Source organism: Poecilia formosa, unplaced genomic scaffold (genome assembly GCF_000485575.1).
Source record: "Poecilia formosa unplaced genomic scaffold, Poecilia_formosa-5.1.2 Scaffold46, whole genome shotgun sequence".
NCBI lineage: Eukaryota > Metazoa > Chordata > Actinopteri > Cyprinodontiformes > Poeciliidae > Poecilia > Poecilia formosa.
Window position 1 is genome coordinate 128,969 of NW_006799985.1, and position 63,338 is coordinate 192,306.

Below are 63,338 nucleotides of genomic sequence, written 5' to 3' on the forward strand. Positions count from 1 at the left end.
TTCAAGCACTTTGAATTGTCTGGCTGATAGGTGCTATATAAATAAAGTTGCCTTGCCTAAAGTCGCCTAGTGTCAAAATAAGTATGATCTATTAGGTATCTTAATTCTTTCTTATGTGGGTGTGTATATTATATTGGAATTGCCATTTCAAAGCTAAATAAAATGGCCCTAACCTTTAGGGAACGTACATTTGTTTCCATAAGGAGGCCTTTAAAGTTACACCGGAAGTCTAACGCAGCTGTCGCTATGGTAACAGCTTCTAAGAAACAGGACTTTTTCGCTTCAGGTATTTATTTTAGCAAATAAACAGGCCTTTATCTTACTTTTCCGTTGTTAAAATAATAATAATAAAAAATCGTTTTCTTCGGTCAAAGTAGAGTTACAAGTTAACTTAAGGACAAGTAATGGAGTCGGAACTGACTAACGGGAAAACCAGATGCGGTGGTAGAAAACAGCACAACAACGTCAGCGACAAATGTCTACTACTTACTCCTATGGTAAATACTATGAATTGTAACACTTTGCCCTTTGCGATAATAGTATGAGCTATGTAAGCTAAAGTTATGTTCTGTGGAAAATATATCGATAGCAAATGTGCGCGTTTAGTTTAATTCAACTTAAACTGGTCCTTTGTGCAGATCAACAGCTGCAAGCTGCACCTGATGACAGCCAAAACACTGGTTGCGGGAAAGCTGCAAACGATGGTAAGTAATGACATGACAGGGACAAATATGTTGGATTAGTCGGCTAAAAAAATAATAAATTAATCACGTGTTGCGGCCTTTGAATGATACAAAATTAATTAGCAGATTAAACTATACAGTATTCACTATCGAGTTTGAAAGATGTTTGTGTTAGTGGCTTTTCAGTTTTATTTTTCTGTTAAGCACAAAAAAGTTCATTTGAAATGGGAAAGGTGGGTTGTTTTAAATAAGCCAGTACTATTGAAAACGTTCTAATACTTTGAAAAGGTAAAATTATTAGTCACTGCTTGAATCCTTTGCACAAACGGTCATCTATATTATTTGTTATTTTCTTGGAAGTACTTTTTATTTCAGTATTGCATGTGTTTTTCAAGTGCTTCGTTTCTGGTGACAACTTATGTTTACTGTTTTTCAGTCTGATTCTCAAGATTTCAATAAACAAACAAACATCAGTGCCACACAGACAGGTGGTGATTGCAACCCAGGTAAACTTTGTACATTTCTCTCCAAAATCCAAAAATGCAAAAAGATTCTTTCTGAGGTTTAGGTCAGGTAAATTTACTGGCCAAAAGTCATAGTGTTTATTATCAAGAGCAGGTAGACAGTTTATCAGTTTAGGCAGGTGCCAAGTTCTGTTGGCATCACCATAAAGCTTATCAGCAGAGGGAAGCATTTAATTTCTCATAAACTTCTTGGTAGACCGGCCTGTTGCATAAGCCTAAGCCTTCTGTTAATATGTTTGGATACAGCACTCTGTGAACAGTCATCTTCTTCAGCAGTGGGTTTTTGTGGCTTACCTTCGTGCGTCATTGACTGACTGCTGGACAGCTGTTAAGGGAACAGTCTTTGATTGTGTAGAGCATATAATAACATTTTTGTATTTTAAATAAGATTTGGTGGTTTTGTTTGCTGTAAGTAAGTTATAATCATTAAAAACTAACAGAAATAGATGCTTGAAATATATTGTTCTGTGTGTAATGAAGCTATGTAATACATACATTTTACTTTTTGAATTCAATTACTAAACTAAATTAATACAATTTGTTGACATCCTAATGTATTGACATGGAATACATTAGGATTCCATGTCCTGATGGAATCCTAATATATTAGGATTAGGATTTGACATGAGGTTGCATGAGATAAGCCCTTTAATGTTTTCTACATTTTGCTTTGTGTTGTCTGAAGAAAGCGAGTTACATTCCAACAATAACACCAGAGTTGCCAGTGACAACTCTGCCCAGCGTTTAGTACGGCTATCTGGTGCTGCTCCAGTTTCTCATTGTCCAAATGAAGCTAGAGGCAGATTAAGCAGAATGCCTCACAGTGCAGAGATCACTTGCCATCACATGTGTCTAAAGCATCTCAAGCCAGTAGGTAAATGCAACAATTTGTTTTCTCTAAAACTCATTCAGATAATTATACATTTTCCAGCATGTTTGTATAGTGTACCAATAAAGTCTACTGCATACTTTATGTATTTGGATTAGATGCTATTAAAATACAGTATTTGATTTTTTTTTTTTTTTAATGTGTATGTTGCTAGGTTCTCAAGGGTTTAATTACAGCGCTTCTTCGGGTTTCACCTGCAGCCAGATAACTTCTGCTGCCAGTTTTCATCGCATAGACTTGGACAGGTACTGTTCAAAATTTCCAACATTATTATTGAGCTATTCTCATTCCGATGTGTTTTATTTAGCTGAAAGTCATTCTAAATTATAGAAGTGATTGATTTTAAATCCCTCTGCAGCTCTAATTACCTTCACCGCCAGTTCCTCAAATTGTTGTCATGTCCGTTATTGCTGAGTTTAATCAGGTCAGGTTGGCTCTGATGTAATTTGCAGAAATTATAGGCGCATCTCTATACATTACCATATCATTGGAAATTTATTGCAATTTGAGTACTGAAAGTAATGTATTTTTTTTTGTCATTCAACAAACGTACATTATTGTGGCTGACAATGAAAGCTTTAAAAAAACAGTCTCTCTGAAAATAAAGTTTCATCTGAAAAGAGAACTTTGTACCTCTGTTAGCCACCATTTCCTCTGCATATTCTACTACACTTTTTCCTTCTGCTCAACTTTAATATGGTTGGATGCTCTGCTACTGAGTCAGATAAATCTTTGTATTTTGGATTTCATTAAGCCATAAGTAGCAAAATGAACAACCATGACCACTTTAAATGTTTCAGTTTGCATGTGAAAAATTCACATAATATTCACTTTTTGATGTACTCACATTTTTTGATAAAGCTTATGGCGAACATATCCTAGGCTGCCACCAGGGAGCAGCATAGTCTCTTTGAATTGCTGTGCCCAGTGTCCAACAAATAACTATGAACTCAAGAGATTCTTTCAACCACAATGTGTTGTGAAGTATCAGATCATTGGAATCTGGAAGTGAAGTAAAATGAAGTGTTTTTTTTAATGACTGAATGTAAAAGCTGTTGTGGATGCCAAATCTGGCTAAATATATTCCTTTCATTTATCCAGGCGTTGCCTGGAGGAATTCCCTCAAGTGGGTTTTATGGAAGAACTTCAACTTCTCAACCTACAGCACAATCTAATTACCAGGATCCAGCATTTGTCACATCTGCAGCAGCTCACCATCTTGAACTTGCATGATAATCACATCTCCGATATGAATGGTATTGAACATCTCAGCTCTCTCCGGGTTCTCATGCTGGGGAAGAACAGGTTGGTCATCACAATAGGAGCCAATAAATATGATCTTAGACTGTTTAAAATGTATACATTATCAAAATAACTGTGCTACACTGTTAAATTTGCCCAAGTTTTATATAACCTGACAAATGTTTCTGCAGTTTAAAGTAAAATGCAGAATGTCCTAGTATTTACTAAGCAGGCTATATAGAAAATACAACTGTTGTATGTTACTGAAAGTTTTAATTTTGCATTGCATTGCAAGAGTATTTATCCCCCAAAAGATGTTCACATTTTTTCTCATTAGAACAAAAAAACCTTAGATCTTTTTCATGGGATTCACCGTAATGAACCAATTAAAACTAGTTCAGTACTGAGAGGTAAAATAAAACAAAACAAACAAAAAAAAGATACAAAATGTTTTACAAATGATAATCTGAAACATAAGACACACATATATATTCATTCCCTTCAGTCCTACTTATGTGTAATTTAATTTTAGTGTAATTGTTCTGTGAAGGCCTTTGAGGTTTGTTAGACAGCATTAGAGAATATACAGCATCATGAATGTAATTGAAAACACCAGACAGGTTAGGGATAAAGTATGGAAAAGTTTGAAATAGGGCTGGGTTATAAAACAATATATTACTCTTTGAAGTTCTCACAGACCACTGATTAATCTATCATCAAAAAATGAAGAGTATAACACACCTGGATTAGTGGTTCTAAAAGGTATTGACTAAGTACAATTTAATACATACGCTTGCCACACCTTGGATTTATCACAACAAAAATTAGAGCTATCTTCTTTTACTTCACAAACTTTGGACTGTTACACAACCTGCACTGAAATCTGCGACTATAATGTGACAAAATCTGAAAAGAATTGATGACATTTAAATTGTATACATCTAATATTTGAATTTTCCTTTCAGAATTCATAAAATTTGCTGCTTGGAACGCTTATACAAACTGAGTATTCTGGATTTGCATGACAATCAGGTACCGTTTCTTAACTGTCCTTCAATCTACAGCACATTTATATTTAACAGTGTTATTTATTTATCAGTTCTGGACAGTGAGAAAAGCTGCAAAGTTCAGCTAGATCTTGACCTTCTTCCTCCAGATAATAAATTTACCAAGTGGGCCAGGGTTTTTATAAATGTTGTTTTGATTCTTTATGCCATCAGATGATTCTTCTCAAAACTTTCTCACGGTTTAAAAACATGCATTGTTGTGTATTTTCAGAGCAAGCATTTTAAACTAGCTGACTGCTGATGAAAAAACATGATTCTAAAATTTTAATCTTTTTTTCTCTGTTTTGTCTCCTTTTCTTTTAGAGGCTTGACATAGCTACTCTTCTTTTATGGAGATTTAAACTATTCGTTTTTCCACTAGCATTACAAATCAAAGCATTGACGATATAAAATTCACAGGGTCTTGTCTCAGGTCCACTCCTACGATTATTTCCCTAGTGATCCCAGCTTAATTTATCTAACAGGCATAACTGTTTTTATGTTGTCAGCCCTGGGATCTGCTTGGAGTGTTCACAGATTATACTGTTCCTTCTGTAAAGGTTCCGCTTTTGAGGGCCGTTTCTTTGGCCTCCAGAGCCGAGCCTTGCCTGAAGAAGTCAAACATTGTCAGATGAGAATGTAAAAGCTCCTGGAAATAAAAAAAAAAAGAAAGAACAGAGAGGCTTTCCTTGGTTAAATTAGCGTTGTGCCAGCATCACCGCCCACACTTCCCCTTAGAGAGCTTCTCCAGAGCTCTGGTTAGACTTTCTCTTTTTCTGGTGTTGGCTGCTCTTTACATGAACAGGCATCTCAATTACTGTTCAGTGACTGCTACAGTGTCATGTTATTTTTTTCCTCACAGTGAATGGTTTGTTGCCTCTTGCCCCCTGAACTTTTCTGCCCTAACCATTGTATGTATTCATTTAGGTATTTGTGATAATGATACAGTGGAATAAGTGTCTCTTAAATTGATTTGAATGAACCGTTTTAGTCTTTGTGACACATATGGTGTTTAAAGGGAATTAATCTCAGAGTTGTGCTGATCAGAATTTTCCTTGCCATCACTAATTTCTATCTTTCTTTAAAGGCTGACTGGTCAATGATAATGTTGTTTTGTTTTTAACAAGGATCATAAGACTTAAAAGAGACAAAAGGTGCTGCAGGTTCTTATACTGAAGCAGTAGTTCAGCATCCATCAAAAAAGGAAGAAATGATTAGAATACCCCATAAATGAACCAAAGTATGTGATTCTAAGTTTTGTTTAATTTTATTAATAAACACAAAAAGTTCACGTTGTGTTGGTTGATGTGTTTATAGAATTAAAGTGGTGGGATTTAGAATTTTTAATGCATTAATGAATAGAATAACAGCCAGTCACAAATCAAAGCAAATCAAGGGAAAATTGGCTTTCACAGACCAAAACCATTACTGTTAGGTTAACCGGTCTCTCTAAATGGCCCTTGGATGTCAGTATGTGTGTGTGTGTTTGTGTGTGTGCATAGTTGGCCTCTTCCCTGGTGACCAGTGGAGATAGGCTCCAGCACAACAACATCCCTGCAAGTTAATCCAAGTAAAAACGATTAATGAATGGATGATTCTCTCAGACTGTTTGTGCTTTGAGCCAGTCACTTCAAAGTCACTGTTTTACTCTCAAATCTTTCCAGACTAAAACTTTTTCAGTTTTTTTCTCTCATCAGAGACTTGACAACTTTAGTCCAACTTGTATTGTTCTTTAATGACGGGACCTGTTTGCAAAGGGACACTGATAGCCCTCTCTCTGTACCTGCCTGGTTGCCGTTATTACAATAGTTCTCTTTTCTCACTTCACACTCAATCAGGAAGGTTGACTTTGCTTCAAACACAAATCTTTTTGCCAATTTGATTTTAGTAGGAGGATGTGGTTTCAGGCCCAGCTGGCTTTAGCTTTCTAAAAGCTATACTCTCCTTGGGACTGTGTATCCATCCTACAGCTGTTCTGCTGAACCAGGTCTTTGGGTTGTTATGCTACCTGATGTGACACATGAAGACAGTAACTAAAAAGCTTTCTGGAGTTGATTTATTTTAATAAATGTAACTTTTCATACTTTTTATTATATATATTTTTTATTATTTTCTTTTAACCTTTTATGACCAGTTTCTGTCAGTATCTCCAGACTTTATTGCCAAAACAAAATCTGATCAAAAATGAGTGGTAATCTATAAAATTTATGAAAATTAGAGGGTGCATATAAGGTGAACCAGGATTTTCTTTTGGACTCTCAAATATTCATTTCTTTAGATGATTATGCATGATGCTGATGGAAGAGTGTTAAACTTATTTATAGTAACCTCATTTAACGCATAAGAAACTTACTTTAACAGTGATCTGTACAATTGTCATAGCTACTTTGAACTTTTAAACTCTCCAATCTACAGTTAGCAGAAACGTTTTGCAGAAGCTGCTTTCCATCCTTTCAGTTTATATTTTCATACAGAAAATCAAAACCAGATTGTAATAATATTTATTGATGTTAGTGCGTGTACATGCAACTGGAATAATATCAAGGATTAGAAAGTGAACTCTTGATGGCCCTTTAAAAATTCCTCTCACTGCGAGAGAAATTTAGAGAGCAAGCACAACATCTCACAGTCTCTTAACAACCTTGAGGGATTCATGTGAAGTTTTTGAAATAACAGAAAGCTTCCTAAATATCCCCTCCTACTAATAATAAGGTGAGGAAGGAAGTAAAAGGTTTCACCACTGAATGGCCTCAAGCTACATGTTTGTTTTTATAATTTAAAGGTTCAACCAGAAGTCATGGGTCGGTGAATTGCTGCTTGCTTGAAATACAATAATTACTGTGTTTGGTTGTGACGCTCTTACGTAGGTAATATGAGGTTTCAAGAAAGCCATAGGAAGAGCGATTGTTCAGTTTTTGTGGAATAATTTCTTAACAGCTTGATAATATCTGCAGATCATTAAAATGACTCAGTGCTGAATGTGTTAAAATGTATTAAATTTATGTAATTTTCCCCAATTTGCTTTGATACAGATCAGGAAGATGGAAAATATATCCCACCTGAGAGAGCTCCAAGTTCTGAACCTGTCCGGTAATCGCATTTCAAGTGTGGAGAATTTGCAGGGCCTCGGCTCGTTGACTGAACTCAACCTGCAGTACAATTGCATCTCTGTGGTGGTAAGAAGCCTCTTTACCAACATTGCGGTCTGTCTTGTTTTCCCTACGTATTAAATGAAAGTAAAGTTAAAAGTCTTAACTGGAGTTCCTTGAAAAACATTTCACAACTCTTTAACTTTTTTACAAGTCCCGCTACCACCTCAAACTTTAATGTAATTTTATTGGGATTTGGTACTACAAAACTAACTAGGGCATAATTGCACAAATAAAGAAGAATTACACAGCCATTTCGAAATGTGTATTATGTGTATATATTCAGTCCAATAGTTAATACTGTGTAATAATTTTTCTATCTCAAGCTCAGTTAATTTGGTCAGAGAATGTCTTTTAAAAGCAATTGTCAATTGGATTCAGGTTTGGACTTTGACTGGAAAATGCTAGCATATAAATATACTATGGTCTGACCCATTCCATTGTAGCTTTATCTGTATGTTTAGGCTTCTTATTGTGTTGTAAGCTAAACTCCCGGCTTAGTCTTCAGTTTATTGCAATCTCTTGCAGGCTTTCTTCCAGGACTGCCTTGTATTTAACTTCATCTATCTTCCTATCATTTCTGACCAGTTTCCCTCTCCCACCTGAAGAAAATCATTCATACTGCATGATGCTGCAACCTCCAAGTTTTATTGAGGGGGTGGTGTGTTCAGGTTGATAAGTAGTGTTAGTTCAAAAGCTCTGGATATTATTTTGTAACACTACTTTCCCCATAACATTATCCGTGATCTGTCTGCTGTGTGTTTTGGCCTTGATGATGCTATTTGTTCATTAATATTGAGATTACACTAGATTGAATTTAGGCATAACAGAGTAAAGGAGGCTGTTTACATATGCTGGTCACACTTTCATATTTTAAATTTGTAAAAGAGTTTTAATTTTTTTTTACTTGCACCTCACAATTACTATTTTGTGGTGGTCTAACACATAAACTCCCAATAGTATTTTTGGTTGTAATAATGCAAAATAAGGGAAGCTTTAAGGGATATGAATAACTTTGCAAAACACCCCAATGCTTTCTTTTCCTCTCTTCAATGGCCTGAATAAAAGGGGAAAAAAATAATTAATCATACACAGCACAGCTGGTGAGTTGGTGGGTTTTGTGTGCTTTCATGGCTGTAATTTACCGTTTCCCACTGCTTTATTTTTATCCAGTATGACGATGCCTCAACTCAGAGCTCTAATGATCACAAGTACATTTCTAAATGGAACCATGCATGCATGTGTCTGTGTGTGTTTATTTTGTTCACTTCTACTTGGAATAATACACACATTACTTTTCTACAAAAAAAGAAAAAAAAAAACACACATGCTTATGTTGACATGTGGTGGAGGTGCAAATAATATTTTTTTTTCAGTTTCCATAGATGATTTCTGTTCTCATTTTTATAAGATTTAATGGAGCATGCGTGTTAAAAATACAGCGAAACCAGAAGTGAAATCAATATAGTCCTTGTCTGAGAGTCTGGGGTGAAATCCGTCCTGTTTTTGTTGCCTAGGGAGATCTGGGAGGTCATTATCCATAACCTCCCACTGACTTTCCGGTGCAGTGAAAGAGAAACTGGATTTTCGAAACGCGGAAAATCACTTCTCTTTGGTTACTATAGTTTTAATCTGATAAACAGAGCAGTGCGTGCCAAAACAAGCCCCTTCATTTGTATGCAAATCCCTTAAGTCTTGGTCTGCTTCCTTGAGCGAGGGGGAAAAAAATCCCAACTTTGTGTATTGAGTGAAAACTCTTATCACTCATCGTGTCCTTTGCCTTCAAGCTCAGAAACAGTAATTACTGGATTTAATGTTATTTGAAAAAGAAGAGATAGAAATTGCTACCCATCAGCAGTTTCTCTCGTCTCTATCATTAGTGTTTCTTTCTGCCAAGCATTTTTATCACAGCACAGTAAAACGCCATCCTCCAGGTGCAGAAGCGTTTCCTTTACACGAAAGGGAAGGCAGATGAAAAGTGAAATCAGCAAAACTGATTTAAAATTATTCGTCTTCTGTTGAACTGAATTTAGCTGGTTTAATTTTCATAAATCGCTCAGTCTCTAACTCCTCAAAACTAAATCTGAAGGATAAATCTGACCTTTTCACTGAATTAATTATTTGGGGGTGATTTATAATGTGTTTAGATGCATTGCAAGAATTTATATTTGAAATAAAAGATGTAAAATGTAACATGAGATAATTCACAGTAGAATGAGGAAACAAGTTTTTCTACTCACTATTGATTACGTGAAACAAAATGACAAATTTATTTTGGTAGGTGAACCTCTTCTGGGAAAGTTCCCCACTGTTCCATGTTTTCTCCATTTGGCTCTCGCTGTGGTTTGCTGGAGTCTCAAAGCCTTACGAATGGGTTTATAGTCCTTTCCAGATTAATAGATGACAATAACTTCCCTTCTCCTCTGTTGGTACAGCCTCTGCTTTCTGTTATTACTCTTATTTACTGTTAAGTTGTGATTTAACAAGGTGGTAAATACTTCTTTATATAGGGGCAGGTTGACTTGAATTTCTCATCTTAAAAAAATCGCCATTTGATTTATGTTCTGTATGTACTAAGATTATCTTTGTCTGCTTGATACTTTTAATAATAGTTTCTCCACATCACTCTAATCAGATACGAAAGTGAACCATCCATTTGTAAAAAAAATAAATAAATAAATAAAAAGCAGTTTATGTAATTTTGCAAACGTTAGAAAGGAAGAAATCCTTTTTATATAACAAGAAAGAGAGAGAGTAGTCTACAGAAGCAACAGTGAGATGAGGCAAAAAGGTGTCTTCCAGAAGCAGACTATCTTTTTGGATTAGCACTCGGGCTTTCTCATCTTCTGAGCTACTTGATTTAAGCAGCCTAAAAATGGTTAATGCGAGACAATCTGCAGCAGACTTTCAAAGTGTTACTATAGATTAATTAGCTTAACATCTCTGTGTGAGGAGAGCTCTGCTTTTTTCCCCATAGGAACTAACATTAAAAACAGTTTGCTTGAATACAATCACATATGCATCTACAAAAATGATAATTTAACAGGAACAATAATCCTGTTACAATCCAAATAGTACAAATATGATCCAAGAGCATGCAACATTGTACAGAGAACAGCAAAGGATTTTGATTGACATAAGACCTCAAGCAGGTTTCGTGCAAAGAATTAATCTGCAGTTGTGGTGCACCTTAGAAAAGACTTCCCAGGATCTTATTGCATGTCTGCCCTATTGAAAGACCTGCCTCAAAATTCAACAACATATGAAAAATTCCCATCAGGGCCCACGCGCAGTGGTGTTTATTTGAGTGCCTTTCATTCCCCTTTTGTGGTGTGTCATTTTGCATGCTTTGGTGAGAGCTTATTCAATGTTTTTGGAGTAGCACATCCACTGGAATTCAGAGTAAGTGTGAAAATTGAAGACACGCAGGCTGTCAGTGAGCAGAGGGTGAGGCAAGGATTAAAAAAAGGTGAAGGCACGGGCACACAGATAAATACACCCTGCAGGCACAAAAGGAGGCACAAGCATGCAGCTGTGCACAGGCTCCCAGCAAATCCTTTCAGCTGATTGGTTCGAATCGATCAGGTTGGTTGAAAAAGAGAGCACATTGGTGGGCGATTGTTGTAGCTCATCAGCCCAGTGATGACATCATTCTGTCTGGGATAGAGCTGCTATTTTTAGCTAAAGACAGTATGCAGCTGCTGCTTCTTCACCAGCATCCACACAGAGGCTGACACGGGCAGGGATTTGGGGAGTGAGGTACATTGTCAGTGCTGGATAACACTGGACAGCATGACTTGGGTCTTTTTCAAAGAAAAGTATTAGAGGTTCCCTGGGAAATACAGTGAATAGAATTACTTCAAATAAACTCAAATTTCTCACGATCCAAAAGGCACTGCATATTGAGAAATCCCAGGTTCTTAATCGAACATGGTACTATCAAACAACAATTTGCTGTAAAAGGTGCAATTAACTTGTATGGTTTTCGATACAAGGGAAACCTTTGATGTTGCTTGCTTGATGGTTATCTGACTGATGGTGGCAGGTACAATTAGCTGTTCTATTTTCATCTGAGCTCATTTGATTCTTAGTGTTTTTTGTGTTGGCTATGAATGTTTTTGTAAGGCCTGTATCCTGTTACAGTTTGTCTAAGACTGACACAGAACCTCAAAAAAAAAAAAAAACACTCTTGCGAATTGGGTTGTGGTGGTGAAATGGTCTGGGGATGTTTTGATAGTGCTAAACCCTTTATTATCCTAGATTTACCAAGGTGTCAAGGATTCCTCAGGTATTTCAGTTTATATGACATAATGTCACACAGTTGCTGCAAATTGGTAAACTGAACATTGATCACGTGACTGTCCCGTCCACCACATCCCCCAGGCAAACAATTAACTTAATTTAGGCAGTTGGTTACTCCAATAGCCTTAATTGTGAAGGCAATTGGAGTAACCCAGATTTCATATGCAAGTACCCAGTTTGAGATGATTTAAGCTTTGTGACATTGTGGATTATGCTACTGAATGGTCATAATAGTGGGCAACAATAATGTGGTGCTTAAACAATTCTCAGTTGTTTGGAAGAAAAATATACCAGAAAAACACATTACACACATTACACCAAGACTGTCATCTTGAACCAGTGTATGTGAGTGAAATTCAGGCAGTTGAATGGCTTGTAAGCCAGATGGTTCACACTATTAAAATTATGTTATTGAATTTATGAGGCCTGTAGTGAGAACGAAAGATTCAAAGTGCAAATCCATACTTTGTGTATGGATGTAGACTGTGGATAACTCTAAGAAATGCGTATCTGCTGCATTGGTGTACTGCTGTCAATGAAGGAGCTAGCATAAGCTAAGCTAGGCTACAGTCTGATTTATGCAGAAGCTGGGCAGGAAATCTAAACCGCGATGTGAGGCGTTGGCTGCAGGATGGGTGGATGCTGACACAGCTCATTCAGGCTGCTGCTGGGAGTGCCCTCTCTGCTCCCATCATGTGCATCACTGGTCATCCACACACACATACACATCGTAAGATGCTCTACATGAAGTACAACCTTTCTGACATCTGATTAGGTGCTGTTTTTATGACATAGTCCTTTGTTTCTCTGTGTCCAGGTCAGCATGCCAGCTGGCCAGCTGCTGTTCTTCATCCCACCCCCTCACTGTATTTGTGTGTATTGATTTTGAATGGGAGCTGACGAGTCAGTAAAAGCAGTTCTAGGCCATTTTTTCTTATTGACTTTACCTTTGCTGCCCTTGTTTTATAGTGTGATGTAGTTCTGTGGCCATTAGCTGTTTGTGCTCCTGGATGTGTAAATGTCCCAGTTAGCATTTCAAGTTAGCCTCCTGCTGCAGGAAATCTCTGCATTAGCGCAGCACACACTCCCCTCCCACTGTTCTCCTCATGCCATCTCTCTCATTCTCTCTCTCTTTCTGCTGCCCCTCCCCTCCATGTGCAGACAAGGCAGCATGCTCTGTGTGTGTGTGTGTGCATGCGCAGAGTGGATGAGGATGCTGAATGCTAGAGCAAAGAGCTGCAAGGTGACTGAGGGAATGGAGAGGCAAACAGAGCTGTGACGATGCAGTGCCCTCGTCCTGAACATCCTCTTCTCTTCACTTCCATCCACCCCTCTGTCTTTCCTCTCCCCTTTTCTCTTTCTAGACTGAGGTGGACCGCCTGGCCGGCTTGCAGCGTCTCTTTCTCAGCTGCAACAACATCCACAGGTAAGAGCTGGTATTGCTTAACTCCCTCATTCCCACAGAGCAGAGACAGGGATGGTGGCTGGACTGTGCCACGTCCCTTCCCCTGGGATTTGGCAGCTTCTGTCAAAAGAGGCAGAACGGACACAGCCTCACACACGTCCTGAGAACAATACAGACATAATCTACTTACATGTATCCTTTTTGTGTGTATTTGAAATGCTAGGTATGAAATAGTTGTGATGAATGCTTAAAGTTATTCAGGGAACCAAAGACACAATCTGAGAAAAAGTAATAAAGGTGTTACTAAGATTTTGAATTGAAGTTATAGGCATTGTTTTGGTTTGATCATATCCCAAATTACACTTTTGTCACCCCTGGAAATATGTTATTATTTTGTTCCTTCCTCACCGATCTTTAAACAAAGGAGGTATCTCAGAGTTACTTTGTCAGAGCAACACAGCATCTCCTCTGAATGTGGGATTCATGGTGGGACAGCCTACTTGTCCATGTTAACCTTGTACTGTTAGATCTGACCTGACATCTCTTGCCTGCACTGTTGTTCAAGTGTCAGCATGATTCAACATTGGGTCACACATAGTCAGGAACAAATAAATACCATCAGATACTGAGTTAAAATAAAAAAGCTCCAATTAACTCTACAGTGTCTTCTTAGTTTAATTACAATGTATATAATAAGAAATGGGTAATTTGTGCATGCTAATTGTTTCGTTTTTTTGTTGTTGTTTGTATTTCATATTTTATTTTAATTAAGCCAATCCTGTTGAACGTAAACTTATAGCAAGAGCTTAAAGCCTGGGATAAACATTTGAAAATATATAATACTGAAAGAGGAACAGTTGTGCTCTATTGCTAGGTATATAATCAGAGCACAGTCATTTGTTTGGTGTACCTACCTTACCCAGTAGAGAACCTTGAAACAGAAATATCCTAAAAAGTGTGATGTTTAGGGTCTCTACAAAATCTTAAAAAGCCACTAAAAAAGGCTTACATTTTTGCATCTTTTTTAAAGCCTTAAAAGTCTTGATAGACCACTTTAAACAAGTTTCAAATGACATTTTCTTTTACCCATTTCTTTGTTTCTTAGAAACATTCTATATTTCAAAACTTGTCACTAAGGATGAGGTATTTGTGACGGTATTACAAAACATATGACAGAATGAAGGGATAAGTCCTGTTGAGACCAATTTGTCCCAAGACGATCATCTTTCCTGCAAACCTACAAAGCATTGAAACTGGCTGAGGAATTTTAATGGCATCATCTACATATTTTTTTTATAATGGGTATATTTAAATAGACTGAATACAATTAAATGAAACCTTCACATTATGATTATTATTCATTACACAGGGTGATATATATATATATATACACAAACAGATGTAAACTGTTTGTGTTTTATTATAGCTTACAGCTAAATAAAACAATTTTTCTAGACTTTTCTAGAAAATTTTCTGAGTTTCTCAGAAAATTTGACTGTTACGTAATAATTAATGATTACAGTTTTTTAAAACAGAAACTGACTTGACAGTTGCCCAGTGGACAGTCAATTAGAAATGAAAAGTTTAGCAGATTTAGCAACAAATCCAATTTGTTTGAGGTCTAGTGTGAGAGTTGAAGATTTAGGAAGCCATGCAATTTGGTGCTGTTGGTTCATTGTGTTTATGTAGTCGGTTCAGCCATCTACCTGGAATTCATTTTTACCACTTCATGCTTCCCTCAGCTGAAAAGTTTTATGGATTTTATTTTCAGGTACAGGAGTTTTGAAAAAAAAAAAGGAAGATGAGAAACACCAGACTCAACAATGCAAATAAACTGATGACAGTTGTTAAATCAACCTGTGCTTTCTTGACACTTCAGCAGAGTTGCAGGTTGATTGTGTCAATGCTACGACAACTGATGCAGTAATTAAATGTACAAAGATCCCTGACCAAGAACTGAGTGCTTATACAGTGCATGGATATACTTTTCCGTAGGCTGGCATTTACATATTTAAAAAAGTTCTTTATTTACTGGTTTTATATGATCAGATTTTCAGAGAAAATTAATTTTGAGGGGTTTATATATTTATATATTACATAACTCACTATGTATAGTGAGTTATGTAAGCCATAATCACAAAAAATAACTGAATTATAATCTATATGCCATTTACTAATTTTATTTTTGAAGTAGTCACTGGAATACATTTATTCAGTAGAATAGAATCATAATCTAATTTATAAAGTTGATCCTGTTTATTTCAATATAAACCACAGAAAGGTGTAAAAATAGGCAGTCAAACACCAAAAGGGACAAAAATGCTAATATAATCAATATTGTCATGATTTTGCTTCTTCGCGTCTACAAATGACCCTTTATGATACAAAGATGGTAAAGGATGTCCTTCTCTTTGACTTCAGTGTTAATTACAGGCTGCCTAAAAGCTCCATTATTTAAGCATAAGCTATGGCTCAGTGGTTTATGCAGTGACGCATTGTTCTTAAGAGCTCACAATGTTCTTCCTCTCTACCTAGTTTTGATCAGCTAGCCTGTCTTGGAGAGTCGCAGTCCATTTCTGAGCTCACCCTGGATGGGAATCCTGTAGCCCTGGAGACATGGTACAAGCAGGCCGTCCTGCGCTGTGTGCTTCACCTGAGACAGCTGGACATGAAGCGCATCACAGTAAGACTCACTCTTTTTTCATTGGCTTATTCAGGCGTTAATGGGTTAATGGCACAAAGAAGTAGTAGTTTGAGAAGCACTTTTGAAACTTTACTTTCTTAAAGATCTTGACTGCTGACTAAGTATTTTTCTAAAGACTATTGCAACAAAAAGAGAGAAAATGTGCTGTAGGAGCATCATTGTAGATGCTAATATTAATACCTAACCAACCATGTTATATAAGAACATTTAAATGCAAACACACCATTTAAATGTTCTTAATGCATAGATACAGCTCTAGTATGTATCTATGCATGTACACATGCATACATACAATAGATAGATTGATACATAAATTTAAATCCTGTTTACTTTACTTTGTAAAGCATTTTGATTATTACCATAATAAGCACCATTGTATTTCTACCACATGTCATGAATATGTTACAGTGGAGCATTAGCTTGCATTCAGAAATGAGCACCCAGGTCTGAGCTTGTACCTGAAAGGAATCTGACAGTACCACAGACCTCGCCCTCAAAACATAAAAAGGGAACACCAAGTTTTTCAAGATTCATGATCTGTGTGTGATACGTGAAATATCTTCAGCAAGCTACTGCCTACAGCTTAAAGACCTAGAAATCAGTCTGTTTCTTTTTCTTTCATTCAGCAATTGAGCCTCTCTGTTAACAGTGATCTAAATGATATTTCACCTGATCTGCTTTGGACAAAAATTCCTCCACTGCACTACGCTGTCACTAATCTGTCAAGACCTCAGGCTAACTGCTGGTAGATTAAATCTTATTAATGAAACAGAGGAAAATATTTCACAATTTAGAAGAAAATGAAGAGGAGGTTTAAACAGCCCATGTACTGCATATGCTTCATTTATTGGGGGAAATATATTTTACTTAGTTAAATTTAATTCTATAGATCAGAAAAATACTTGATCCAAATGTATCCGTTTTTCTCACTTGCAGATACTATCCAATGAAATGCAATGCACCACCTTAAAAATATGTTCATAGCCTTTCATTTTTCACAACCTGACTCATTACACCATAAACTTTAATGTATTCTATTTGGATTTTTTACATGATAGATCATCTCAAAGTCACTCATATTTGTCAAGTGAAAAGAAATTCATAACTGTTTTGTAAAAAAAATAAAAATAAAAAAAAATTAAAATATAAATTGTGTTTTGATGTACCATCTTGAAAGACTTTTGCCCTTCCGGCTTTGTAAATTTGCTAACGCCCTCTCAGATTGGATGGACACTCTGACAAAAAAAGCATTCAAAGCTTTGTCACATTTTCTAAAATAATTTGGGTCTGGACCAGTTCTAACCAAATAAAATGTAAAAATATTCAAGGATAAAAAATACTTTTAGAAGGCACTGCATCAGTTTTTTTCATTTGCGAAAACTGTCCAATTGGCCGTTCACATTTGAAGATGCTTTCTAATGTTCTTATTATAAATGCAATTATTCACAAAATCACTAGGAATTTAATTGCTTTAAACTTCCGCACTAAAGTAATTAACACAGAAGACTTTCATGTTTTCAAGATTCAAGATTTCAAGATTTTCAAGAATTAGAATCTTTTGTTTTTCAGTTTGTGCGACAGTATTCACAAGATCGAATCAAAACTTCCTCCAGCTGCTGACATTATTTCTTCATTTCAATGGATCAAACTCTGTTGATCACTCTGAAGTTGCGCCTCTGCTAGCTTTTCACTGAAAGCTGAATATCCCCTCGCTCTTAGCCAGCAGGCTCAGATTGTTTTGAGAGCATTGCATTCTGGGAGTTCTGCCTTTCCACAACAGCTGGGCTCAGTTTATCTGAGACTGGAAATCAGACAGATAATCCTGTGATGCAGTTGGCTGGTGTTAGGATTCCTCGCCCTGCTTCCATAGTGGTCGATCTCTGGTGCTGGGAAGAGTCTTTTAGACCCAGACTGTCTCTTTTGTGATCCCCCTTCACGCCCTCCTAGCTCTGTTGAATAATTCACAACTCATGAATGGAGCGACACCATGATTGCACCAGCTTTCCTTTTCAGGACGAGGATCGGCGCATGGCAGGTGTATTGATTCGAAAAGAGGAAGAAAAGAAGAAGGAGAGTCACAAGCAGACAATTCATAAGGTACTAATCGTATTTGCTTTGTTCTGGTGTTAAGATCTGCATGGGTTGAGTGTACTGATGTGCAATTTCAAGTGCAACTAATATTTTGTATGTTAGATTGCAGATAATTGCTTAGTTGTTTTTGGTACATAGATGAGCATTTGTTGAAAAAGTTCAATTTAGCTTTAATTATACTGAGGCTTCCTAAGGTCTAATTCTTTTAAAGATATAACAGTTGCCTTATTCTGATCCATTTTATTTAATTTTTTAAATTGTGTTAAAATGTATATAGTTACGCAATGAATGAGTGATGTATTACAATTATTCCTGGGGTGTTTATATGCAAGGTTTTTTTTGTTGTTTAAATAATGTAACATGCTTTTTTGTGAAACAAAATCTCAGAACTTATTTGAAAGCTGTATTTCAGGAACTTAAGAAAGGACTGTGAAAACATATTCGCCCCACCCCCAGAGATTTCTTAAGAGTTTTTCTGTTTTACGTCATCAGACTACCAGAACAGGCAACATGAGCAAAATGAGTTTTTAAATTAGGACTTCATTTATTAAGGAAAACAGTCTATCCAAACCAAACTGACCCTGAGTGAAAAGTAATTGCTCCCTAAAATCTTCAGAACAACTTAATGTATTCTCCATTTCCGGATAATTCCTCCCACTGTGACTCACTGGAGTCCCAAAGCCTTAGAAATTACTTTGTAAGCTGTTCCAGACTGATGGATATTGATGACTTTGTTTATCATCTGTTTTTGAATTCCTTTATGAGAGGCATTTTCTTTTCGAGATCAGTTACCTTACTTCATGTTGTCAGACAGGGAAGTATTTAAGTAATGTCTTGATTCTACACTTCAGATTGCAATCTGGCCTCAATGTCTCAAGAGAAACTGATCTAAACTTTACAAAAACAAAGCTAATCACAGTTAATTCAGGATTTAATAAGGAGGACATCACTTTTTCACATTGGTTTTGGATTGTTTTTCTCCCTTTACAAAGAAAAATAACCATTTAAACTTATTATGGTATTTTATTCAATTTTTGATATTAACATTTCTTTGATCTGAATCATTTAAGATGTGATGTAAAACCAAAAACAGAAGAAGCATGTGAGGGGGCAAATACTTTACTGACAACGGCATTTTGTTTATGTGATCTTGAATACTCAGTCTTGTGCATGAACCTTTTAACAAATAACTTGCACTTTCCTAATAGAGAGATTGGCATAGTTTCCCTCAGTGACCTAACTTCAACATCCATTCTGTAATGAATGTGGAAGCCATGGAGTCTTAAACACTCTTACTAGGAATTTGTTCTGATTAGGTTTTGCAGTGAGTTATCAGGAAGGAATAACTGTAATAGAACAAGGAAGGAATAATGTGGCAAGTTATGCACTTCATTCTGCAGAATGAGCAGGAAGCAGACAACTGACCAAACGGAACCACAAATATCAAAAGCTTTTTATCTTTTTTTTGGTCTCCTAAGAACTGAATTGCACTCTAAATGTATACACTGTACTGTGCAATGTACTGGAGTAGTTACACCTTTTGTGTTTGTGTGTTTGATGTATTCATCAAGGAGAAGCGCCGTCTAGCGATCCGTAATGCGGCCCAGCAGTGGGAGGGTGTCAAAGCCTGCTTGGAGCTGCCTCCAACAAACGGCTCTAAGGAGGACGCTAGTCCAGAGAACAGTCCTGCTCACAGCCCCGCGCAGACCAATGGCCTTGGACAGGAGACGTCTCCAGAAGAACCAAGGTGCGTACTGCATAATGTTTCTTATAAAATACCAGACCATTTTTTTTAAAACATTTGGAATCACTATTTTGCCAAAACTGCAGTACCTTGCTATGTATCCGTTACCCCTTGCAATTTTCTACAATTTGTCACATTGCTGTCAAAATTTATTTTAATGAAATTATGTTAAGAAGCAAATTGAGCTGCAGGTTTTTGTTGTTTATCTCCAATAGCTTTTCACGCCTTCAGGCTGATATTTCGCCTCTTTCTTTTGTGTATAATTGTTCCAACTCGGTTAGATTGAATAGGGAATAAATGTGAACACAGTTCTATTATTTCTTATGATAGATTCTCGATTGAATATATTGAATATGGGTCTGAACTTTGACTGTGCCATTCTAACACATGACTATGCTTTGATCAAACTGTTTGCCAGTTTGTTGTACTGGCAAACAACAAGTAGTTGTTTGCCAGTACAACTACTGGTTGTACTGGCAAACAACCAGTAGTTCTGGTTGTTTGCTGGAAAGTTAACCTCTGCTTTAATTCCAAGTCTTTGTGTGGCTCTCGCATGTTTTCCTCTGCTATTGCCTTGTATTTAACTTAATCCATCTTTCTGTCAACTCTGGCCATCTTGCACATCCTAGGAAATAAAAGCATCCCACAGCATGATTCTGTTAAGACCATGTTCGACCTTGAGAATAGTGTGTTCAGGGTGGTGTGCAGTGTCAGTTTTTGCCCACACACGTCATTCATAGATTGAACTATTGAATTTTGTACTGACTTTTTCCAAATACTTGTTTTGTCCCCCACTGTGGCAAGTGGGACTTCTATTGCTTGTATTGCTTGTTTTTGAACAATAACTTTTTCTCACCAAATTTCACTAGGTCCAAATCTGTCTTTATGTAGAATTGCCATGGACCTCTTGGCACCTTCTATAGTTGACACTCACCTTGTGGACAGCCATGTCCTGATAGGTTTCTGTTTGAAAACAAATGGACACCACACTTCTCAGAGTTTTAAATCCATTTTTGGGTTGTAATGTGACAAAATATGATAATCTGAGTTTTTTCAATATACTATAACAGTGGTCCTATTACTAAACCCAAAGTAGACATAAAAACCTGTATGTTCAAATTCATGTGGCCTTATCTTATTTGCCATAGGCATGAACATTTCTAGGTCTAGTTTATCGTTAAGTGTCATGACAAGGAGGAATTTTCAGGATTTTTTTTTCAGATATTTGTGGTCTCTTTAGGATGATTTCAAATAACTACTTTCATCCCAGGTCCTTGTTTCTATAGCCAAAGTCTCAAAATATAAATTCATCACAACCAGAGAGACAAGCAAACAAATGAAGAGCAGGAGTGACACTAATTTGCTCAGGTTTGTACACATTGTGTTTTAATGTTGCTGAAAGTTTTTGCATTTTTCCAACAGACGGATAAGTCCGGGTTCAGGACCAGAACGACCATCAGGGGGAACAGAAAACAGACTCCGCACCAACAGCCGTCCTAACAGCCCTCGAGATCCGAAGTAAGGAAAAACTCCTCTCATGTTTAATGCAGCATTAATGCTGTTCACAGATCCACTCCCATCAACTCCTGAGATATGTTTTCCGATGCGTTACTTGACTTCTGGAACTGATGTCCCTGTAAAATCTTCAGTAACTAAAATACCATTTAGCAGTTGAGGAATGCAATATCTGCAACAGCTGTTGTTCCCAACACACCTTATAATATGTTTAAGTAACACAGTGGCCCTGTTATTTACATGCTCAGGACCAAAAGACCTTCCTTAGTCATGCACCTTGAGAGATAGTAAACAAGTATCTGTGGGAGATGTTAAAAAACAGGCTTTCCCCTGCTAGACTTCATAACACGATGTTGAAAACTGTTTTGTGAAGTCAAATGTCTGGTAGCTTCTCATGCACACACTGTGATCCAGCTCTGGGTGAGTTATGAAGAGGAGGGCTTTGATGAAAGCGAGGGCCGTCTGAAGGAATATTATTACATGTTTCAGAGAATGCCTTTCCTCCCGGCATTGTGATGTAAAAATAGCCCCAAAACAAAAACCTTCAATGCCAACACTTTTGTTTTTAAAGTAGTTTCAATGAGGGAAAAGGTACAACTGATATGATTCAGTCCAGTGTAGACTCAATAGATTTTTTTGAGCTTTCTATCATGTTACAATGTTATTCCCTCATGAAACACATATCTGAGGTGTTGCTTTAATTCTTTCACACATGTTTGAGCAATCCTTGAATCCTGATTCCAGTCATTCATGGTTTCTTAAATGCTTGCTTTCACAAAGTAAAAGCTTATTTCTCCAGCCGAGCTTCCGCTTCACAGAGCACCCCTCCCCTGTGCCTTCCCTACTCAGATCCTCCAGAATAGTGACGGCAACAATTAGCTAACACCTGGTGGAACAGCGACTCTGCTGAGCTTATCATGCAAACTATTTCTCAGTGCTGTGCTCCTAAGAAAGGTTGTTAATGGCTTAATTGAGCTTGTTGTAATGACATGCTGAATGCCAAGTGTCGGAAAGAGCAAGAGCTGCTTAAGGACACAGAGGCCAACTTCAAGGTGTCCAGTTGCAAATTCAATTTCTTTTAAGTTATGTTTGATATATCCCACCTTAACAACTAAATACAGTTAGTTGTTAAGGAAGCTGACGGGTTCTTTATTAACATTAATCATTTGCACAACAAATTCTTGTTTAATCTTACTTAGTTCATTTAAGGGTACTTTAGATATAACATCATTTCTTCTTAAACTTGCATTTTGTCTACCTATTTATAGTTTAATAACTTTAGCATTACATGGAAGTCTGTATGGGCAGACTGACAGACTGAAGATACCACTGATATTTGCACAAAATTAGAGTTAACTTTTCAAAATAGTTCTCTAAACTTCAGTTTTATTTTCATGAATAGGCATTCCGCTCTCTACTTTAGCTTCTACCAAGTCTTCATTTTCTTGCTGTTGTGGAAATTTATTTTGAAATCTGCAGCAGTGTGCATTAACTGATCGCGGTTGTCACATTCAGAGAGAACAGAATGTTCTCTCTCTTTAAACATAATTTCCTCAGTTTGTTTAAACAGATCATAAGATTCGTTGGATTAAGAAAGAATTTTCTTTCATGTAGAAAGAAAACACATGATCTCATCTCTGCTTGACATTAGCTACCACGACTTGGCGACAAATCGGAATGAGACTGAAGTTAATGCTGACGCCACTTTGAGCATGTTAATTTTGTTAGCAAATTGAGATTTACGGGAGCAGAATTTGCCAGACCATAGCTGATGCAGGGTCATGTCTTTTTCATTTGCCAAATGTTTAAGGCAGAAGACAGGTGGAATGTGTCTAGCGCATCAGTCGAGATAGAAAGATGAGGAAAAAGGTTTACGCAGATTCATTAATGAGAGGTGAAATCTTGAAACAACACATGATGTTGGAACACTTCAAATTATTGGCCTCAACGACTCTTAGTAGTTTTCACTTTTAATGAAAGGATGGAATGCTATGTTGTAATGAAATTAACTCAGACAGTGTGACTGCCTTACATTATTCAGACAGCTGTAAATGCGTGCATTGGATGTTTCTTTGGGAAGATTAAGCTTCTTTAGAGATGACAGATGTCACTTTTAATAGAGCTGTGGGATTATGTGAGATGGAGCTAACTGAAGTAGATTCAGGGTTTGTTACTGCCATAGTTTTTTTTCACATCATTTTCCGTGCCTTGTTCTCCGCCTTCATGATTTATCTGTAGCGTTGTGACACAATGGAGCTCAGAGCCACCTGGCAGACTTTCAGCCCTGATCATGGAGAGACATCATCTGACATAGTGCAGAGGATTGATGGTGCACACAAGTTTTTCTCATTTTTTGTGTGCTTTCTCCATATGTCACGCTTCATCTCCAAGTTATTAAGACCTGACTCTAATTCACATTCCAGTGTTGTTTTTAGCTGCAGTAAAGATGTGAAGTATCTTCTAAAGCTGCATTGATGTTAACTAAATCAATGCCACTGTGTTCGCCATTGTGCTGGTAATTCTGTATTAGGAGAGAAGTCCAGTGTCCACATTGTTTATATTGCAGAAAACTGCAATGCATAATTGCTGGCTAATATATTCCAAGTGTCACAAGGTCACAATTTGCAATAGTCAACCTCGTGGATGGAGCACAACTGCAGTAGATGCCCACATATATCACAATGCCCAAACTGTAGAGAGTGCTGGAAAAAACATCAGAAAGAAATGAATGAGGAAAATGTGGATTTCTACACCTGGTATATATTTATCAATTATTTTATTTTTTCAATATCTTTCATTCTTAGTGTTTCATCCTTAGCATTGGCTTTTAGGCAAGCTCTGCAGTGTAACATTTACAGAGCCGTTGGGCATGCTAAACAGAATGCTTTTGATTCAATCTTTAGTTGATCCAATGTACAGTAAAAATAAATATTACTGAAGATTACTTACTTCCATTGCTCAGGTAATCCTTTGACCCATTCTTTCTCACAAACTTTTTCTAAACTTAAAAGTGTCTAAGTCTCGTCTGTGTTCTTCACTTCTTTACATTGATTTAACTACAGTAGATTCAAGTCTAGCGATTGTGTGTTTGATATCATTGTCTAGCTGAAAGACTTTGACAGTGGTGTGATGTTTCATAAGAGGAAGCTACTCAAAGTACGTCTGATTTTATTTTACAGAAATGTCTTGTTCATCTCCATAGGTAAAGTCTTGTAGTTCCTCAAAAAGTCTTTGTTTTTTGTTTTTACCCGAGTATAGTACTGTGTGTTGTCAACTGACCTTGACTACCTTTGTGAAGTCAAGAAATTAGATTTCTAAAACTTGGTCAGAACAGTATTGGATTAAGCTTCTGTCATCTAAGGATTAGTCTATCCACTCTGGGTCTCAGCCACAGAGTCATTATGTTCGGTATGAAAACGGGTAATTAGTTTGTTGGCGGCCTGAACTCAAATTGTTCAGTGATACTCTATGATACCCTGCTATAAAGCAATGTCCCCTGAGTATATGTAAACCTAAAAAGGTGAGTACACAGGCTGCTAATTATCACCTGGGTACACATCTCATTTAGCCTTGCTAAGATTCTCTGCTCTCAAGATTTTCTTCTCATTAAATAAGGACTTCAGCTCTTGTGCAGGTAAGCAAAGAGCAGCTATTAACCAAAACATGCAGGATACTGTCAGCCACCTCCTGTTTAATTCTTCAAATAGCTGTATCCTCCTTTGCCTCCTCAAAGATTAGCCTTTAAACTTCCCTTTAAATAGGAAACAGAAGTGTTTCCTATTTGAAACACTTCTGTTTCAAATAGGATGTTTTCATGTTTTTCTTTCCAGACTTGTGGAGACAGGGAGTGGCAACGTTCAGAGCTTGTCCTTGTCTGACAGTCACCTGGCGGAGCTTGATGGAGACACCCTGCGTTTATTTGGACTTGGAGCCCTGGAGGCCCTGGAGAGAGGCTGGGGTGTTCAGACTGCTGGTGCCGTCACCGTCATCGCCTTCCGCTTCATTAACTTTGATGCCATCGTTCCCACACTTCCTAGGATAAGAGTCAAGTTCCCAAATCTGTCGGTGAGGCCACCAGTTACATGGAAAACTATTTAAAAATAAAAAATCAAAATCAAAACTAAAATAGGAAAATATACATTGAGTAGAAATTAGTCTTCAAATTGGCTTTTGTTGGTGATCAGCATATTAATTCTGGAAAAATATGTTTTTCCCCTTATTTCTTAAAAAAAGAACTCCCACGTCATCAATCAGATTCATCAATCTGTGGCTTTATTATCTTAATTGAGTAAAAATCACATAAGAAAACACAAGGTGTAAAAAAGGTGTAAATTCACATCAGGAAATAGGGTTAAAACAATCCTAAGAATAATTCAAAGAAAAGTTGAAAAGTAAGCAGGGGCATTTCCTTTGATGGACAATTCAGGATGACCTGATTTGTTTTTGGGTTCAAAACTGCATCATATTTTTGTTATGTTACAGTTGCAAAATATTTGCCAAGATAACCCTGATTGGTGCAAATGTGAAATTTAGAAACTTGTGTTTTTGGCACCTGCATTGGTTTAGTTAGCTAGACATTCAGTCTTTGTCTTTTCTTTGGTAGGTACTGGATCTTTTTGTACAAAAACATTACATCAAGTTACTCTATATTTGTTGATAGCAGTGTAATACTTTAAATTGCCAAATACTGAAATAGAGTTTTAGCCTAAAGCAAATTTTTACCCTTTATTTTCTTTGGCATTTTAACAAATAATTAAAAAAAATATTGATGTAGGACTTGTTTTTTTCTTTCTTAGCACCTGATATTTCTGGAAACCAACATCAGCCGTCTCCCCCAGCTCGCTGCTCTGGCTCAGGTGAGGCGTCTGGACCAACTGACCATTCATCCAGAAGGAAACCCAGTGGTCAGCCTGGCTTTGTGGCGCTCATTCATCATCTATCGTCTCTACCACTTCAACCTTCAAAAGATCAATGGCCAGGAGGTGAGGGCTGGCTTCTGTTTCAGTACAGACCAGTATGTACAGTGCATGAATACTGCATTTGTAGTACAGTATCCATCTTGTAGTAAAGTATGCATGTTGAACTTTTTCACCGTTACAACCACAGACTTCAATACTGAGACTTTTTGTGACACGCCAACAGAAATTAGTGCATTATTGTTTAGTAGAAGAAAAGTATTACTTGAATGTCTATGTTTATATTTTACAAATAGAACTCAGAAAACTCTGATATGTATTCAGTTCCCTTTACTCTGATACCCCAAAATATCTTCCACCTAACAAGTAAATTGGGTCCATCTGTGTATAATTTAATCTCTATATATAATCTCTGTTCTATGAAGATCTCAGAGGTTTGTTAGATAACATTAATCACAGCCTTCACTTCTGTCAGTCTGCTCAGGGCAGGCTGTACAACTTACCACAATCAGCAGGTGAATGTAGTGTAAAGTGCTATGCAAGTGCAGGCCATTTACATGTGAAGGAAGGTGGTCTGGTCCGAAGAGGCCTAGGTTAAATGTTTTGGCTAGGACAATGTAGAAACATACCCCAAAAGACTTCCTGCTATTAGTGCATTGAGAGGTGGTTCCATCAGTCTGACTAAAACAACCTGTTTCTATCAGTTTAGAAATCAAGCACAAATGCATCAAGAACGGGTTAGGGGTTAGGGTTAGGAAATGTTGTAAACTGTATATTACAGATGAGAAGGTTTTGTGAAACAAATAGTTACTTACAGACACATGAAATATTGTGTTTTCTCATTTAACTTTGCTGTATGAACGATATAAAGTGAACACATCATTATACCTAACTTTATTTTTACTCTTGGCAGACTGAAAGTCAGCATCTTTCTTAGCTATGTCATTTATATTTCGCAGGAGCACATTAACATTGACTAAGCTAAACTCTTAAGTGTAATGTATCTTTAGTCTGCTCTCCTATACCGCTGTTATTGTACTTCATAAACCATGAAAGACAGACTTAACGTTTTTAGGTTCTAAGTCAACTGTAGAAACATGCTAAATAGCAATCAGTGAACTTTTCTTTGTTGATTTTAGGTGACCATGAATGATGTAATTGCTGCAGAGCGTGTATTTGGGACACTGGGTCACATAGCAGCCACCGAAACCCCACGTTGCCGGCTCCTATTGCTGCTAGAAGAGTCCAGGTGAGAACTGTCAGATGCTCAGTGGACTGTTTCAGGCTGTAAGCAGTATTTGTTTACATGAATCAAGAATGTTTGGATTCTTCAATGAGTTTCACCTCCTGAATATGTAGGCTTCTGTACATGTGCATTCATGCCTGAGTGTAGCATTGTGCGAGTATACATTTCAGGGACTGTGTGTGTAGCTAAGAGACAGAGGCTGGCACCGAGGAGCCAGAGGAATTAGACTTTGTGTTTCTGGCTAAGGGTGGGTTCTTGGCACTTGGACACAAGCATTCCTTCCAGCCAAATAAGTCTTAAGGTCTGTCACCCTGGGTCAACAAAAACATCCTCACGAATCCAGAATCTGCTCTACTTGTCACGCACAAGATGACTCTCAAATTGCTCTAAAAAGTGTGGTTGAGGCAAACATGGACTTGTTTAAAGGAAAAATTAAGTGCAGTTAAGCATTTTAACTTTTGACCTGTTATTTTAGTTACTAAGTTCTATTCTTTTAATTAAAATAATTATCTGCAACTGTGAAATCTCAGGGAAGTTGTGTGGTAATAATTTGCATTTACATTAAATATTTAAAACGAGAAGCCTCCCTTATATGTCCTTTGTGCTTTTATTTAGCGCTATAGCATAATGTCATCTTCACAGTGGACATAATGAAGCTTTTCCTGAATACTTAGTAACTCTCAGAGAAGGAGATTCAACCTGACTTTCATTTTCAAACTTTTTGGCCCCCACCACTTATCTTCATCTCTCAACCTAATTTGTGAACATTTGGATTCACATGGATTATACACATCAGCCCGAGGCCTGTCATTTTCATATCACTGTTGAAGTCTTAATCTGCTTGCAGAGCAGCCACTTGCATTCAGTTGTCACAGTTTCAAATCTTTATTGCAGAGAACAGTATTGTGTTTGGTGACCTTCTGCTAATAGGAACTGTGCCTTGCAAAGGTATTCATTCCCCTTAAACTTGTTTACATTTTGTCAGGTCACAGCCACTAAGTTTATCATATTTAGATGGGATTTTACATCGTAGCTCAGCAAAAAGTAGTGCATTATTGCAAAGGGTATGTAGTTTTCTTAAATTTGCATTGGTAATTAATACATGCTTTCAACCCTTTTTACTGATAGCAACCAAATAAAACCCACTGTAACTAATTTGCTTCAGAAGTTACCTGTTTCCTAAATAGTGCCAAACTGCATGTAGTGACCTGACTAGGAGTTTCCAGTATTCCATTTCCTGTAAAGCTCTGCAGCTCCTCCAGAGTTTAAATGGGCTGTTTGGAGCTCCTTTGCTTAATGTTCTTCTAAGTCTTTTTAAGTTTGAATTGACAGTCATTTTCTTGGTAGGTTGCAGCTGTGCAAAACTCTTTCCATTTTCGGTGCTTTGTGACACATTCAAAGCTTCAGATATCGTCATTTTTCAATGCAATTTTGATATTTGTATTTGTAAATAATTTTTTAAGTCAAGCAATTTGGATTCACCTCCATATTAACTTTTCGTAGGGCAAAGCTGCTCTGGCACATATTCTTACCAGCTGCGTCATCTGGCATTCCTGAAATTTTGTGACAAAGCATGTTTGAAAAAGGAAATAAAATAAAACTTAATTTTCCAATAAATTAAACTGAGGCTTATTGTAAGCTTTTGTTAGTTTTATTGTAATGTAGCAAAAGGAAGGCACTTAAAGCATTTGTTGTGTTTGCATAGAAAGCACATCATTTGAAATGTGTTTATTATTTAAAGCAATTTGCATTGCTGTGATTTGAGCCTGCTGGTTTGTATGAAACTGATTTCTACACACTGATGGGTTTCAGTCGACACAGATACACTTCCACATGCTTTCACACCCTCTGTCATTTAAAGTGGAATGTTAGCCTCCAGCCTGCTTTGTAAAATATAAGCATCCTGGCACCACTGAACATGTTGGTACAAAGCTTTATCACACAGGATTTTATACTGATAGAAACATTTAATGTAGTTTATTTCATACAAACTATGATATTTGTTTAAATGCATGTGCATTTTCATTTCAATGTGTGTATTTGATTCTCAAAAAAATGTGTTTATCCTTGGTGGGGTTTTTTTCAACTATTTCTTTTTCTTTCTTCTTAAAAATCCTTTTTACAGAGTTAAAGGAGAAAGTTGCTATCTAATTTGTTTTGTTCTCTTGTTGCCACTGTTTTTCTGTGTCTGGTCGTTTCTTTACTGTGACTCACTTGTTCTGCTTTTCTGTCTCCACTTTGTAGGAAAAGGCAGCTGCAGTTCTTGTTGGAGGGGCGTGGTCGGCGGGCAGGGCTGAGTCCAGAGGAGCTTCGGGATAATGGGAAGCTCCTGGGCGAAGGCCTGAGCAGAGCACTCTTTAACTATCCAAGCAGAGACTGTAATGCAGAGAGCCCTGAGGTTTGTTCTGCTTTATTAACAAAGGTGTTACAAAAGCTCACTGGTGTGAAAAGCAGATCTAGACATTTGTCTGCTAGACCAATCCCTCTTCACTTGAGGTGTACTAAATGCCAGACACTGACTGCCAGACAGGAATCTCCTTCTAAAAGCTACTAATATGGAAGATGTCACACTGATCTGAGAGATTTCTCCGCATGGATACTTGCCATCACAGAAGTGTTGAAGCACTTCTTTTTTGCTACTGAACTGTGATTTCTAGTGTAGCTCCCATTGCTTGTGTCTTGCCAAATATGTTGACATCTTTAAAAGCATAATTGAAGAGGACTAAGTGTGAAGAAACACTGCACATTTTGTGAAACATTCAGTCATAGGGTGTGCCGCTTTGTATAGTGATTGTTTATTAGGATGAAAGGTGTAAAATCTGGACAGAGTTTTTTTTTTCCATACACACAGTAAGTATTCTGCAACATTGTGACTAGTTTTAAGCTAAATGTATACGAATACCAAAGTGGTCAAACAGTTATTAAAAGCTGGTTTGTCCTGCTATTAGAGGCACTTAAATTATTTGGCATGCGAGTTAATTTTTGTCAGGTCATACAGAATATCTGCATAGTGTAGAATGAGGTTAAATAACATTAAATATCAGCTCATAAATCTGCCATTATTGAAAGAAAAAAATCCTTTATCTTAGACAGATATCACATTACATATCCTGTAATAGTTCTCTGTAAGCCAAAGGACTTTCTAACTGAAGAAATTATATCATGAAAAAATTGTTCAGGTTTTAAATGGCTTACAACCTTGGTCTGTTTTTATGCTAGTAGCTTCCACATGCCTGCCTGTCTTCAGAACAACCTTAGCATTAATTTACAACCTGTTAAGCTCAAATTTCAAAGACTTTACGCTGCATGTATGTCTCTCGTTTATTACCTTGATGGCAAAATGTGGTTAGAATCCGATTTGAAATCTGAAGATGTACTTTTGGTGCTATTCCAGTGATCTACCTCTACAAGTATTGCCACAGGCTACATATCAGATGACATGGCATGCAGTGTCAACAACAACATCAAATCCAAAACATTTAAAGACTGTTTTTGGGTTCTCTGCACATTCTTTAGCTCGCTTGGGGGGATCAAGTGGAGTAACATATGAGTTCACTCTGAACTCTTCTTGCTATTCTTTATTCTATCCAGGTCAGCTCCAGGTCAGCTACACATATATCTTCTGAAGCTTTTGGAACTGCTTAAATATGAAACCACAATGCGTGTATTAGGTTTCCTTTATTTTAGCTTGTCCCAATTATATTTTGTGTGCATAAGAACTTTAAAGGATTTGGGAACTGCCTGAGGCACTTAGTGGAATGACTTACATGATCTAGTGATGAGCAAAGAGAAGAGTGATTACATCTTTTACATCAGTCTGTGGTAAACTAAGAATTGTGCAAATTTATGGCCCAGTTTTAACCTGAGATCATGAAGAAAACATACAATATCACAATGAATCAAAAATACAATTAGGAACTTGTTACTACCTCAAGAAAATATTTGTATTGCCCTTTCTATCAATGGCAATCACAAAATAAATGTTTTATACATAGTATTAGACTAGTTTTGTGTTTAATTACTTCATGTTTTATGTGCTACAATCCATTATTAAATTTATAATGTCATGTGGCTTGCCAGATGGAGCTGGATACCTGATTGGTTAACCTGCACAGCAACCTTACTGCAGACCAATCATTTTGTACATAGCACCTTTAGCTCCGCCTACTGACTTTGGTGGGAACGCTGACAGAAAGCCAATTCATGACAGGGTTATGAAATAATTAAATGAATTATTTCCATATTTAGTCATGCATTAAGACATGTTATAGTTATTTTTTTCTTTATTATATTTATTTAAATTGTCAGATATAGCAAAATGTATTTAGAAATGCCAAATAAATCCATTGATTTGCAGTAGTTTATTGCCCTCATTAGAGATACTTCCTTTAGATGACAGTTGATTCATTGTGATATTATTTTCTTCATGATACTATTACTGTTTTGGAGCTAGCTTTATTCTCTTTGTACAGATGTACAGTGAAAAACATTAAAAAACATTATATTCTATTCTACTAAAACTGTGCCACTAATTGGGTTTAAAAAATGTAATCACGCTTGCTTTTACTCATCAATTAATCATTTAAGTAATTTCTGTTAAGGTCTTCCTTTGGTATCCACAAAGTGCCTCAGGCAACTTCCAGCAGTGTAATTAATCTACACAATGTTTCACTCTGTGAATATGCTTACTTCCTCCCAGGAGGGCACTGTGGAGTCATCGGAGCGCGCCGCCATGATAGAACAATACCTCCAGGAGTTGGTCAAAAGGGCGTCAGATACCAATCTGAAGGGTGAGGCTTTACACAAGCTCTGGCCGTCCATGTTTGCAGAGATGGTGAGAGACTGCGTGTTGGAGATGAGGGACAGAGGGGCCTTCCGCCAAGCCAGTCTTGCAAAGCTCACTGAGACCAAGTGAAAAGGACCAAAGGTTCACCCTAAGATCACATACACATTAGCAAATGTGGACATTGCTTCCCGCTGCTTTTTTTTTTTTTTTTTTTTTTCCTGGCAGGAAGATTCACAGCTTTTATTTGATGCTTTTTGTATTGGATTCCTGAGGTGGCGTGGCCTTCATTTTTCCTCTGGTTCATGTTAAATCGCTTTGTTTTTTTCACATTTTTTTTTTTTTTTTTTTTTTTTCACGTCAAACTTCCAATTCTTGGCGCTTCATCTCCCTCTGATTTGATCAGTTGTTAATTGGAGGCTCTTTTGAGACGGAGGATTTAAAGATGTCTGTAAAATTGTCAGCACATCTTGACTGAATGTAGATTTTCACTGATTCCATTCCTCAGAGTGTGGAGCTGTATCATGCCTAAGGAAGCTTAAAAGGACTCACTGACTTGTTGGTGCACTGACTTCCCTAAAAAAAAATCCTCTGCACTTTAAAAGCTTTCTGAATGAAATCCTGCACCGTCCTTGACTGAAAATTACCAGAGTCTCTTTTTCTGGAGAATAGAAGGATTTTTCTGTCTTCTAATCAGCATCATGCATTATTATCTCACTTCGTCCTGCCTGACATGAAAGAAAGGGCACAGACAAACACATGGTCTTTTTTGTTTACTACTGACTTTCTGTATTGTACTTAGTATTAAAAGATTCTGCATTAGCACAAAGTTTGTGTGCATAGTTTTGTTGGTTCTATTTTCTGAAAACATTGATATATAGTTGATGTTTTTTGGGGGGGTTGGGGGGGTATTCAAAGCTTTTAGTACCAGAACTACCATAAAACTAAAACAAGTGCCTTACGTCCCTGTGACAGTGAGGGTTCTGTCATCTGTCAGTCCCGTTCTTTGGTTTAGTTGATCCACTGGGTCCCTGGATAGGCTGTCTGTTCTGCTGCAGGTTTTGTATGTCTGGAGGTTCCCCATTTTTTTATCATGATGAATCAAACCACAAATGTTAAAGTTTGACGCTTCTCTAGAAATGTTGACTGGATTAAGCAGATGAAGTCTTAATAACCTTTAAAACAGAAAGAAACGACTAATTTTACAGAAACATTGCACCCAGCATGCATACATAGGTATGACTAAGTAAGAATATACAATTTAAACAAAAGCATGTACCACTTTAAAACTCAAAAGAGTGACCAGTCCTCTCTTAACCAGTTGGGTAAAACTGTTTTGGTGGCGAGTCTCGCAGAGAGCAGGCGCTTTTGGGGGCACTGTTGCCACAAGGGATTGTTCAACCAACCATACGCAGACTGAGTGGTAGCAAGAGAAATCAGATAAATTAATATCAACTATAATAAAACTTGTATTTTTTTAGTTTTCATTCATGAGAAACTGGCAAGTGCTAAGTTCTTAAAAATTCAACAATTTTTTTTGACTAGCTCTAAAGTCAAGCTGAGACATTTTGAAGGGACCGGTACAAGTATAAAGTCATATCTGAGGCGAAGCTTCTCTGTTTAGTGTTAAGCATTAACACTGGAATGTCCCTGAAGGTAGAGGCTTCACCTGCTTCTCTTATCTTCTTGCTCACCTTTGCTTAAGCCCTCCCTAATAACCTCTTCAACCCTAGACAAGTCAAGGGAGAACGCACCACCAATCCAGACAAATAACTGAAGTGGAATCAACTATCAAACAGCTTCACATTAACAACTTGACAGGTTCTGCTGTCTGGGGTACTTGATCAGTGCCTTGGTTACACATATTTTACCTAAATCAGACAGTTAATTTGTTATATAATGGGGGTTTTTTTCTTTATTTTTTTTTTAAATTCCACATCTTTCTAGCTGCTTTCATGTCAGCTTTGTGGTGGTCAATATGTTAATTTATTAAATAAAACATATAATTGTAAGGCTAATTACTTGCACTAATTTAATTCAAAAAGTAGAAGTGGTGTGCTATGTGGAGTTAAGACTTAAAAGTGATCAGTTTCAGCCATTTATTGCTGTTTGTTAAAGTTGTTAAGGTCCAGAAAAGTTACTGATACGACTTCAACAACTCCCAAATAGTTGTTGAAGTCGTACCATATATCCAAGGCACAAGGAGATATGTTAAAGATCTAGTAAAGGAAAGACGCAAGCAACACTTTAAGTTCATCATATTTGATCTTCAAATAAACAAGTTTATTTGAAGATCAACACATTTCATCTGAGATAAAGGACACAATTCAACAGCCATTGTACTAAAATAATTTTTGATGTTATGTAATATTCTAATTTGGGGGTTTTATTGGCTATGGAGGATAATCATTGAAACTACCACAAATGAATGTGTATAATACTTATAATATATGAGTTTTAAATTTTGAATTGAAATATTGAAAGAATTCAACTTTTCAATTCCTATTTATCAATATACATTTGTTTTATAGCTTGACCTGTTTTCAAACAAATGGATTTGGTCATGAGAAATGTTTCTTTCCATGTGAAAGGCTCTCACCTACTAGCTCAACTCAATATGGAGACAAGCATCTTGTTATATTCAAAGTCTGAAGATCTTACATAAAAATCTTCCATTCTGCTTTGACAGGAGTCCAGCCTGTGTGAGCATGTGCTGTCAGAAAAGCTTCAGTTAGTTTCTTTTGAACAACTGTGATAGCATCACAGCTTTGTGCTGAGACACTGTGACAGTTTAGAGGACTTCAGCTGCCAGCACCGCGAGCACGCTGCAGTTTCAAAAGCCTGACACAACTCCAAGACTAGTGACAGCATGCAGACAGTGTGTGTGAAGAATGTCTCGGTTCTCATAGAAGCTTAAAAAAATTAAAGACTTATTACTAATCTGCTATATTTAGTTTGCTTAAAGGATTTATTCCTTTATTTGTGAATAAAAAATTGTGTTGGGTCAATGAGATATAAAGAATTAAAAGAAAATAATATCTCAGCTGTTTTTAATTTGTATCATAGCCATGTTTAAAAAAGAATGTAGTTTTTGAAGCATTAATTGGGACAGGTTTTCCAACGAGTTACAAACCGATGCTAATTTTAAGCAAAACCCTTCTTTAAAGAAAGTTTTTTTAAAAGTTTAATTTTGTCAGCTATTTAGAAAATAATACACAACAATTTAATTATTTTTTTTATTATTATTTTTCCAGTAATATTTAGGCATGGTTGCATTAGCATTTCAATAAAATGAGACAATAATAAAACAACTAATGATGTTCATCACTCTAAACTCACCATCCCACAGGGAAACATGATGATGGATTCATTATGCTGGGGGATATCTTTATTGAGCAGAGTAATTGTTGGGGAAATGGATGAAGGTAAAAACAGGGCAAATGCATGTGCAAAACAGTAAGAGACATACCCCAAGACACTGCAAATTATTTACTCTGGGGGCTGAAAACAAATGTTCACCACATTTTTCAGATTTTTACTTGTTAAGCAGTTAAAAACCACGCATATTGTTTCCTCAAAGGTCACAATTATGCACTACTGTGAGTTTGTCCAATTAGAATACATAAAGGTTTTGATTATAATGTGTATAAATGTGAAAAAGTTTAAGGAGTATGAAGGTTTTTGCAAGGCAATGGTATCAATTAAGTATCGTTGGACAGACTGGCTCAGCAAACCGCATAATACCGCTTAATGCAATCTGTCAGATATTGGCTCAAACATGTGTAAATGAGTAATCGATGAGTAATTGATTGTGTGCGCTGCTTTTGTTTTAACCCTGCAAAAGGAGTGCCAGAGTGTTGATGTGGCTGAGCAGATGAAAACCCTAAACTGCTCTGCTTCTCCTTCACGCTCAGACAAATCCAAGCGCGCACTCTGGGAAAAAAGCAGGAGGAGACTCCCACCTCCGTATTTTTTACATGACAGCTCAAAGAACAAAGTGGAGTAGGCTGGCTGAGGCAGGGGGCGCAGCAGAGGGTGTTTTCCTTCTGCCGTGTCAGTTTTCAGCTCTCTGTCACAGTCCTTGTGTTTGCGCGTAAAAGCAGAACCGCTGGAGTCTCAATGAAGAGCTACACACGGGGCTTATGGTCTGATTGATCCAGAATTCCCAACATGGCTTCAGTGGGTCACATGGATCTGCACCAGGTATTGAGAGGGAAGCCCTGCATTTCTTCACAGATTCAAGTTTCCATTGTGAGGATGCCTGCGCTTGGAGAGGATACACCAGTATAAAAAGCAGAAACGCTTCATCATTAAGCTGCAGGTAAGTGTGAGAGGAATGCAGATATTAGATTTTGTCTGAATTTTGTGGTTTTTATTGATAGTTATTTGCACCTTTCTAAATGTTTGCAGATAATAAACCGCTGTTCCCCTGGGATCAGTACATGCTGAATTGTTATCAGGACGCGTTTGAAAGCCTTTTTGCTTCAGTGAACCTAAATAGGACAACGTGCAAATCATGATTGAGTTAAATAGTGTGGGGTTGAGAGGTGACAGGCTTTCTCTAGCTGGATTTTAGACCTGCTGTCTGCTAGTGAGGGGGGGGGTTTCACCAGAGGAGCTCCCTCATTAGGAGCCAAAGAGGTCAGAGGTCAACTCACATGGTCAAGTGGGTGGAAGACTTTAACGGTTTCTGCCAGAGTCACTATCTGTGGGTGTTCAAGCTGAATGATTCTTGTTGAGAACATAAAAGAAAAGTCAAAAAGTGGACACTTGGTGAGACTAAATACATTTTAAAGGCTTTTATTTTCCATATCAAAAAAGTGAATTAGAAGGCACCGTTATTTTCTTTTTGCACTCATAGTGTCCAACGCTGTGGAACGAGTCGCCATGCTAGAAGTCGGGATTTGGACCATCAGGTAATTTACCAGTTTGCTTTGAGTTTTCTTTTGGTCCTTCATATTAATTCAGCAACACAATATAAACGGAATTACAGTTTAAAATCTGGTACCTTTGTGCAAAACTGTAATTTTGAACAATAATCATTTCTCCCTGTTGCTTGCAGACTATCTGTTCAGCTGCTGCTTTGGTCACAACTCCTGGACAGTCAACAAACAGCAGATCACAGGAAGGTGAGCGATATTTGCATATTACAGATCAATAAAATAGACCAGAAATTTATGTCAGTAATTAAATTCAAAAAGTTTTCATACTTTGTTAGACTTGGAGTTCATTGAATGTTGCCCAGTTGGTGAAATTCGTAAACTTTTCCTTAACTTGACGGTTTGAATACCGTATTTTCCGGACTATAAGTCACTCCAGAGTATACGTCACAAAGTCATAAGTAATCAAGTGATGAAAAACGTGTGACTTATTTTCTGGAAAATACGATATTTCGTAACCTCAATTGAAAAGGATTTTTTAATACAGAAATGTGATGGTCATTTCTCATTGCCCCCACATTCATTTGGAAGACTGTTGACCTGACAGTGGTCCAGCAGAGAGTCACTGAGAGTCTCCACAATGGGGCTGAGCCAGAGAAGGTAATTGCTATGGAAGCTGCTCGATCACAGTGTACTGTATCCAAGCGTTTAAGTGGAAAAACCAAGAGCAACCAGAACTGTGTCATGTGGGCCAAGAAGAAAAATCAATTATCTGTTGCTTAATGTTCCAAAGTTCTGTCTTTAGAAGAAAATCACTTACATGTATTTATTTATCTGGACACCGACCTCCCAGAATTAAAGTCTTCTAGTTAGTTCAATGACGATGTTGGGAGACATGTTGTCTGGTAGTATCAGTGCTCCATGTTTTAGTCAGTATAGTTGTCTATCAAGAAATTGTACTGTATTTTATGGTTCACTCTGCTGACAAGCTTTATGGAGATTCTGATTTCATTTTCCAGAATGACGTGATGCCTGCCCTCACTGCCAATAACACCAATACCTGGTGTAATAATTATAGTATCGCTGAGCTTGTTTGGCCCACAAACTGGGTGATCTAAACCTCTCAGAGAATTTATAAGGTATTGTCAAAAAAGATTAGAGGCAACTCAGCCGGTTCAGACCAGCTAGTAGAGCAACCTGGATCTTCTTAACATGTATCACATGCTAATTACATCCATGACACATGCAAATGGAGTCTCAATTAAGTTCTGAGCTCACATACCACACAGTACATGACATAGCCTTCGGTAGGTAAACATTACTGCAGTAAAGATCAAAACAAAACAACAAATAAACAATTGTAATGTGGTCCGTATTGTTTTTTTCGTTTTTCGTTCATTAAACCAAAACATGAAATCGAAAAAAACTGTTTTTATTCGAAATTTTTTTTTTTCGAATAACAGTTCGAAAAAAATGAACTGCCTGAATATACACGGACCACTGGAGGCTACTCCAAAAGTAGGACACAAACTATGGACTCCTTGCAGCGTGACGTCACGCACGCAAGATCCCGCCCCCATCGACCTGCTGTAGGGCGAAAATGCTGCTGGCTGACGATGACTACGACTGGTTTAGCAAAGTTATTATCAATATAACGTGCTAAATCTTAAATGTAAGCTTGATATATAAAAGAAAAAGGGATGCAGTGCTTTGCAACAAATTGTCAACACTACGACAACTAGATAACAAGGTAGGAAAACGTTTTAATTAAGAAATAAATAGTAAGGAAGGGGGCAGTAATTCAGTTATCCTTGCTTGACTTTGACAACCGTAACATGCAGATGTGATGTGGAATTCGGTGTGTTTTCGGTTCACTTAAAACAAAATATGGCGACTTACACACCAACTCGATCTGATAGATCACTAAAATCTGAACAAGTGTTTAAATTAGCTAATCAACCACTGAAGTGTTAGATTAGCTTATAGCAGCCATAGCTAATCTGCTACCACGGTCACTTATGAATAATTACAAAATAATCATCAAGCCTAAACACATGACACTGTGACGGACCGAATGTTCTGTTTTTTTTTTTTTTTTTTTGTGGGAAATCTTTGTATGTTTTTTGGTGTTGAATCCCGATGAGGTGTTATTGCCAGTTGCCGTGGCAACGAGTTTGCGTGTAGCGTAGCCGACACAGAGTGAGAAAAAAATGGTTTTGAGTTGTTCTTTAACGTCTTTTCTCCGTTATTTTATCCCTGTGTTGTGGCACATATGACCAAATTAAGAATACATACATCTCCAGGTTTTATTTAGTTAACAGAATTGTTCTACCATGTAAAAGAATGTTTCCCTCCAGCGTTGTGCGCAGGCGCGAAATTTCCGGATGTGAAAATAACGTGCAAGCAAGGGGTCCGTCATAGAGTAGGGCATTCTGGGTAAAAACAAACGTACAAGTCTAGTGCTATCTGGAGAAATGTATTGTTGACTTTCACAAAGGACAAAAGAGAAATTTTACAACTGCTAAAATCTGCTGCCCCTTCACTTTTGTTAACATTTTGTGAAGAAGGAAGTTGAAGTCAATGTCTTTTTCAGATATTTTTGTGTAATTCCTTCAGTAATTCTTGGTGCAGCGTCACCACAGGCACTGTGGAGAACGGGTTGCTCAAAGGTGTTTGGATCGATTGGCACAGTGTGAAAGTGAACTGAGCCAGCTGAAAATGTGACAAATGTTGCAGTTTTGGTCCCCATTCGAACTGAGTCTGTTAGACAATTATTACAACATCCTTTACTCTAAGTAGCCAGATAGATAGATTACCTCCTGAGAGAAGCTCATTTTGCTCATAATCTGTGAACTCCTGAGAAGTAGTGAGTGCACCCAAGTGACACAGAGAAGGCAGGCATCAGCTGTCAGACAGCCACCTCTTGAACCCTGCAGGAACAGAAACCCCATGGAAGAAGCTCGTGTGTGAAGCTCAGTGACATATCTACAGTCCCTTCAGTTAAAAGTTGGAGGGCAGTTTGTGTGAAGTTGACTTCACGTGCTTCCACTTGGAGTCCAGCTGCGTGACCCGATGCTGACCCAGAGATGACAGTGGCATTGAGTTGAAGCAGTAAAGGAGCCAGGGGCGGGGAGTTCTGATGTCTTGCTGAATAGCTACCCAGGCTGATTGACATCCGAGGAGCTTTCTGCCAACTCCCCCTGCCGCTCCTGTATTCTCTTTTCATCCGATAAAACTCGGCGGTCGCTAAGTTTTTACTGCAGCCATGTGTTTGCCCAGAGAGGGTGATGTGAATAGAGACAAAGTGCTCCTCAAAAACTAGGATTTCCATACATAATGCCGGTTTGGCACGCTGTTCCTCAAACAGTGAGCTCACTGATCGCTGCTAAAACGTCCCTGGCGCAGTTGCACAGAAAAGTAGAGTCAACAGGGAGTAATTCAGGTAGCCAATCAGGGATAGGCGACCAGCCAGATGAGGGTTTTATTACACTGAACAGAGGTCTGCTTCATGTACAGGGACAGAGAGGTGGTGGATCAGGATATTCATGGTGAGGAGATGAGGTCACTGACTTGAGTGTTTTTCCAAACCATGATCTGCAGAGATTAAAGTCTTGTTGATGAATGCTTCCCATGAGTACTTGGCTTTCACATCTAAAAGTCCTGTCCCACTTTTTTGCACTTAACTGCTTATCTAATAAAAGCTCTGTTGCGTCCATACAGGTGCCTCAGAGGACAGAGTCTCAACAGGAGTTCAGGGCAGAGTACGGGGAAATTCAGGGAGCCTGGGGCACTTGGGGCGCCTGGTCAACCTGCTCCCGGACATGTGGGAAAGGGGTACAAGAACAGACGAGGCCCTGTCTGCCTGTGTACACTCAATACCCCTCCAGAGGAGCTGCCGTTCAGCCCCAGCAGCCAGGCCATGTCATTTCAGCTTTGAAGCCTGCTGCTGCTCCACGCCACAGTGGTGTCAGAGCCTTCAACAACAGCAGCAGCAGCAGCAGGGGACAGCTGAGGAGGGAGAAGCAGAGCAGGCCAGGAGAACGCAGGTAAGAAAACATTGAGATCTCTTTTTTCATAAATAAAATTTAAACTATTTTACGTCTTCCCTGCTGCCACACTGTTATCTTAAATGAATGGGTGATTAACAGGCTTCTATAGAACTGGATGGCATTTTAAGGATGTAATGCTCTTACTTCACTTAGCTCCGCAGGAAACCTGTCCTGGGGCACTGTATACAGGACATGGTACGCAAACATCATAATACCCTTTGAACATTCACACATTTTGCCTTAATGTATATTGGGATTCTAAGCGTAATTATCTTTGTGTTAATTGTGCCTTAACACAAAGAAAGGCATAATTGTAAAGGTGAAACTTATTTTTTATTTTTTTTTTACAAAGAAAAACAAACACAGCCATCAAATGTCTCCTGAAAAGTAAACAGACTTATTCTGTGCAATTTTATCAATATACAAATGCAAATGAAAGGCAGACATTGAGAATGTTGTGGAAAGGTTTAAATAAGTGTTAGGTGATCCATCCATTGCCCTCGCCTACTTGTCCTTGTAGGGTTACGGTGAGATTGGTGCCAATCTCATTGGGTGAGGAGTGGGGTACACCCCGGACAGGTCACCAGTCCATCACAGGGCAACACAGAGATGTACATTACAGACAACCATACCTAAGGGCAAATTAGAGTGATGGAATTTCATGGAGCACAGCTCATTTAATCATCTGAAAATGGAAGATGCCAAAATTAAAATTATTAAGACATGTCCATTCACCTGAGATGAAGTGGAGCAAGTAGAGCATTAATCAGAGAAGCTGATAAATCCTTTACAAGTGACTTATGGTTGCCCTGGAGGAGCTGCAAAGATCTCAGCTCAGGTAGATTAATTTGCCCACAGAAGTTTCTTGTGTATCACGCATCTGTCCTAAATTTCTAAGCATATGAAATATCAATTACTTAAGATTTTTTATTTTATCTTCTATGTTGCCTCGACTAAAGACAAGCTGTCTGAAATGTCAGGAACATTTAGTACGCTTGGTTTTATAAAGCTCATGTATTTGTTGAGATGTGTGCTGCATGCTGAGCAGCCTGGTGTAAAAGTGACTCTCTGGAGCCGTCGCTGTGACTGCCTTCCAGTGGAAAGCCAGTCTTTTGTAGCTACAGTCAAAGGTTTAGCCTGTGTTTGGCAGCTTGGTGGCCTCCTTCCTGTCAGGCTTGCCTTTAAGCAAATAATGCTGACAGCTGCAGGAGTTGTTTATGTTGGACTCCATGTGAAAAACAGAAAAAGCACGTTGACATTTTTCTGGTGGTTTTTAAAAGCAATTAATAATTCTTCACTAAATCTTATTTTTTAGATAAAATGTGTTAATTTTGGGATAAATACATCATAATCTACATTTATATTTCCAGGAAGGTCACCCACATTGTCCCAGGGAGGTATGGCTATGGACGAGCACCTCATGTGGCTCCACTGTTAGTGGATTCAGGCAGAGGCTCAGCCTCCCCTCGCCTCCACAGACAAAAACGCTCCCCTGCTGCTAACTCCCCTCAGGCTTTTCCTAGAGGGCACACCGACCTCAGATCACACAAACTGGATGCCTCCAACAACCTCCATCACTTTACCAGGCCATATGTGCATCCCAGGACTCAACATCCCAGGAATAACCAAGTCTGGACTTCCCTTTACCAGCCTGCATCCTCTAACCAGGCTGAGGTCCAGACTGGGAGTCACACCTCCAGCCACCAGCTGCACAAAGAGAGACCTTACAACCCACTGCCTTCATCCTTCTGTACAGGGGAGCATGCTCTCTACAGGATCTGCAACAGTAATGTATGCATGTCTGGACTCCCACAATAGTAGGGTTAGGATTTAATTGAACAAAGTCATGTTTTTGAACTGTGTGAAGAAGCCAGACTATCCAGAAAAAAAAACAAAAAAAAATGTATACATGGTTAGAACATGCAAACTTTACACAGAAAGTCATATGACCCACAAACCTCTTCTCTGCAAGTCAACAGTGCTAAAACCTGTGCCACCAGGCAGCCTTGTGTTCTCAAATATGTCTATAAATCAAGAAAAAAATCAATTTTTCATCTAGTCTGTATTCAAAACACCTGGAATCAAAGAAAAGTTTTATGGTGCAGGCAAGACCAACAAGCCCAACATTTTGAGAATGTCAGGAATTGTTTATTATTAATCTTCAGAGTGAAACAGAAACCTGTGAGAAAAGATGAAGCAGCAATCTATGAAAACCAATTTTCAGTCAGCCACAACACTTTTGTGCATTTAAGTTAGCGGGCAATATATTTTCCTCCTGTTAAATAAGAGGAAATGCTGAATAGAAACTTGTTCAGATTTCAGTGAGATCTAGTTTCACTAACATGACTGTGGACTCCAGCCATTTGTCAGAACATGACAATAAGAGCCAGAAGTTGTTACTGATGGCTTTACATGTTTATGGAAAAATAAATGCTTGTTCACTCTTTCTCTTGTTCGTCTCAGGATTGTCCTCCATCCAGCAAAGACATCAGAGCGGTTCAGTGTTCTTCCTACAACAACCAGCCTTTCATGGGCAGACTCTATAAATGGGAACCTTTTAATGAAGGTAGGCTTCATGATTATAATTATTTCTGCCCACTATACAATTTGTGGTAAATGGTAAATTGCCACTTTTGTAGGACCTGATGATTTGCAAGAACTTGTAAGTGCTTTACACTACATTTAGTCATTCATACTCACATTCACACTAATGGCGTAAAGCTACATTTTAGCCACACCTACCCTAGAGCAAACTGCCATTCAGTTGGCGAGCATCACCAGCAGGCAAGGTGGGTGATGTCTTTGGTCCAAAGGAAAAGTCAGTGAGATTGATACAGCTGTGAATCCCTGGAGCTCCTCTCAATCCCCGCTCCTCCTGCCTCTGTTGTTGTGGACACTTCATCCACTTTGTCTGCTGGTGGTGGCCAGAGGGCCTGGTGGCGGTGGCGCCGGTGCCTGTCAGCCTTGTTTCTGTCAGCCTTGTTTCTGTCAGACTTGTTTCTGTCAGACTGCCCTTTATTACTATCCAGTAGCTTGCCACCATCAGTGTGTGCATGAATGTGTGAATGACAGACTGTAGTGTGAAGTGCTTTGGAGTCCTCTGGACTTGATAAAGCGCTATACAAGTGCAGGCCATTTACCATTTCTGTGATCTATGTTGTCAGTGAAGGTGGACAGCTTTTCCGTTTTCAGATGACGGATAGGATGGTAGTCTGATTTGTTCAAACCTTGTGGTATTTTTAATCCCCCAAAGCTGCTTTAAACTTCTCCACAGTTTTATCTTTGACCTTTTTGTGGAGTCACTTGGTCCTAATGTTGCTGTATGTTCACTACTGTTTTCTAATTTTTTACTGAAATCAAATCACATACAAGTGGAGTTTATTAATTATGTTACTTCTAAAGGTGTTGAGTAAAATTTCACTTAGACGATCTGAGTAAAGGAGGATACAAATACATGCTACACTTTTCAGACCTTTATTTGACAAAACTTTGCAATTACTCCTTCTAATTATGGTGGTTATCACACAAAATTCCAATAAAACTGTTTTTTTTTCTGGTTTTAACCTGACAAAATGTAAAACAAGTTTGTCTGTGGAGATACTGTGTGTTTTCTGTTTCCCTGTTAGAAACCATTGGATTTTTATCAAACTCACATGTTCACAGACTAAATTAATTACCTTGTTTTCATCAATGATACGTCAAGTCTGTCATTGTCTTTTTTACTCTGACACTGTTATCTTTTGCTAATACACTGTGTGAAACCATCATGTTCTCAAAATATCTAAATGTCTCACTCTTTTTGATTTTCTCTCTCTCAGTTCCTGGGGGGCAGCATTGTGAGCTAAACTGCCGGGCCACTGGGTTCAGATTCTACGTGCGACAGTCAGACAGGGTGATTGATGGCACGCCGTGCGGACAAAATGAAACAAATCTGTGTGTGGCGGGACGGTGCGCGGTAAGCGATCTTCAGCTTTGACCTGATGAGCTGTTCCCTTGAAGCACAGAAATGTTCTGTTTCTCGTGGATCATCGTTGCAGTGCATGTACCTTATAGTAGCCGTCTTTATCCTGCCTGGTGTTTTCATCCAGACTCTTTTATGTTGTTGGTGCTTCTTCTTTCTTGGAATAATTCTTTCTGATTGGACTTTGTTTTATTCTTTTTTAAACAGAAGAATGCATTTAATAAACAATAAAAACGGATACTTTGGAGTGTAATGATGGTTGTGAACAGGAGAGGGCAGCACAGCGTAAAAGTAGGCTCGCTCTTTGTGCTGTTGCCAGTGAAGGTCAGTGGCATTTCTGGCTGGCTTTTCATTTTTTGTGCTGGATTTACTTCCCTGTTCTTCTAATCGGGGTTTTAAAGTCAGAAATGTGCGAAAGAAGCAGCTAAGTGCCATCTGATCACAATGGTGACCTTGCTCTGGACTCTGTGTTTCTCATGCATTGTAATCCATCATTAATCACTGCAGCATTAAGATTATATCTGGCTAGTGGGGTCTTTAATCTCTGGGTTTGGATTTAATCACTTTTCCACCACTATAAAACATGTTTTGCTGCTGCTGCTTTTTCACAGGAACTGAGTTGATTTTTTTGTGAATAATTGGGACAAAACAGAAAATGATTAGCTTGAGTCGAGAAGTTGGACATATTTTTGGTATGAGTCCAAAGCTCATAGGTCATTATCAAAAAATCATGATCCTAACTTTATCTTGCAAAAGTTAGTTTTGCAAGGAAAAATGTGGTTTTATTTTCTTTTCATTTTTTATAATGTAATTTTAGCATGTTGGGTAAACATCAAAAGATTCTGTTGTATACCTGAGTTTATTAATACTATTTGTGATATTTCAAAAAGTACACAGGTTTTCGGCAACATTTTAAAACAATCTGCAAACACATTCTGAGAAAGCTTTATGTTCTGAGAATGAACAATGATTCCAACTTTTGTGAGAAAAGGGCAGTGTGTCTGTCATTTTGAAGCATTTTGGTGTATTTAGCATTTAACCAGGAATTACATCAATAAACCACTTATATGCAGTTAAAATATACAGTGAGGAAATCGACATTTCACAGTGCTATTAGATAAAACATTCTCGGCTTATTTTGGCCATTTTGCAAGGAAATCAAGGCAGACATTTGGTAAACACCCCAAAACAACATCTCTGAAGATGTGAACTCAGCTGGCCTACTATGGCCTTGTAAGTTAAATATACCAGTGGCTCAGTTTAGAATTGGATGAGTACTTAGTACTTAGAAAATTCAGTTTAGAATGACTTAAACCCAATTAAATTATTTGCAAAACTTCAAATCAATGGTCAAAGGACACTCTTAATTCAGTTTGACTGAGCTGAAGCTATTTTGCAAAGATCTACACAGACATTTCAGTTTTCGGGTTTATAATGCTGGTGCAGATGAACTCTAATGGACTCACAGCTGGAATTACAGCGATAGGTGGTCATACAAAATATTGACACAAAGGCATTGAATACTGCTTTTTATTTGTAAAACATTTTTAAAAAACGGTTTCCTTCCACTTCAGTTATGGACTGCTTTCTGTTGGTTTGTTACATAAAAGCTCAGTAAGACACATTGAGGTTTGAGGCTGTGATGTGACAAAACAGGATTAAGTTGAATTGGCATTAGTACTTTTACTGTATGCCTGTATATTGGAAAAGCTCACATCGAGGCACTGACACCATTCTGAATGACTGAGTGTCTCAGACGAATGGTGAAAGAAAGGTCTCTTTATTGTAGAGCTCTCACCCATTTTTGACTTCCCCTTTAAAGCCAAGTGAGTGAATATGAGACGTGTGTTTGTATTTTTAAAGGGCGATCACTGACCACACACACTTCACTGCTGGTGATGTTTGTCCCCCCACCCCCCGGGGTTAAAAAGTGATCTTCCCTGGACTATTGCATGCTCAGTTATGGATTTCCAGCTCAGTACAGTTTGGGAAGGAATGATGAAATAACAGGAAATCTCATATGATGGCTGAACTTACCATCAATCTGTCTATTCATAGTGCTGCCTTCAAGTATTAATGGTCTCTTATCATCTCTATATCACAATGATAGATGTAACGATTTTCAGAATTGATTTAGTTGTGTTTTTATTTGCCAGTGAAGATGAATAAGTACACATCTATTCTCTTGGTATGCTGAGATCTCGGTGATGGTTTTCCTCTCTGACTGGCAAGTTTCCCAGGATCCAGAGAGCAGCTCAGCCCCAAACTAATCAAACAACCAGAACCTCGCTTCGCTTCTCTTCTTTGACAGCTGCATCTGTTTTGTGCATTCTCTGCTGAGGTGGGCAGGCAGACTTGTTGAAAGAGGGATGAGTGCTTTGATAAACAGCCTGACTGGCACACACTGTTGGAGATAGCTTAATATCAGCCATGATAAGCCCCAGCTGCTGGCTCACAAGGCTGTCCGTCATTACACACTGCAGATGGTCATGCGTTTATGTCAGTGGGCTTGAAGTGGCAAATCCAGTCAGGTTGCTTTGCAAACAAATGATCTTTCCAACTAATCTGACTGAGGTGCTTGCTGCACTTTGCTTTGGGTTTCATACAGTCACATGAAGATTAGAGACAAAAAAAGGTGTCACTCTCCTCATTTTGAAAACTACTGTTTCTACCAAGGCACCTGCTTCACATTTTCTTGTTTAGCATTTGGCATGTTTAATTGTTAAATTGTTACAAATGAACAAAATGATTTTGTGTCATACTCATACAATACAGATTGGAACTTGTCCAAACTGGAATCAGCAGCTTAAACCTCAAATAATTCACTAACTGGCTTTGGCCAGTTAATGAGGCAAAACACTAAAATTGATTTTCAGATATTCTCCATCCAGCCGGACTGAGCTTAAGGTTAATTGGTAAAAATATAAATGTTGTGCAAAGCTTGAAGAAAACCTGCAGCTGTAATTGGAGGAAAAATAATTTCTACAAAGTATTAATTTAGGTTGCTGTGGGATACAAATACATCCAACATGTTTAAAAATCATGTTTCCTTTTCTTCCACTTTATATTGTGCACTTCTCTTTGTTGATCATTGACAATAAATCCCTTTAATGTCAAAAATAATGAATAGTTGAACAAAACATGACTTAATATAAATTTGTTTTAACCATGTTCAGTTACTCGTTTCATGTTTTCTATTTAATCCTCAACAAATTAATTTGGAGTCACCTGTATGCATTTTTTGACAGTGGTAAAAGCAAACATAATGTAAATAACTAAAATTTCTGGATACTTTTTTTTTTCAATATTATTCACTTTTTAAAGAAGCAGAAAATCTATAAGTGCTGTTATATTTTCCAGAAGTCCCACCAGAGCTATTATTAGATTTGATTTCTGCACACATATCTATGGTTATCAAATTATTTTTTTTATTTTTTTTTTTCAGAAATGTAATTTTTTTGTATATATATATGTCTCAATTATCTAGTGTTAGACATCGTTTAGACTGCTACAGACTTACTGTCAGCAGCTGCGAGTCACACTACAAAGAATTTAGTGTTCAGTAACGGTGCCATTAAACTGCCTTGTAAAAAAAATGATTGCATCAGTATTGGCAACAGAAAGTTGCAGCGTGGAAAGACACAGAAACTCACTTAACTCCACTGATTTAGATTTTCTGTGAAATTCCAATGTTACATTTTGCTTCTATATGACCTGCTGAGTACAATGATGCATTAAGCCCTCCTTTTCACTGATGAGGCGTTTGATTCTTTGCTTTGTGCAGAAGCCATCATTCTCTGGATACACTATGATAGGTCAGCTTCTACTTTAGAGCTGAATCCACTTGCATCATAAAGTTAGAGATATTGAAACCTTTGATGATGCTGTTGTTGCAAACTATAGTTGAAGAACAACTGGGACAAGATGATGTTAAGATGTGTTGGAGATAAAAGATTAATCTCTCCTTTTGGCTTCAACTTCATTAGCTGATATTGACCCTTTATTAATACTCTCTGTTTCAGTGTGACCTGTCCTTCTCCAGCAGGCTCAGATATTCCATCTCTGTGGGTCAGACACCCACACACCTCTGCTGGTCTCTTTTCCAGCTCATAAAGTCTTTCTTTGGGGGATAGAAGAGTGTTTAACCTTGTGAGCTGGGCCTCCTTCTGGCTGAGAAAGAGCAATGCATGTACAATTGATGAGATCTCCATTGATGTTCCTGAAGTTGGTTCCACATTGTTACTGCACTGAATTCCCATAAAGATACTGAATTTTACAATAACTTAAAAAAAGAAAAAAAACTTTTAGCATTTTCTCACGCTATGTGCTGTAGTTAACTGGGCTGTAGAAATCTAAAAATAATATATCAAGAAACCAGTCATCCTCCCACCTGATGGACATGGTTAAATAGTCAAACTAGCAACTAACCAACACCTTATCATGCTGTTTTTTGCATCATTCATACAATATAAATTAAACAAATGTAATCTATTGTAATTCCATTTAAACATGCAGTGGATTTTGTGATATTGTGATTTTTTTCCTTCCTTTGGTATTTATCAAAATGTAAAAAATAACTTCTACTACGCATTCCTAAACACATACTCAAACCAAGATTTGCTGACCATAAATTATTAATGATGCCAAGGACGGCACTGGGGCTTTGGAACTTCCTACTGGAACCAAATTATATGCCTGGGTTTTTCTTCGTGAGTCTCAGTTCAAAACATAAACTGAAAAATTATTCAATAAACAGAAATTTGCTTAAAACAGAAATGGACATTCTTGAAACCTGCATTATTTGTGAAAACACAACAAGGAAGCATTTTAAATGTCTTTCTGGCTCCTGTTTGGTATTTGCTCTAGTGAAACTAACATGGTCACATTTTGCAGTTGAAATTGTCTGACTTTTATTCTAACAGTACAAACTAAATATTTTAAGTTAAAGAAATGACCTAGCAGTGTTTTGAGTGTAGGTGTGACACCATATGTGACATTATAATAACAGGAAGGGCAAATGTCTGTGGACTTCCATTTCCTGAACATTTTTTGGCAGCTCAGCTAAATCCAGCCTAAGTCACTTTAAACTGTTAAAATCAGCACAAACTCTCATCCTCTTCTTCAGACACAGGAAATTAAACCTAAAAGGAATAAAACAGGAAAGAAAATCAAAAGTTGTGATGACAATACTCTCACATCCCTTTGAATTTTACACTGAAATGACACATTTTCCCCAAATTCTTATCCATTTATTTATGTTTCATTTCATGCACTCAAAATAAATCTGAATAATTAATGTAATAACTAACAAAAATATGAATAAAAAGGAGCTGAAAGAAGTGTAAACTTATATCTGCCCTCCACCCCAATTTAAATAAAGAGAATATTGGCTATTCAACTCAGAAGACTATTACGGCCATGTTTGAAATACACAGGAAACGCATGCAAAAAATACACATGCACGAAAAATACACAACAAAACATCACCTAATTCAATGCCATATCGCTTCTTCATAATGTTTTTAATTTTTTTTTAAACAGAAAGAGATTTAAATTGTTTTATCTCACTGTCAAGATGGCTTGATACACCTTTAATTGAGATTCATATTTTCATCATTGTACTTTTTGAAAATCTCAGTTCCTATTGAATTATTTTATTGTTATCTTACACATATTTAATATCACTTCTCAACATTTGTGTTGTGCACTGTGGTATTTTGGTTCCTCATCTTTTTCTTTCTTTTTATTACCTCAATAATTCGTACTTAAGATCGTTTTCATTTAAGGTGACTCCTGACCAAGACAAAAGTAAGCAGTAACCTCCACAGTGACTTATACGAACATTCTTTACAGATGTGGTTGTACATTTAGTGTCAACAGCGGTTCTTTTCAGGCAGTTGACTCTTGCCACTAATTAGCTTGTTGAGTAGCTGTGAGTAGCTGTTGAGTAGCTGTGTGTTAATAGGCTGTGGAGATTTTTTTTCTTTTGCGTCATCAGTTTGTTTAGAATGTCAGTGGTCTGTCTATTTTAATGCATGCATTATCATTCTTGCACATGTTTCCATGTGATCCAAAATGTAGTTGTGGGTTGTATTCTCATGTGGGTTATAGCCGCATTTGCAATGAGGCTATTAATATCAGATTTACAGGTGTCAGAAGAACCCAAGTATCTCACACTTACAAATAATTTGAAAGTTAGTCCCTAAATTAAGCTTTGTGTGATGTCTAATGAATACAAATAGGAATTGAACGCATTAATAAAATGAGACCCAAAAGACATAGCAAACCAAGAAAACTGAAAATCGATCTTTCATATAAAGCAATCTGGCTCCCAATTAATGCAAATTACCATCAAATGGTTTAATCTTTGATCTCAGATTACCAAGCTAACAGACTAAAAGCATGTCATAGTTGGTAAAGCCTTAGACATATTTTGAAGTGTTTGCAATCTCATTGCTAGAGAACATGATGGCATTGGCTACAGACGTTTTGAAACAGCTGAGTGTTCAAATGAGCCAAAGATTGATCAGAAGAGTTGTCCAAGATCCAAATGCCACACACAGAAAGATACTTAGTAACTGGAGTTGAAATTAATAGAGAAAGTTTTTTAATTGAAAAACTATGTGCTGGAGTCCACATCAGCACATCTGATGTGGACTCTAGCATTGGATTCCACATCAGATTAACCAATAATCTGATGTGTAATGACGGCAAAATGTAATGTTGTTGACTGTGTTCTATGACTTTGTTTTTTTTTTCTATGATGTAAAGCACTTTGAAATGCCTTGTTGCTGAAGTTGAACTCTATAAAAGTCATTGCACACACAATGTTTGGAGGAGAATTGACACTGGGTAAAGCAGTATACCAACAGTGAAGTTTGGAGGTTAGAACGTCATAATTTGGGATGCTGCATATTCAGCATAAGGTAAGGGTAGACCTTGTATAACCAAAGGAAGGATTAACTGGAAAATATCCTGGGACAGTCTTAATAAGAAGCTGTAAACTAAACATGGTTATCCCAGCCATGCAGCCAATTACACAAGAGGGGTCCAATCAATCACCTGACATGAAGCCAGTTTAAAATCTATAAAAACAAATTAAGAACTTGGTGCGTGGAAAATCACTCCTTAAGATGCATTCGGTATGAGGTTTAGTTAGGTTGCCAGCAACATCTTTCTTTCTTCTTTATTGTTTATTTGCATAGTGACAAGTGTTAAGTAATCAAAAGCAGATCGCTTTTAAAAGTAATAGCCTTAGCTAATTTGCAATGCACGTTACCAGGTGAGCATTTAACAACCCAAAACTATTAAGACAATAAAGCAACATAGCAAGGTAAAATGTCATGCATCTGCTTCAAAAAGTCGTGCCAATGGATAGTTAAAATTAAATTTTGAAATAAAGATGTGGCTCTGAACTAAATGTCTGCCAAATGTGGTTCTGAGGGCAGTAAATTAGACTCAGATTTCTTTCTTTCACTTCTGTCTAAGGCACCTTAGTTCTTTAGTTTTTTGTTTGTTTGTTTAGTTATTTTAGCTGGGACAATGTGCAAAAATATTCATATTAAAATAAGATGTTTTGCACCAGTTTAACAGGTTTCTATTTGTAGTCCCTTAGCAGGTGGGTTAATACAACAGTCTAAAATCATACAAAATACATTTAATGTCCACACATACCTTGTCTGCAATCATTGTACGAAATTACCACAATTAGACAGAATCAAATGCCTTAAATTACAGTTTTAAATTTCAGTTCTGACACTGCTTGTTTTCTAATAATGCTTTCCTGGCATTAAGTGAAAAGTCCTTCAGGTCAGCAGAAAGTCTAAGACTTTGTGGGAGTTTGTTCCATTCTTTAATCCCTTTAAATGAGAAAGCTGTCTCTGCAAATGCTGAGCTACGTTTCGGTTTTCTGCAGTCGTTACACCTCATGGAATTGGAGCTCCCGGTTGTCTGCTCAGAGCAGAGCTAGACAAAGTTTTTCAGTGGCGAAGGAGCAGTATTATTCACAATTTTAAAGATTAAATAACACATTATAACACACAACAAAATTTATTAAAGTTTAACAGTTTGTATTTTCCTAAAATTTGACAGTGATGGTATCTCTATCTCTTTTTATCAAGCAGTTTTTTTGGCTTGGTTATAAAAGCTTTACTGTTATTTCGTTTGCTTGAGATCATTATGAAATACTCTGAATAATGTGAGAAAGTTACTATTGCCTTCAAATATATTTTTTTGCAGTGTCGTGAATCAGTGTATTTTGCATGTGGCTAAAATCCTAATCAGCAAAAAAGAAAATGAATGGCACTCCTGGATTGGCTGCTTTGCAAATGCCATCAAAAATCATGTCAAGTAGCATGTGTCTCGATATTTCAGTTTCCCAAGCTGCATTTTCTTTCAAATATTTATGCTCTATGAAAACATTTGCGACTAGGCAAATTTTCCACGCATAATTTGGAGTTATGTTCCACAAAAAAAATCTGCTAATACTGAACTGAACTGCGGGAGTCCACTGTCCATTGGATCTATTGTATATTGAAATATATAATTACAAAATGTCTGTCCCTATTAGCCTCTAAAAGGTTTCCTGGAGCCATTTCATGGCTGGTTGGTTCTACCGATTTTGTATGCTATGCCAGAGAAACCGTCACATCTGTCTGGGATTTGTGTTCTCAGATTGTCTTGGTGATAAGACCTTCTTCAGAATCCAGATCTGGTCAGCTTGTGGGAACCCAGCTTGCTCCACTCAGCCACACTTTTGTGCTGTTGTACATGTGCTTTGAATATTTATTACTTTAAAATTCAAGACTCGCTCATGATATCCAGCAATTTCACACATAATGCACTCCACATCAAAACGTGCTTTAGTCTTAGAGTTCCATCAAAACTGTGATAATTGGATTCATACATAGTTATTATAATAAAACAGCCAGAACGATGAGTGTTTTTAGTGAGGTATTATTTGGAAAAACCTCATTACTTCTGTTCGGGTACAAAAATACTTTTAGTTTCAAGCCAGAGATGAGTAGACACAGAAGCATTTCTTAGACACACCTTGTCCCTCCTATCAGTGTTCTTCTCCTGACCTGCTTTATTCATTAGCCATCTTCTTCTATCCTCCCTTCTTCAGTCAAAACACTTTGCTTGAGGGAAACAATCATGGGACCTACATGTCTGGTCTTGCTTGACTAATATGTATCCCAGATGCACAAAAATTATGTCTTCTCTTTCTGCGTCCTCCTGTTTTCAGGATTTTGTCAAGTTGACTAAATGTAAAGGATTTAAAAGTAATAATTGGGGAAAACTTGGTTGGCTCTCTGTGAGAGATTTAAGCACATGCTTCAGGAAGGTTGTAATACTGTTTTATTGTCTTTCGGTTTGAAAGATTAAGTCCAGTTGAGTTATGGGATTCAAGTTGAGTTCTCTCATTTACAAGCAAGTCACTGTTGCCAAAAACATGTTTGCAGTCATCATAGCTTTCCTCATGAGCTTCACACTGAAACATCCCTCAGTAACTGTAAGAGTGTGAGTCAATTGGACCTCGACAAAGCTCAGTAATGTTGAGAACACCTGCAGCATTCTAGCATGTGTGGGCTGGAGACCGGGAGGATCAGGCGTCCTGAGCCAAGGTTGCTTCTGGGCTGGCCCACCTATAGACAGACACATGGACCCCAGGGTGTGCTGAAGCGTTGGCGTGGCCCCACCATACACTCACTAGTCCCTGATTTTTCAGAAGACTAGGACAATGCCGATGCTGCGACTGCGATGGATCGGTTGCTGAAAAGGGACCTTCCCCTTTTATATGACTGCAGCTGAAAATACAGTTGTCATTCTGCATCCTGCAGATACCCCATGTGGGATTTCATGTGTGTGTGTGCGCGTGTGTGAGTGTGTCTGTGTCTCATGCTGGCTCTGTTCCAGCAAATAGCATAAGTCAAGCCAGTTGCATGTGTGGAATAAAATTTAAAAAAAAGATCTTTGCATTAAAAAGCTCCAAGTCTGTTTGGTTTGCACAGTAGTTACACAGAGTAGAACCCAATATTGGGGATAGGTGTTTCACTAAGAAACTATAACTGACATAAATGTTATATATTATTGCCAAGTAAATATTTGGGTGTAGTTTTAGTTATTTAGAGACAGTAAAAACAGACATCCATTTAAAGTCCAAAGCAAATCATTTGTACAAAACTTAACAAATTCTTACTCAAATGTTCACTCACATACCTGCTTTACCTAATACAGTTTTTGGGAAATTTCTTCTTGTCCAACTATTAAAAACATTTGAGTAAGTTTCAGTGAGTAATTTAACAATGCTGATTTTATATAGCAGTTTCTTACCAAAAATCAAGATTGAAAAGTAGATTTGTGTATGTTGTCTTAAGGTGTCAGATCTCATTTTACTCCAGTAGTTGTCATTTTAGTTCAACAGTACTCATTTTTATAGTGAAGTTTGCAAACGCTGCAGACTTAGCAGTGGGAATGTGACGCACTTGCTCACTGACATTTTTTTACTTAGTTACCATTATATTTCTTCAGCGTTTGCAAACGTATCTTGCTGAACTTCTGCCACTCACAGCCATGACAGATGTAGCTTTCTGGAGCATGAACTCTTCAAATTGTTGCAGACTGATGTGGTATGCTTTTCCAGGTCAATTCTCAAAAAAGTCATTTTCTGTAGAAACAAAGTTATGACATCTCTAAGGTTCCCCTGGTTCTTATACATACATCTAATGATAAACCTAATGACTTCAGCCTTCTTGTTATCTGCTAATGGTCTTTCTCTCTCTCTCTCTCTCTCTCTCTCTATCTCTCTCTCTCTCTCTCTCTCTCTCTCCTTTTAAATGGTTTCTTACATTTGTGTTCTTTCACTGACATCACTTTTAAAATATCTCACTGCCATAAAAATAAATAGGCAAAGTAGGTAACGAGGTGTCTTTGTCATCCACAAACAACCTCTACACCGAACAGTGTTATTATTGTTGCAATCTGACAGTTTATATTCACTGTTATAGCTGAAAGTCGCCTTTGATCTCAGGATCAAGGGCCAATTTAAGTTTACATTGCTCTGACTTTTAAGAATTAATGTTGTGGACCAAATTGGGTGCAGTTGGTAAGCTATGTGATTTTTATGGGGGGTTTTTTAACTGCCTGCATTATGGAGCAAAAATGATCAATGTTTTACTTATGTGTTGACAGAAATATGTTTTACCTTTTTAGCATGTTTCCATTTTTAGCACAATCTTTATTGTGTTTTGCTTTCATAGAATGAGAAACAACCTTAAAGATAATTTCTGATTTAGAGTTTACATGTGTTTGAATCCTCTGAAGATAGCCTGGCCACCAGCCAGTTGCACATATTTTAATTGCTGAGGTTATGCTTTTAAAATTTCCTTCCTCCCTTTCATCCCACATGGAAAAATTCCACATAGCTTCCTTTCTGACTTCCAATTTAATGTCAGGAGTAACTGTAACACGTATTTTCCTCCCTTCCAATTCATTTTACTCTTTCTGCTCTAAAGAAAATACCCCTCTTTATCCCCTAGCTGCACCTCCCCCTGCTCATTTCACGGCAGTAGCTTGCAGAGATCACTTCTGGAGTGAGAAGGTTCTTTTTTTGGCTTTGTCAGAGCGACAGAGGCGAGGAAGAAACAGACGGAAGCAGCCATCAGACTCGTGAGCATTTTTGTGGCCACATGAGAGGATGCTGTCAGAAGTGGCTCTGCTGCTGCTTGTCTGCCTCCACGTGCATGTGCAGGGGAAGCCGCGGTCGCAGGTAGGATCACCTCTGCTGGGTCCAGGAGGAACCTGAGGGAGAACGGGGATTCCCATTGTCGCTCAGCGTCTGATTATAACAGTTGAGGCATTGCTCTGGGTGAGATTGTCTTGGAGGTTCTGGAAGTTTTGGTGTCGTATCCATCGCTCCAAGATGAATCCTCTCTTATTGCCAGGCTCTTAGTGTTATAAACATACTGGACAGTGTCTGATATTGCAAACTTGTGATCCTGTGGTCCAGCTATTGAGTGGAAGCATTTACAGTATTGCTGTTTTGATTCTGGCTCTTCTTGCTCTCTGAGCTGTTTATTTTTCCACAGAACATTCACTGGCTGCTTGTGGGATTATATTTCTCTCCAACTGGAAGAGCCAGTGAGTCCTGGAGCTTAACAAATGTACTCGGGATACCAGCTCAGATGAGCTGTGTTTGCTGAAGAATAAATGCATTGTGGGACACCTGAGGCTGCTATGTGAACCTATCAAGCACCAAGGTCATGATAAGGATGCCCAACCTCATTCGACAATGGCACCGCTTGTTAACAGCCTCTGGATCTGTTTTTATATAAAAATCTGTTTGGTGACAAATATGTTACTTAATATTGAGGCTTCATTGGGTAGCTGCTGTATTTTGGTAATAAAACACACAGAAATGAGCAAAACATTGACTAAAAGGAGCTATTTTTGGATCTCCAACAGAATTTGGAGATCACTTTTATATAATATAGCCAATATCCGGCTACGTTTAGGGATCAAACCTTCAGCAAATGGAGACTCTTCTGTTATCATGTTACTAAAACTGACCATCCATATGAGAGTGCTTCTGTCAGGAGAAACTCAATCCATTTCATTGGCTGAAGATTCACTTCACTGCATGCTGTTTCTGAGTATTTTACTATCGGTGGAGCCTTCAAATGAAGACACACTGGCACGTACTCAGGACAGTCTGTGGTGTGGATGACGTCTTGTTCTTCTGTTGGGATGAAAAGGTTTTACCTCTCCTGAAGACTCCTCTTACAAAAAAGGTAAATGGCCCACAGTGTGTACTCAGGAAAGCATGCAGGACACCGGGGTGGGGGGGATTTGTCTTTAAAACGGCACACACAGTACTTGTGACTTAGCTGGAATCATGGCTGCAATTGTTTTGTCTTCAGCTCATGTCTTGTGAGTTCTCCATTAATGAACCCCAGCCTGTTTGTGTTTCGTGAAAGCGGGCCGTTTGGTTTAACATTCCTCAGTTTTGATTTTGAACAAAGCTCTGTTGTGGAGAACAGAAGGTTGGATGATTGCTACACAAAACACCAAACCTGGGTTTGTGCTGTGGTTGTAGACCATTGTTAGTCTGCAAGTTAGTGTTTCCATCATACCAGAGCCAGGACTTAAATCTGAGGGAAAGGAGCAAATTGAATAAATGTGTGAGTTATCTTACAAATTGTAGATGCAAAACAAGTCTAAACAGCATGTCTTGTTGTATTTTTGGGCTGATTTAATACTTTAAAAAACATATATAATGTCTCCTGTGAAATTATATGCAGTTTTGGCACATTTCTCTGATAGCTTTGAATCAATTTGGTCATGAGAGTTAAAACAATACTTTTTGCATATATTGTTTATACAAAAAATTGTGAATATCTGAATATGATCTGTAATCTCCAAAAGCATAAGCTCTTCATTTAGTGGTCTACTTACTGCATACTGTCCAGTGAAACGTTTTTGCCCCTTAAGGATTTCTTTCAGATAATGAAAGAAATTTTAATATCAGACCAAAACAACAAAGAAGTTGTCTTAATATAAGGATTGCATTTATTTAGATAAAGCTACTCAAAAGTAAATGGGATGTATTGTTTAATAATTCACTTGAATACATTTTTAGAGAAAGACACTGCATGTCTTTGTTGCCAACCATGGAAAATTAAGCTTTCATATAGAACCTGTTTGTCACCGTAAAAAAGGAAAGCTGGATAATTTCAAGATGAGATGAGAAACAAGGTTATTGTTAGAAGTTAGTGTGAGTAGTGCCGGACTAACTTTTAGGAAAATATTCTTTGCACTGACTTCATAAAAGTGGAACCTTTTTGAAAAGTGTGCCTCCTTTTATTCAGGGGGACAATGATGTGAAGCTGACCAGAAAATCAGACGTTGAATTGCTTTAGAATCACAAAAGTCATGGTCTGGGCTGACCTTGTCATCCTTGTCAAAGCTTGGACTTGAGGCTGATTGAGATACTCTGTGTGACGTTGAAAATTATGTTCATTCTTGAAAACCTTCTTAAAAACGATTCTGAAAAGAGAAGCTGACCAAAATTACAGAATTTGAAAACTGCATTTTGCATTAAGTCTGGTATCCGTTTGATGTAAAAAAAACAACAAAAAAAAAGGTATTGAATTCCAAACAATTAGGTGCAACAAGAAAAGCACAGTACATGTTTCACATTAAGACTGGTAGCATTGTTTATTGGTCAGGGTGAAATGCTCACCCTGAATCATTAAGTGCTGACTTGAAGGAAAGACAGAGATGACTACCCTTGCTCATTAAAGCCAGTTAAATTTGTGCTGCATCTCAGCATGTGGGGGGCAGATGGTAGTAGCAAAGTGAACTGACTTTTATTTCTTCCTTATCAAAATCTAAGCTCATAATCTTGTCTCTCAGATAAAAGTTATTCAAAGCCAAATTGGAAAAAAATATATATTTAAAAAAGTTTTTTTGCCTATGTGTTTGTCAGTAAAGTGAATTCTGGTTGAAGTCAACTCCTTTGTAAATTCCTTGTCACTGGGATTATATTGGCTTTGTATCCTCTTTTTGGAAGCCACCCTAAATCAGTATCACATTTCCAGATGAGCTTAAAGCTAAAGCTGACCTGTAACAACTTTATCAGCTTCTTACTAAATACTTTTACCAGCCTCTAAAGTGCTTTTGAAATCCACATCATGACTGTCAGATAGTCCTCTTCAAAATAAGCTCAGGTCTTGAGTTTCTGCGCACTGTTTCAGAATACCTTTCTACACCTCCCACATTGTTCAGATCAATCACACATTTATTTCAAAACCTCATTAAAACCTTACAAGAGAAATAAAACATCAATATACAAGATAATGAAATTCAAAACAGGAACATATTTTATGGAGGAGTTAGCATTCCCTGTCTCTCACAGTTTAATTTGTCCTTTTACTATCTGTTAATAAGATGAAAGGCCACCTGCCAAAATGCAGGTTATGAAGTTCTAGTGGGAACCCAGTGTGGATTTATGTGGATCTAGACTTGGGAGGTTGAATCACCACATTGTTTTCAGTCTGGGAAGCCATCGTTTTATGCATGTCCTGCTTCAATTTCATTGTGTTTTTCATAGAATTAAGTTTGGCGGCATGTAGCCAGAAGAGTTATTTGTGTAAAAAGACTCAAGCAGGCAGCTTCTCATTTTTAACTCGAACTGCTATTGCAAAGTGGTGGAATGCAAGCTGAGTCCAGAGAAATATCCAGTCTTGTTATGTCTTCTCAACACTTGGCTTCCAACACATCAAACAGAAATGTCATAAAACAGCATTTCTGTCAAACCTACAAGTATGAAGAAGCAGACTATTATTTAGTGCTTTGGACTGGCAACAAGTCTATCTTATGGCATTCTTTTGTCTGTAAGCCACTGACCAAAATCATACATGTGCTTTGAAGATTAAACATGATATGTTTAGAAAGGAGAGAGAGGAGTAAGAGAAATATATGGTAGATTGTATTAGACATAACTGTAGTTTGTATTGTTGTGTATGGGCCAGGACAGCTGTCCACATCTGGATGCTGGTGTTGCAGCTGCTGCTGCAAGTCTGGATTTCAGGCCAGGACTGGAAGTGTCTGTCAGCCGCAGATCATTCTGTTTCAGATCCAAAAAGACATTTAGGTGTAAACCACAGTCAGTCCTGCCTTCACTTTCCTTATGGTTTTATTTAAGCTTTGTATGTGAGCATTCAAGACCCTTTTAATTACGCAGCAGCAACAGTTGCACATTCATTTATATGCATGACCACTTTAGTCTTTAGTAAAAAAAAATAAATAAAATTACCAAGTTGCTCCGATAGTATTTTTCCACCTCTTTTTCAATATCCAGTTCCCTTCCCGAGGAGTACCACCAAATGCAGTTTGTTTGAACAATAAAAACCTTTTTTTTCTTCGTGGGAACAAAATGACCTGTTTTTTATATATATATATATATATATATATATATATATATATATACCAAAGTATATATATAATATGATATAAAACGGCAAATATTTATGTGCAGTGTCTTGCAAATGTATTCTCACCCATTGATCCTTTAAGTATTTTGTCAAAACACAACCACAAACATTTTGTATTTTGTTTACATTTTATGTGATAGGTCAACAGAAAAGAAAGGGAATTGCCTTTTTCGTTTTTGTTTTTACAAATGCAAATCTGTATTTAATTGGACAGAATAGAAGTTACAGCTGCATATCTCTTTGGGTATGTCGGCATCATCTTCTCAAAATAACTCAAGCTCTGTCAAATTTGATGGATAGCATCTGTAAATATCTATTTAAAAAAAAAAAAAAAGAAAGATTTGCCTTAACTTCTCCAATTAGATCCAGTTCTGGACTTTTACTGGGCCTTCTAAAAGTCCCAGTAAAAGTCTAAAAGACTTTTAAACTTTTAAAAGTCTAAAAGTCTATGGGAACAACGCTCTTGTGTTGTTGCCAGAGCGTTGTTGCTCTGGCTGTTATTTTCGGATTCTCCTAGGCTAAAGTCTTTTGCCGCTAATATCTGTCTTTCAAGACAGTTGGTGTTGTAGTTTTTTTACTTTTGTACAATTGCACTTTTAAATATGACGGCTGCCAAAAATAAACTGGCACAAGGCCTGCAGTCTGGTACAACTTATAAATCGTTAGCAAGTTAAGCAGACAAAAGCCAGACCATTCAAAAAGTACAAACATCCAGTTAATGCATTTGCATTAGCTGCCAGGCAACTAGCAGGCCTACAGTAGGGTTGCAAAAAATACTTGCTACCTTATGGTGGTTAAAATGTCCCTGCTGTACTTCTAGTGCTTTCTGAAGCAATGTGCTTCCCTCAGCTGTTTATTATATTTACTGTCTGATATTAAAATTTATTTTCTAAGCTGAAATATTTAAATGTGACAATAAAAATCAAAACAGAACAAATTTGTAAGGGAGGAAATGCATTTTGAGAGCTACATTTCAATAAAGCTTTGGGTTTGGAGACGCCTTTGACAAGATCTATTGTAAAGTCAGAGCTGCAGTGGAAGTGCTGTCAGAGCTGAACTTTGGTCCGGATAAACCTATATATAAAAGAAAACAAAACCCAAAGTCCTTCACAGCGACCATGTCCAATTTAAAAAGACTTGTTTTGTTTCCTGAGAGGAGATGAAATCTTTACTGACTCGTGTGTTTGAATCCCTGTCTAACAAAGACCTCGGAATGCAACGAGTTTAAAAATCATCTGCTCGTGTGGAAACCTGCCAGGATTCACTTTGGTTGATGGTTTCTGGGTTCACATCTTGACTTGGAGACAACTCCACTATCCTGACGCACATAACCACATCCAGATGAAGGCTGGGCTTTAGTGACGCTATAAAAACCACGTTTTACTTCCACTAAAAACAGAACCATTTTTATTAGCCCATGACAAAGCCACCCATAGAGAGAGGATGAAAAAAAAAATCTGTTGTTCTCCCTCAATGGAGAAGCAAATCCAAGACTCGAAAGCTGACTCAGTAGTTATTAAAAATAATATTCAGGCATATAGGAGCTGGCAACATTTTACCTGAACTACAGTCGCACGTGCTCATGGGTTCTTCTGACACCGGCTATGCCTCGCTTCCATGGGTTCACACTTAAGGCTGAATTTGCCAGTCCGGAGGGAAAGTCTGACAATTTGAAAGAAAGATTATTCAGGGACAAATTGCATTCCATATCTTTCTTGCATGTATGCTCCTGTCAAACAAATGAGGAGTATCTTTCTGGGTTGTTAAATTCTCATGGAGTCTCATGGCTCTAGTTATTTCGGAGAATCAAATGTACTGGGACTCCTTATGCTTAGTTGAGGGGAATTACAGTGATCCTCCAGATTTTAGGTAGAAACTCCAGTTTTGTGTCTCCATTCCTGATCTTCCTTGTCATGCTACAAGCACAAACTTACGTAGAAGGAGTAGAGTATTATTGTTCTGGGCCACTCTGTGCTTTCCCGTAAGGGCTCATGACAGTCGTCCAGCGCTGAAGACTGTGAACTATTTATCTGTTTTTTTTCTACACGTTGTTGCTACTTGACTTTAACAAATTGGGCTGATGATTTTAACTCTGTTTTCTTGGTTATTTGGGATGATCCTTCCCAAAAAGAAAAAGAATCCACGTGGAGCGTAACAATTAACATTAGGTGCACACACACACACACACACACACACACACACACACACACACAC

General features: G+C 37.7%; 2 protein-coding genes across 6 annotated transcripts in view; both read left to right on the forward strand.

Annotated features, from left to right (window-relative positions):
• The first annotated feature begins 207 nt into the window (after positions 1–207).
• LOC103138049 (leucine-rich repeat-containing protein 49) lies at positions 208–32,452 on the forward strand. Of its 3 annotated transcripts, none has more exons than XM_007552118.2 (19): positions 208–286; positions 375–497; positions 639–704; positions 1,120–1,189; positions 1,893–2,081; positions 2,251–2,341; positions 3,198–3,401; positions 4,304–4,370; positions 7,417–7,560; positions 13,200–13,261; positions 15,776–15,923; positions 17,958–18,041; positions 19,607–19,782; positions 21,202–21,297; positions 25,125–25,359; positions 26,091–26,276; positions 27,350–27,459; positions 29,701–29,854; positions 32,156–32,452. In XM_007552118.2, the coding sequence occupies exons 2-19, from the start codon at positions 405–407 to the stop codon at positions 32,369–32,371; spliced, it is 2,391 nt and encodes a 796-aa protein (XP_007552180.1). In that variant the 5' UTR covers positions 208–286; positions 375–404; the 3' UTR covers positions 32,372–32,452. The 3 variants fall into 3 exon arrangements, with proteins under 3 accessions (XP_007552180.1, XP_007552179.1, XP_016527045.1); XM_007552117.2 differs by having other exon boundaries at positions 224–286; positions 378–497; XM_016671559.1 differs by lacking the exon at positions 208–286 and having other exon boundaries at positions 356–497.
• Positions 32,453–36,273: 3,821 nt separating this feature from the next.
• The window catches only part of thsd4 (thrombospondin type 1 domain containing 4), a 39,136-nt gene continuing 12,071 nt past the window's right edge, over positions 36,274–63,338 (forward strand). The window contains exons 1-8 of one of the 3 annotated variants that reach the window (XM_016671557.1): positions 36,274–36,560; positions 36,650–37,012; positions 37,101–37,155; positions 37,302–37,368; positions 40,840–41,165; positions 42,539–42,959; positions 43,632–43,734; positions 44,987–45,123. In XM_016671557.1, coding sequence (XP_016527043.1) covers positions 37,127–37,155; positions 37,302–37,368; positions 40,840–41,165; positions 42,539–42,959; positions 43,632–43,734; positions 44,987–45,123 — 1,083 coding nt within the window. In that variant the 5' untranslated portion in view covers positions 36,274–36,560; positions 36,650–37,012; positions 37,101–37,126. Of the gene's footprint in view, positions 36,561–36,649; positions 37,013–37,100; positions 37,156–37,301; positions 37,369–40,839; positions 41,166–42,538; positions 42,960–43,631; positions 43,735–44,986; positions 45,124–56,711; positions 56,900–63,338 lie in introns of those variants that run through there. The other 2 variants (XM_007552119.2, XM_016671558.1) reach the window with 2 other exon arrangements.

Coding starts and splice junctions, on each gene's coding strand:
- LOC103138049 (XM_007552118.2), top strand. CDS start 405: ATGGAGTCGGAACTGACTAACGGGAAAACCAGATGCGGTGGTAGAAAA. Junction 705..1,119: donor CGGGAAAGCTGCAAACGATG/GTAAGTAATGAC, acceptor ACTGTTTTTCAG/TCTGATTCTCAAGATTTCAA. Junction 2,342..3,197: donor CATCGCATAGACTTGGACAG/GTACTGTTCAAA, acceptor TCATTTATCCAG/GCGTTGCCTGGAGGAATTCC.